The 54,252-nt window shown below is 43.4% G+C and overlaps 2 protein-coding genes across 4 annotated transcripts; both read left to right on the top strand.

The window, feature by feature from the left end:
• The first annotated feature begins 7,106 nt into the window (after nucleotides 1-7,106).
• On the top strand, nucleotides 7,107-20,526 carry CDK20 (cyclin dependent kinase 20). 3 transcript variants are annotated; one of them, XM_063294118.1, is made up of 10 exons: nucleotides 7,107-7,153; nucleotides 8,213-8,345; nucleotides 9,542-9,621; nucleotides 9,733-9,846; nucleotides 15,869-16,057; nucleotides 16,207-16,328; nucleotides 16,654-16,716; nucleotides 17,790-17,913; nucleotides 18,054-18,209; nucleotides 19,587-20,526. In XM_063294118.1, exons 3-10 carry the CDS (start codon nucleotides 9,547-9,549, stop codon nucleotides 19,773-19,775), a joined length of 1,032 nt encoding a protein of 343 aa, XP_063150188.1. In that variant the 5' UTR covers nucleotides 7,107-7,153; nucleotides 8,213-8,345; nucleotides 9,542-9,546; the 3' UTR covers nucleotides 19,776-20,526. The 3 variants fall into 3 exon arrangements, with proteins under 3 accessions (XP_063150188.1, XP_063150189.1, XP_063150190.1); XM_063294119.1 differs by lacking the exon at nucleotides 7,107-7,153 and adding an exon at nucleotides 7,458-7,534; XM_063294120.1 differs by lacking the exon at nucleotides 7,107-7,153 and having other exon boundaries at nucleotides 8,042-8,345; nucleotides 9,539-9,621.
• Nucleotides 20,527-29,984: 9,458 nt separating this feature from the next.
• GATA1 (GATA binding protein 1) lies at nucleotides 29,985-53,810 on the top strand. Its single transcript, XM_063294157.1, has 6 exons — nucleotides 29,985-31,120; nucleotides 47,047-47,247; nucleotides 48,408-48,800; nucleotides 49,868-50,013; nucleotides 52,727-52,852; nucleotides 53,147-53,810. Exons 2-6 carry the CDS (start codon nucleotides 47,085-47,087, stop codon nucleotides 53,456-53,458), a joined length of 1,140 nt encoding a protein of 379 aa, XP_063150227.1. The 5' UTR covers nucleotides 29,985-31,120; nucleotides 47,047-47,084; the 3' UTR covers nucleotides 53,459-53,810.
• Nucleotides 53,811-54,252: the final 442 nt, after the last annotated feature.

The following is a 54,252-nucleotide window of genomic DNA, read 5'->3' on the forward strand; positions in this document are numbered from 1 at the left end:
GAAGAAAGCAATTGAAAGCAATTTCAACATGAGCTTGTCAGAAACATAGAGAACATCTATTGACCTTGATTGAATTCAGATTTTCGGGGCCAGACAGATTGCATCAAAGCTACTGAAGGAAGCTGATGAAGATCTGGCCAAATCTCTAGCCATTATCTTTGAAAAATCTGGAGAATAGGTGAGATCCCAGATGAGTGGAGAATGGCAAACATCCCTATCCCCCAAAAAGACTTGGGGAACTACAAGCCAGTCAGTTTGACATTAGTAACTGGGAAGATTCTGGAGCAAATTTAAAAAAACTTCTGTAAACCCACTGAAAATAGTTTGCTAACTACTAGAAGTCAGCATGGTTTTGTCATGGAGAAGCTTTGTTAGACTATATTTATTTCATGTTTTGAACAGGTCACTTCCCTATCCAAGATTAGTCTGATGAGTAGAATGTAAACATTTATCTTGATGTCAACAAAACTTTTGACAATGTACCCCATGATGTTCTGCTTAGCAAACTAGATAGGTCTCATTCTTAGACTGAGCATAAGGCACCTTTGATTTGCCTTGCTAAGGCAAATGGAGTTGTCTTCACTATGCAATGTACCCTTGGTATTGCCTTTTAGCCTCCTCATGCTCCAGAAGTACTTGAGGAACATAAGAAGCAACATTGAGAGACTTAGTACAGCAGAAATGATGATTGGCCCTTTTCAGTATTTTCAGTAATTTATTTATTTTATTACTCATATTTAGCCACCGCCCATCTCCCCCAGAAGAGGGACTCTGGGTGGTTTACAATAAAATTCCCCATAAAACATAAACATTAAAATCACATAAAACAATTATAATAAAACCCAATAAATAAATAAAATCCAAGAGAAATGTAAAATCCAGGCTGGTGGGAGGGACTCTAGGGTGCGAGCCATCCCCAAGAATGGTTATTCCCTTTCCCACCCCAGGCGAGATGGCAAAACCAGGTCTTCAGGGCCTTCCGGAAGGTCAGGGAAAAGGGGCCTGCCTCACCTCCAGCGGCAAGATATTCCAGAGAGCAGGGGCCACCACAGAGAAGGCCCGCTTCCTGGACCCCGCCAGATGAAATTCTCTTATGGATGGGGTCCAAAACATGCCCTCTCTGGGTGATTGGGTGGGGCAGGCCAATGTAATGGGGATGAGATGGTCCCTCAGGTAACCTGGCCCTGTGCCATGTAGGGCTTTAAATGTAATAACCAACACCTTGAATTGGACCCGGAAGCAAACTGGCACCCAGTGCAGCTCACGCAGCAACGGTGTTATATGTGCCCACCTAGGTGCACCAAAAATAGCCCGCACGGCTGCATTTTGGACCAGCTGAAGCTTCCAGGTACTCTTCAGGAGTAGCCCCATGTAGAGCGCATTGCAGTAGTCTATATGGGAGATAACCAGGGCGTGAATGACTGTTCAGAGGGCTTCACGATCCAGGAACGGGCGTAACTGGCGCACAACCTGAAGTTGCATAAAGGCCCTCCTGGCCACAACTGCTACCTGCTCTTCAAGCAGGAGTTGTGAGTCCAGGAGAATCCCCAGATTATGCACTGAGTCTGTCTGGGGCAGTGCCACCCCATCCAGAACTAAGGATGACAGTTTCCCGGAAGATGAAGCCCCATCAACCCACAGCCACTCCGTCTTACCAGGGTTCAGTTGAAACCTGTTGTTCCCCATCCAGACCCCCACAGCCCCCAGGCACCGAGAAAGGGCAGTCACTGCATCACTTACCTCACCCGGGATAGAGATGTATAATTGGGTATCATCAGCATACTGATGATACCTCAACCCGTGGTGATGGATGATCTCACCCAGTGGTTTCATGTAGATGTTAAACAAGAGAGGAGAGAGAACCGAACCCTGCGGCACCCCGCAATGGAGGGGTCGAGGGCTGGATCTCTCCTCTCCTATCACCACCGACTGGGACCGGCCCTGGAGGAAGGAGGTGAACCAACGCAGAACTACTCTGCCCACCCCCAACTCCCTGAGCCGTCCCAAAAGGATACCATGGTCGATGGTATCGAAAGCCACTGAGAGGCCAAGGAGAGCAAGGATGGATGCACTGCCTCCATCCCGCTCCCACCAGAAATCATCCATAAGTGCGACCAATGCAGTTTCTGTCCCACATCCTGGCCTGAAACCTGACTGAAAGGGGTCCAGATAATCTGTTTCCTCCAGGACCCTCTGGAGTTGTAATGCCACCACCTTCCCTAAAAAGGGGAGGTGGGAGACTGGATGAAAATTGTCCAGCACAGTTAGGTCCAGAGATGGCTTCTTGAGGAGGGGGTGCACCAGTGCCTCCTTAAAGGTGTCTGAGAACACCCCCTCCCTCAAGGATGTATTTACCATCGCTTGGACCCAACCACACATCACCTCCTGAGCTGCCTTCACCAGCCAGGAGGGGCATGGATCTAAATAACAGGTGGTGGCATTCACAATCCAGAGGATCCTGTCCACTTCCTCGGGTCCAACTGGATCAAACTGCTCCCAGATAACAAGGCTAAAACATTCCCTCGGTATCTCCACAGACCCTGCTTCACGCATTGAGTCCAACTTAGTCCGGATCCGAGTGATTTTATCCTGCAGATGCTCAGAAAACTCTTCCGCACGGCCCTGTAGGTGGGTCACTGGGCCCACCTTCCCCAAAAGGGTACGTGTGATCTTAAACAGGACCATTGGATGGCAATCTGCGGATGCAATAAGAGTGGAGAAATACTGCCGTTTCGCTGCTCTTACTGCCAGAAGGTAGGCCTTAATAGCGGCCCTAGCTTGTGTTCGGTCAGATTCAGTCTTTGTCTTCCTCCAGCGGTGCTCTAGGCGTCTCTTAAGCCTCTTCAAAACTCTCAGCTCCTCCGTGAACCACAGGGAGTGTCAGGTTGGATGAGGCAAGAGAGGCCGCACAGGCGCGATCCTGTCCAAGGCCCCGGCCACTTCCCTGTTCCAGGCAGCAGCCAGGGCCTCCGCTGGACCATGCAGCAGATCCCTGGGCACCTCCCACAGCTCCCTCTGAAACCTCACTGGGTCCATCAGTCTCCGGGGGCGGACCAATCAAATGGGTCCTGCCTCCCTGCAGAGGGGAGCGGCATAAGAGAATCTCAGGGCCACCAGGGCGTGATCTGACCATGACAATGGGGATAGATGCAGCTCTCCCCTCAGATCACGTTGCCACTGCTCCGACAAGAAGACCAAGTCCAGAGTGAGACCACTGTCTAGAGTCGGGTCCCGAATGATCTGGGACAGGCCCATGGCTGCCATGGTAGCCATGAACTCCCAAGCTGCCTCTGAGGCACGCCCCAGGGAAGGCAGATTGAAGTCCCCCAAAAGTTTGGGGAGCTCCACCGCCAAACCCGAGATGGCCTCCAGCAGCTCAGGCAGGGAGGTTGCTATGCAGCAAGGGGGCTGGTACAGTAGCAATACTCCCAGCTGTTCTCGGGAACCCAACTTGAAGAACAGGGTCTCACACCCAGCAACTTGTGGGGCAGGGCCCCTGAAGGCCACAAGAGACTCTTGGATGACAACAGCCACCCCTCCTCCCCTACCCTGGTATCTCGGCTGGTGCCACACCCGAAACCCAGCTGGGCACATTTCCAAGAGGGCTACTCCCCCTTCTGAGCCCAGCCAGGTTTCAGTGATACAAGCCAGGTCTGCCCCCTCCTCTGCGATCAAATCGCATATGAGGGGGGCTTTGTTGTTGACTGACCTGGCGTTAAGCAGCAAGGATCTGCTGTCCAGGGCCCAGGTCTGAACTCGGAGGGCCGGAACACGCCACCGGTAACGAACACCGGGGGCATCTTCCCCGAAGATGGCCCACCCTCCGGTTCCCGTCATAGCATCCCCGACCCGTCACCACCTTGATCATATACCCCGCTCTATAGCCCCCTTATTATTGGATGTAGATGTGTAGGAGAGACCTGTCAGATCCAACATAACATTGGGTAGCCTAGCTAACACCCTAAATTCAATGTAATCTCAATATGTTAGGGAAATGGGCTGAAAACACTAGAATGAACTTTAACAGAGACAAATGCAAAGATCTTCACTTAGGAAACAGGTAAGGAATGGAGATACCTGGCTTCCCTAACACTGATCTTCAACAGTATTTTATTAGAAACTGTATATAAATCAGCAGTGGATTATGGCTACTAAAAAGGCAAATGCAATTTTAGGCTGCCTCAAAAGATACATTCTTTTCAAATTACAGGAAGCAATAGTTTCCGTAATTTGCATTCCGTAAATAGCAATAGACTAACATAGGTTAGTCAGACCCCCACCTCAGCTACTGTATCTTGTTCTGAGCACAAATTTAAGAAAATTTCAGAAAAACTGGAATATGTGCAAAGAATGGCAAAGATGTTGATTACAGAGTTGAACTTAAGTTTTACAAGGAGAGATTGAGGGAACTGGGTATGTTTAGCTTTGAGAAAAGATGAAGGAAAGAGTATGAAGTGTCATACAGAAAAAGGTCAAGATTTATCTTCTGTTGTCCCGGAGAATCTTATTTCATTTATCTGTGAAATAAAAGATTCTGGTTGAATGCTAAAGAAAACCTCCTAACAGAGTCGTTTGATAGAGGAACCAATGGCCAGGAGAGAGGATGAACTTCCCATCACTGGATGTATTTAAGCAGAGGGTGGATAGAGATGTTAAAATATAATAAACCGCCCAGAGTTGTCATAATACAAGATGGGTGGGGTAGAAATATGATAAATAAATAAATAATTTGGGTACTTGCACTGGGTAAGGAGTTAGCCTGGATTACATAACTGACCTTCTAGTTCTATACTACTATGCTTCTATATACATTCCTCTTAACTGATTTGCCCTGATAAAATGTCTTATGATGGAATGGATGGTGGAAATGTATTATATTGGTTCACTTGGATCTCTTGGTGAATTTTAATATTGTGATATCCTTTCTTGCCTGCAGTTTGGGATGGAACTAGGTGATGTAGGGAGAGCCACTTTGGGGTTGTAGTTAAAGCACCAGGCTAGGAACCAGGAGACTGTGAGTTCTAGTCCCACCTTAGGCAGGAAGCCAGCTGGGGGACCCTGGGCCGGTCCCTCTTTCTCAGCCCTAGGAAGCAGGCAAGGGCAATCCACTTCTGAAATCTTGCCAAGAAACCTGTAGGGATTGTCCAGGCAGTCGCCCAGAGTCAACACTGACTCGAAGGCACAAACACAAGGTGATGTAGGAGGATGAGTCCAGAATATGCCACGGGGAACTCCACCATCATCATCTTTGCCATGGTGAATTGGAATACCTCAAGGTTTCATCTTTCCCATGATATCCAACATATACTGTAAACCCCTGGGAGAAGCATGTTGAGGTTTTATCAGTGTAAAGATCCTAGGGATGCAGTTGAAATTAGTCTGGTACCTGAGGGCAATATTGGAATGGGTGAGATCTAAGAAACTGAAGCTTAAAGTGGGATAAAGTAGAAATATTACAAGTTTGGAAACTGAACCTGAAAGGTGGATTACATCTAATTTTGAAATGAGTCATATTCTGCCATGGAGTTACAAGCATGCAGCCTGGGAATGCGCCTTAGCCTCTTCACCGGGAGTTTTGGGGAGGTTTTTTTTTTTAAACTAACAGGTTTTGTGGCCTGAAAAAGTTTGAAAGCCCTGCTATTTGGGGCTTCCAACATTGTCCTTCTGCAAGAGAACTTCAGTCAACTCAGAGGCTGATACCTGTCTTTGGAACTGGAATTCTGTACAGCTGTAATGGCAGCAGGTGGCAAATGAAACACTTCTGTTGAGCTTGGATTTCAGGCAAGGCAAAAGAAAAAAGAAGCAATTTTCCCACAATGAAAATTATCATCTACCCTTTTACTAGCAGTGTAGTTCAGCAACATTTGAATGGCCATCTTTAGGAAGGGAGAGTCCTATTTATTTATAACATCATATTCATATAGCTGCCCATCTCACAGAGAGTGACTCTGGGCGGCATACAATTTATGGGTGGAAATATCTAAAATCCACCAATGAGTGATACTTATTAGCATCAATCATGTAAGCGAACAGGCCTAAGTCTTCCAGAATTCTTGTTCAGTTTAAATGGGGAAAAGCAGAGAAGTCCCAAGAATTAATGAGTACTTTTTAATCGTGTTCTAATTCATGTTCCTCCAATGCTCGTCTCGTTTTCTGTACCACCCAGATTCTGGAGAACTCGAAAGCTCTCACAGACAAATTTCTTTAGGACGCTTTGCTTTAAGAAAAGGGACTTTCATGAACTGTTGGAGTTGGGTTGCTGGGCAACGCGGTCCCGTCTCTATAACCTGCGGCCAAGCCCACTGCCTGCTGTAGAGATAGATTAAAAAAGGAATTCACACAGCCATCATTTCCGGTTCCGATTAGACTCTTCCACGCTTGAAGCAAGGATGGCAAAAGTACGCAACCAACTTGTTCAACAGCACCTTTTGTTGCGGCGTCTTCATCACGTGGGGTAAATTACAGTTTATCGACCTCAGTTCGAAATCCTACAGGCTTAAGGCTTGGGAGCCGTTTATTCACCCCAAATTTGTAGCGATGGATATTGTACTGCAGTCTTTATTCCGAGAAGGCAAAACAGACTAAGCTTAAGTAACACGCCCACACCTTGGAGTTTCAGCCGAACACGGTTGCCAAGTTTGAAAAAAACTGCAGTGGCTATGTGGATGGTAGCTCTAAACTGTTTTTTAAAAAAAACTTCTTTAGGAGAGGTTCACTTATTTTTCCAAAAGCGGGGACTGAATGGGAATCTCCAAACATGCTTCACTGAGTTTCTGCACCTCTTTCCCTCGCAGCAGACCCGGACGCGAAGGAATCTAGGCTGCTAACTGCAATAGAGCAGTGCTTCTTCACGTCATGTGTGGACTCCAACTCCCAGAATTCCCCATCCAGCATGGAAGTCCACCCATCTTAAAGTTGCTGAGGTTGAGAAGCCCTGCAACAGAGAACCCGAACTCTCGTCGAAACGCCGGGGTGATTCCACTTGCGAGAGCGCGCGGCATGCTGGGATACGATCCGCGGGGATTCTTTGGCTGAGCAGCCTCCCGACTCTTCAGGCAGCGGGTTGGAGAAAGTGGGGTGGATGTATGGCGGAGCCGTGCACCGGTCTCCTGGGAACTCTTTAGGGGGCCCTAAGCGTGGGTCCTCCAGTGGGGTAAGAAGGGGTTTATACCGTTTTGCTTAAGACGACGAGCGGGGCTCTCTAACTCTGAATGATTCCTCCAAGCGGTCCTGCCTGCTTTTTTTCCTTACAGAATCTATACCTCTAACAGCTTGATGGGGTTAGGAGAACAAATTGTGTAGCCAGACCTTTCTTGAAAAGGATGCAGACAACCACCGAGGTGCTCTGTATTGGGAAAAGCAGTGCACTAGAGCCTTCGGTTAAGGGAGAAAAAAAGGCAACTTCCCCCTTTCGCATATTAACTATGAGCGTGTAGGTTCAAGAATTCATGCGTATTAGAATCCGTCCCGTTTATTGCTTCAGTATGTTATGATGGCCATATCTTAAACTTCGATGACTCTGAAAATATCTTAGGTATATTTGCAAAAAACGAACATTGGTGATTGCTAAATATTTCATAAAATAAGGAACCTCCATCTTCAACAGCAGTATACCACTGAACATGTTTGGGGGCAATCAGAGCACTGTTGCTATGGAGTCCTGTTTGCAAGCTATTCAGGGACCAGTGATAGATCTAGATCTAATTCAGGAGAGTTGTTTTCATAATTAAAACTACTTCCTATGTCTGTGCTTTGGGTTAAAAATTGGTGAGAAGGTGGGGTGGAGGATGGAATCATCTTGGTATGTACAAAGGAATTTGGTAGCTAACCTCTTTAAAGCAACCATCCTAATAGAGTTTTAACTCAGATTTCTGGGGAAATTGGTCTTTATATATTTGGGGTAGATTTTCTGCATGTATCTCTTTCTAAAGTATATGCCAGAGCTGGATTTTAGATAAACCAGGTCCCAATTACTGAGAAAATTGCTTCTCTCACCAGGGAAATAATGCAAAAAACAAAACAAAAACACGCTTAAAAAAAGAGATTGTTCTGCTTTTTAATCTTTTAATGAAAACAAGTTTTTCATCACAAAGTCTTGAGGAATTAAGTCTTGTTTGTTATATTTGGATTGATCTTGAACTCCCATACAATAAGATTTGCAGTTGGTGTATTCTTACCCTGCTTAAATGAAACCTTTGTTTCTTTATGTTAGGCTGGGATGTTTTATGTTTTATTTTTCTGGAAAGGGAATATATAAGAATCAAAAGAACACCCTGACTTTGCTCCCTCGGTACTATAATACCTTGTGAAAGAACCTTGAAATCAGCATTGGAGAAATCCACAAGGTAATCTAGTTAATATCCTATGATGTATTTTGGAAGTTTACTTCGGTATGCTTGAAATTCTCTCTTCTACACCATCAAGAAGGTGCAAGAATTCTGACTTTTTAAAAATCTTGCCGGTCTGTGTATGTGCTGTATCAGAGAGAGTTCAGATTTATTTACAGTATATGAAAGATTTATATGGCCACTCATGTTATACAGTATAACCCTGGGTGGCTAAAAACAGCTGCATAAAGAAAACAAAACAAAACTCAGCAGAATTAAAACTATGATATACAACCAAGGCATCATTATACTCCCATCCCAAATGTACATGTGCTGCACTCAACTCCCAGCTGGCCCAGTGCTTGGGGGAACAGGTCTTCATGGCCTTCTAGAATATTCTCCTTGGCTGCTGTGTGCATTTTAATTTTTGTATTATGATGGAAATTTGTTTTTAATTCATTTTATGTTCGCCGCCCAGAGTCACTTGTTGAGATGGGTGGCCGTACAAATTGAATGAATGAATGAATGAATGAACCACTGATTTCAATGAATTGACTAAAATAGAGAGAGGTCATATCAAGGATTTAATTCATAAAGTGTTTTTAAAACTGATTGAACTAAAATGGCTTCCCCATTTAGGAAGTTTGATTTTGTAAAGGCTATAACATGTTTTCTTAATTGCATTTCTTCAGTGAGTTATGTTTCCTTTGTTGGAAGCCAAATCGGTTAATCCAGATCCAAAAAATAGTGCAGGTACATACCAATAGAAATCTGCAACTTGCAAGATGAGAGGTGATCCTTTCTCTTTGCTATTTGAAAGTTCGTCAAGGGTGGTGTTTCTCAACCTTAGCCATTTTAAGATGTGTGGACTTCAACTCAATGCTGGCTGGGGTATTCTGGGAGTTGAAGTCCACGCATCTTAAAATGGCTATGGTTGAGAAACACTGGTCAAGAGACGTAGCTCTTTACATTGAGCCTTTTGAACTGTTTGTAGTTATATATAGGTTTTAAAGCTAATTTTAATTGTTTAAAATTGCATTTACTTTTTGGGGGGTCAAGTTAGCTGTCTAATGTTAGTTGGGGATAGAAAGGTGGCATACACATTTAATAAAGAAAAAAGGAAAGATGGATCACATGTTATTTAATAAGAATGCATGAGCGCCAGGCTGGGACACACGAGCTGTGATTTCTTTGTCTGTTTCCATTATGAGAAGCCACCATGGATCAATACAGCATTCTTGGCCGTATTGGAGAAGGAGCCCACGGCATTGTTTTCAAAGCGAAGAACATAGAAGTAAGTGGAATTCCTCGTGCTGAGGCCAAGATACCAAAATCTTTGCTTTTTTCTCAAGTTCTGGGGACAAACGCCTGCTTTGGGTTTTTATTATGCTCTCTTCCCTGGTAGACCGGGGAGACTGTGGCCCTGAAGAAAGTGGCTCTCCGCAAGCTGGAGGATGGGATCCCCAACCAAGCCCTGCGGGAGATCAAGGCTCTGCAGGAGATTGAGGAAAACCAGCACGTGAGTTGCTTGTGGAAGTGACGGTCCATGAGTCACACTGGACCAACCTTTTCGAGTTCTATCTCAGGCTAGGACTCCAATAAGCGAAACTTTCAGAACAAATTAGCCTGGTTTACGTATTGTACGAAGGCATTAATAACCTGGGGAAGGGTGTTGGGAGTTCAGATATTGAACTCAGCCATTATGACTTTGCCATAACTTTCCCCTCCACTGAAACAACTTGCTCCCCCTCCCTTGATTTTCCAGAAGCAGGTAAAAACTGTCTATAATAATTATTCTTAGATTTTTATCTCACCTTTTAAGATAGCTAGCTAGCTCAAAATGTTGAACATACCTAATTCTCCTGCCTCCTATTTTCCCCACAACAACCACCCTGTGAGGAGGGTTAGGCTGAGAGAGAGGGACTGGCCCAAAGTCACCCAGCCACTCTCATGCCTGAGGGAGGCCTAGAACTCACCGTCTCCTGGTTTCTAGGCCGGCACCTTCACTACTGCAACATACTGGCTCTCAAAAGGGTTTTGGAATGTGAATGCTGTAGAGTTTCTGGCACCAGGACTATTGTATGAATGGTAACTTTTTACTGTCATTATATGATTCCTGTTAGGGTGCCTGGCTGTATATTACGGTCTGCTGTTGCTGTGGCTGTTGCTTTTGTATACTGCTTGGCATTGTTTATTTATTTATTTAAATTATTATAAAAATAATAATATACCATCGGAAGGTGAGACCCCCAGGTCGGAAGATGGTCAAAATGCTACTGGGGAGGAACAGAGGATGAGTTCAACTAGCCCCAGACGTGATGACGCAGCTAGCTCAAAGCCAAAAGGATGGCTAGCGGCCGACGGTGCTGGTGGTGAACGGCGAATCAGATGTTCTAAGGATCAACACACCATTGGAACCTGGAATGTAAGATCTATGAGCCAGGGCAAATTGGATGTGGTTATTGGTGAGATGTCAAGATTAAAGATAGACATTTTGGGCATCAGTGAACTGAAATGGACTGGAATGGGCCACTTCACATCAAATGACCACCAGATCTACTACTGTGGACAAGAGGACCACAGAAGAAATGGAGTAGCCTTCATAATTAATAGTAAAGTGGCTAAAGCAGTGCTTGGATACAATCCAAAAAACGACAGAATGATCTCAGTTTGAATTCAGGGCAAGCCATCTAACATCACAGTGATCCAAATATATGCCCCAACCACAGATGCTGAAGAAGCTGAAGTAGAGCAGTTCTATGAGGATCTGCAGCACCTACTGGACAACACGCCTAAAAGAGATGTTATTTTCATCACGGGAGACTGGAATGCTAAGGTGGGCAGTCAAATGACACCTGGAATTACAGGTGAGCATGGCCTGGGAGAACAAAACGAAGCAGGACATAGGCTGATAGAATTTTGGCAAGACAACTCAATGTGCATAACAAACACTCTCTTCCAGCAACCTAAGAGACGGCTTTATACATGGACTTCCCCAGATGGACAACACCAAAATCAGATTGCCTACATCCTTTGCAGCCAAAGCTGGCGGACATCTATACGGTCAGTAAAAACAAGTCCTGGAGCTGACTGCAGTTCAGATCACGAATTTCTTATTGCACAATTTAGGATCAGACTAAAGAGATTAGGGAAGACCCACAGATCAGCTAGATATGAGCTCACTAATATTCCTAAGGAATATGCAGTGGAGGTGAAGAATCGATTTAAGGGACTGGACTTAGTAGATAGGGTCCCGGAAGAACTCTGGACAGAAGTCCGCAACATTGTTCAAGAGGCAGCAACAAAATACATCCCAAAGAAAGAGAAAACCAAGAAGGCAAAATGGCTGTCTGCTGAGACACTAGAAGTAGCCCAAGAAAGAAGGAAAGCAAAAGGCAACACTGATAGGGGGAGATATGCCCAATTAAATGCAAAATTCCAGAGGTTAGCCAGAAGAGATAAGGAATTATTTTTAAACAAGCAGTGCGCAGAAGTGGAAGAAGACAATAGAATAGGAAGGACAAGAGACCTCTTCCAGAAAATTAGAAACATCGGAGGTAAATTCCAGGCAAAAATGGATATGATCAAAAACAAAGATGGCAAGGACTTAACAGAAGAAGAAGAGATCAAGAAAAGGTGGCAAGAATATACAGAAGACCTGTATAGGAGGGATAACAATATCGGGGATAGCTTTGATGGTGTGGTCAGTGAGCTAGAGCCAGACATCTTGAAGAGTGAGGTTGAATGGGCCTTGAGAAGCATTGCTAATAACAAGGCAGCAGGAGACGATGGCATCCCAGCTGAACTGTTCAAAATCTTGCAAGATGATGCTGTCAAGGTAATGCATGCTATATGCCAGCAAATTTGGAAAACACAAGAATGGCCATCAGACTGGAAAAAATCAACTTATATCCCCATACCAAAAAAGGGAAACACTAAATGTTCAAACTATCGAACAGTGGCACTCATTTCACATGCCAGTAAGGTAATGCTCAAGATCCTGCAAGGTAGACTTCAGCAGTTCATGGAGCGAGAATTGCCAGATGTACAAGCTGGGTTTAGAAAAGGCAGAGGAACTAGGGACCATAACAAATTGTGGCAAGTTCTTAGTGGTATGGGGATACCAAGTCATCTTGTATGCCTCCTGAAGAATCTGTATAACGACCAAGTAGCAACAGTAAGAACAGACCACGGAACAACAGACTGGTTTAAGATTGGGAAAGGAGTACGGCAGGGCTGTATACTCTCACCCTACCTATTCAACTTGTACGCAGAACACATCATGCGACATGCTGGGCTTGAGGAATCCAAGGCTGGAGTTAAAATCGCTGGAAGAAACATTAACAATCTCAGATATGCAGATGATACCACTTTGATGGCTGAAAGCGAAGAGGAACTGAGGAGCCTTATGATGAAGGTGAAAGAAGAAAGTGCAAAAGCTGACTTGCAGCTAAACCTCAAAAAAACCAAGATTATGGCAACCAGCTTGATTGAGAACTGGCAAATAGAGGGAGAAAACATAGAGGCAGTGAAAGACTTTGTATTTCTAGGTGCGAAGATTACTGCAGATGCTGACTGCAGTCAGGAAATCAGAAGACGCTTAATCCTTGGGAGAAGAGCAATGACCAATCTCGATAAAATAGTTAAGAGCAGAGACATCACACTGACAACAAAGGTCCGCATAGTTAAAGCAATGGTGTTCCCCGTAGTAACATATGGCTGCGAGAGCTGGACCATAAGGAAGGCTAAGAGAAGGAAGATCGATGCTTTTGAACTGTGGTGTTGGAGGAAAGTTCTGAGAGTGCTTTGGACTGCAAGAAGATCAAACCAGTCCATCCTCCAGGAAAGAAAGCCAGACTGCTCACTTGAGGGAATGATATTAAAGGCAAAACTGAAGTACTTTGGCCACATAATGAGAAGACAGGACACCCTGGAGAAAATGCTGATGCTAGGGAGAGTGGAGGGCAAAAGGAAGAGGGGTTGACCAAGGGCAAGGTGGATGGATGATATTCTAGAGGTGACAGACTCGTCCCTGGGGGAGCTGGGGGTGTTGACGACCGACAGGAAGCTCTGGCGTGGGCTGGTCCATGAAGTCACAAAGAGTCGGAAGCGACTGAACGAATCAACAACAACAACAACAAAAATAATAAAGGTGGGATAGAAAATAAATAGATAGATAGACTAAAGTGGTTGATCAGTTCAGAAATAAATAAATATGATCAATTCTCTTCCAAGGTGACTGGCTGGCATTCTGCTTGTGAGAGGGTGCTCTGGGCATCCTCAGTCGGGGAGGTGACAGGCACAGAGGCATTACTGCCCCATTGCTGGTCCAACATTTGGCATAAGCTCCCACAAGACTTACTTTAGTCGTCTTCCAGAAAGCTGTTGAAATGGAGCTGCTCCAACAAGCCCTTGGAGATTACCATTTGTGCTTTGCCTGCCATCTGTTTGGCAGTATATTCTTTTAATTTTGAATTGTTTTAAATGAGTATGATGATGTGATTTTTTGGTTTTACCGCTTTATGACTTAGGTTTTTAAACCACCTGCAGATGTGCAATCATGGTGATACACAAATAATGGACAATAAATGAATAAATGGCTTACTCAGTAAACCATAATTAAACCATGGCAATGCAATGAGCTATCTTAGATGATTGAAATTGATCTGATGTCATAAATCCATGCGTTTTTCAAGGCAAGGATTCTGAAACTCCACACTAGTCCAGTGCAGTGCAAATAAAAAGAGTACATTGTGGGTAGTTTAGCATTAATCTTCTTTAGTTTATATACTTCCTACAGTTTGGATAGTGACATTTTAAAAATTTTAATTGAATTGCTTGGGATTTTGTTGTGCCTGGAAAAGGAGCTGTGGTGATAGGAATAGGCTGATAAAGTTCCTAAGTGACTGATACCTACAGTACAAGGACTTTTTCATCCTCATAGATCAGTGGAACATTCATGTGGACCCTTTCTTTGTTAAACTATTTCTTCACTATATGAGGGCTAGAAACTGACCCTCATAGCCTTTGGAAAGTTGTTAAAACTTGGCTTTTCCCCCAAGTGTTAGGGCCAGGATGTTAGGGGAACCCCTGGATGCATGTGCGTTTTTATGGAATTGTTAGGTAGTGCCTTGGTTATTTTTTCCCTGTAATATATTTTTAATTGGCTTTTATATTATTTTTGCATTTAGGATGGGTGGCTATATCAATTTTCTAAAAAAAAAAAAAGCAAACAATATTCTTTGATCCCATATCAGAACATTTTCTAATTACAACTACTGTACGCAGGTTTCCTGAGCCCTTGTTTAAAGCTTAGAAAGCTGTGCATTCATGTACCTCCAGCAGAGAGGTGGGGTTGATATTGCTGCTTTCTTGCTTGGTGGTGCAGAATGTGCTGGATGTGCCAGATTGCTATAAGAGCAGAGCATGCTAAGGTTATTAGTTTGTTTTAACCCCTGGGGAAAGCGGGCAGGGGTTGGGGGAACTTCTCAGAAGACTTAGTCCATCGTTTTCCTCTAGCTCCAGATACTGTATTAGTACTGGAAGGAACCAGATAAGCCTGGGTGGAGAGCCCTTGCAAGATGTTCAGAAGATTTCATCTTCATGGGACTGACTGCATGCTGCTGAACACCTTGACTGAAAGTAGTTTTGAATGCTGACAACAATCTTGAGAATTATGCAAATCACTCAGAGCTTTATTTAAAGATCCGTTTTCCCTAACTTGCAGAAAAACAAGTATGGATGAATAAACAGAACATCAGTAAAGTGATCATAATCAATATTGGAAGCAATACCGTCTGCAGCATTTTGAACTTTCACCAGTACTTTTGCCTTTGCCACCTCTGGTTCTCCTTGTATGATTCTAGCCACTGTCCTCAAGTTACTGTTAATAACCTTTCAGCACTAAGTGGCCTGTTTCCACCACAGCCTCCTGGCTCAACTAGATGCAAAGAGAGAATTTTGCCAACTAATAGCAATGCAATCATTACTTATTAACTGACCAGCTTAAAGAAGCTTAATGAAATGTGTCCAGCATAAAGACAGTGTTGGGGGGGATAATATAACTTAAGGCTTTGCAAAAACCTTCAGATGGCTCATGATCTGTTATATATTCAGTCACAACTCCCTATACCAGCCTTCCTCACCTTTTTGACCCTGGAGGAACCCTTGAAATATTTTTCAGGCCTCGGGGAACCCCTGCGCATTCAGGCTCAAATATAGGCCAGAAGTTACGAAGTTGTTATATTCGTTTCATGGGTAGGCCTGTGTATAGGCGTTAACAGTGTTCTTAGACTAAAAATAAAGAATGAAACTTACTTCTTTAATGTGAAGTTGCCTGAGTTTGAAATAATTTTTTAAATAAATCATGATCTCCCAGGGAACCCCTAGTGACCTCTCATGGAACCCTAGGCTTCCACGGAACCCTGGTTGAGAAACCCTGCCCTATACTGAGTCAGGAAGCCTAGGCAAATCGTCATGCTGTCAGTTGTGGGACAGGCCACCCAGTATGGAATCCAACTTGTTTAACTTCTCTCTTCTAGGTGGTGCAACTGAAAGATGTTTTCCCCCATGGCACAGGGTTTGTGCTAGTGTTTGAGTACATGCTGTCTGATCTGTCCGAGGTGATCCGCAACTCCGAGCAGCCTCTTACTGAAGCCCAAGTGAAAGGCTACATGCTGATGCTGCTCAAGGGGGTGGCTTTCTGCCATGCCAACTCTATTATGCACCGGGTGAGGGCTGGTCAAGGTTGACCATAGGGTGGCTTCCTTCTCCCAGGAAGATCACATCTTGTCCTTTGGTGCATTGATGCTGTGCATCCCATTCTTTGCCTCTTCCTTAGCTTCTAAGATGTTTTCATATTCTTGTCTTGTCCTTTCAGGATCTGAAACCAGCCAATTTGCTGATCAGTTCCACAGGGCAATTGAAGATTGCTGATTTTGGATTGGCCCGGGTATTCACCAGTGATGGAGAGAGACTGTATAGCCATCAAGTGGCTACTAGGTAAACAGGAATGGGCATGAGGTGTGGACTGAGCATTCAACCAGGAAAGAGAAAACCAAACTGGAAAATGCTTGCATCTCTAATTTCTAATAGCCAAAGCCAGCATGTTCCGTGGTAATGTGATGAGATAGTTCAGCAACATACCGAGGGGTCCTAGATTCCCTATCCAGACCTAATTCCAGGGCTCTTGAAGTCCTAAATGTTAAGAAGGCTCTGGAATCTCGTTGGCACTAGACTTGAAAATTGTTGGGACTGCATTCAGTCTCATTGTGTGAGATGAACTGAGTTGTGTATAATACGATTTGTGTACCCTGCTCAATTGTAGGTGGTATCGGGCTCCCGAACTGCTGTATGGTGCTCGGAAGTATGATGAAGGTGTAGACCTGTGGTGAGCATCTTTGTCCTCTTTCATTTCATGAGTCTGGACTGTTCCATCTCTGGGCTGTTTTAAAAGGGCAACCCTGGAGTGTTAGAGATGAAATTGTTGAACTGACTGAAAGCCTTGACCACAGTGCCACCAGATATAATTGATATGTACAGGTAGTCCTCACTTAACGACCACAATAGGGACCAGAAAATTGGTTGTTAAGCAGTGCGGTTAAGTGAGTCACCACGTGACTGGACCTGATTTTACGACCATTTTTACAATGGTTGTTAAGCGACTCATGGGTTGTTAAGCAAATCACTGCAGTCATTAAGTGAATCTAGCTTCCCTAATGGATGTCTTTTGCTGGAAACTGGCAAAAAAGGCCACAAATTGTGATCATGTGACTGCAGGACACTGCAACTGGTTGTAAATGTGAACTGGTTGCCAAGTGCCTGAATTGCAATCACATGACCGTGGGGGTGGTATGACAGTTCGCTATGGTCATAAGTGTGAGTACAGGTCGCAAACCACTTTTCCTGAGGCCGTCGTAACTTCAGACCATTGTTAAATGAACAGTTGTTAAGCGAGGACTACCTGAAGGTGGAAAATTGCCAACACAATTATACATGATTTCAAGAGGAAATTATCAGGTAAAAAGGCAAATTGAGAAGGAGAGTTAAAAAAAAAAAGAGTCCAGTTTCTCCACCATGCTTGGAAATTATTCAGAAATCACAATAATCAACACTTAGCTATAATATATCCCCTAGATCAGGAAAAGTGTTATTACCACCATCCTGACTAATCAACAATGTTAAGGAAACTTGGAGAAAAGGAATCTTCCTTCCAAAAAGGGAAGCCTTTCCTAAATGAGAAGGACAAAAAGGAATGCAAACTTACACAAAAGAAATGCAAGCTTACACTAGGGAGTGTTGAGAAGGATTATGTGGAGCAAAACCATACTGAAATCAAGAATCAAAGAAGATTTTTCACTGCATAAGAAGCAGGAAACTGGCTAGGGAGGGGATTGAATGTTTGGATGACAGGGCTGTTTCCCCTTGTCCCCTGATCCTGATCCCACTTTTCTCTCTTACCAGGGCTGTTGGCTGCATCTTTGCTGAGCTTCTCAACAATTCGCCGCTCTTCCCTGGAGAGAATGACATTGAGCAGCTGTGTTGTGTCCTCCGGGTGCTTGGCACACCTAATCAAAAGACCTGGCCAGTGAGTCCGATAACCATGAGCTTGCCCACAGGGATTAAGGCCAAAGGTCTGCCCTTAAGTCGGGGGGGAGGAGTGGGGCCTTTTGAAAGTGAGGAAACCCAGAACCAAGTCCCACCATTGTTATCCTTTTGTGCGGGCAGGAGATTACAGAGTTGCCTGATTACAACAAAATCTCCTTCAAAGAGAAGCAGCCCATCCCTTTGGAGCAGGTGGTGCCCGATGCTTCCCCACAGGCAGTGCAGCTCCTGAAGCAGTTCCTGGTCTACCCTTCGAAGCAGCGCATGCAGGCAGCCCAGGTAAGGGGGAACAGTGAGGCTGCCAGCGTGGCATGGCATCCTGCATGGAACAGGGCGAGCAGCTTTATGGGGTTGCACCAAGCCACAAATTGTACGCAGCGTGTTGGCAGAAGCTGTTTGCATGGATCGTTCTCTGAAACTGAGTAAGTCCTACAGGTGGAATAGCTAAGGAATAGTTTGAGCCCCTTGCGACTCTCCAAGCCCAACTGCATGCTCAGGGAACCATTTGGTTTTCTTAAATAGCTCGTTTTTCACTTGTCAGAGAAGGGAGCGGGTGCAAAATTTTTATGGGTGCTGAGAGTTTTGCGGATTGAAGTTGTGACTCACTTTAGTAAAACTGCCTCTGGAGGTTAATGTCAGCTGCAAAACTACGGATGGAAGAAGAGTACAACCCAGGCCTGAGATCAGGTTGTCCCCTGCCATGTAGATCCTTTAGGTTATCCCACTTGTGGGCCTCTGCCACTCCCTGGTCCATGCGTAGCATGTAACAAGCTGTAGCTGAGAAAATCAGCAATGTTTTACAAGGACTTCTGCACAGCAGCTGACCCTGATCTAGGCTGTGCCCTGGAATTCCCTAAGAGTGCCAAAGACCGTATCCTTATTTCGGATGCTTGTTGTAAATCAGCCTGGGGACAGGCTACTTCCAAAATTTCTTGAGAAATTTTGTGCATTGAGAAGGAAGCAAGTCCATTCTATATTGCCACGAGGGGGCACTCCAGCCTGCTTTGCTATTTTGCGGTGGATATTTGTCTATGATTTTTTGCACAGCTCTGAATGTCCATTTCCCAAAAGATGCATCTCTAGATCATGAGCACCTTGTGGTACTAATCCAAAGGCAACATGCAACTATTCCATCTTAATTTTTTTTTAAAGAAGCAACACCAAGGAGCAGTGGGAAGACATGATTAGAAGAGGGAGATTACATTCCCCACCCCATGCAACTATTCTGTGAATGAGGCAAGGGGATTGCATGACAAAAGCCTCATTTGATGGCACCTCGAGGGAGGAGTGAAGGAACTACTCATGGGTGGAATGAGACTATGCAGTTAAATACACACCATTGGTAATTAGGGATTGAGATGGAGAAGAATATCTGTGTTGGTTAGAGACAGGGCCTGCTTAGGCTTGTACAGGACCTTGTTCATCCAGCATGAGTGGCCCATATTCCCTTTGTGCCTGTTAGCAGCCTTCCCCAGCTGATATTCCCCATAATCCTCAACCAGTGGGTGATCTGTGAACTGTAATCCAGCTGGAGTGCCCCCCCTGTTGGGGAAGGCTTTCTGGAAGCTTCCAGGACTCTCCATGTGGCCATAGTTGGAGATACTCTTGGACTTGGTCGGAGCCAGCCAGATGATCTCCTTTCCTTTTCTCCCTTAGGCACTCCTGCATCCCTATTTCTTCACTCCTCCTCTGCCAGCCCACCACTCGGAACTGCCCATTCCCCAGCGTGGGGGCAAAAAGATTCGTCAGGGTCTCCAGCACCAGCGTGATTTCCATGTGGAACAGCCTCTGGAAGGGTCAGTCGTGGATCTGGAGCTGGTGGCACCATATGTGATTGATGTATAAAGAGGGTCCTCTCTTGCTCCCCTTCAAAGTCTGGCTTTTATGCCATCTTGTGAAGCGAGTCAGTTCTTCACCCCCGAAGCACTTCAAATTCTTGTGGCAGGGAGCCATGCATTTATTGGCTCTAGGGGTGGGGAACCCTGAGGCCATAACCCAATGATGTCACGCAGATGGGTGAAACGAGTCCAGGAATTTCAAAGGCTTGAAGGTGTTTTGACTCTTCCCACCATACTTAAGCCTATTGGATGACTGAATTCAGTAGTTTCTGGCAGATATTTGGTGGCCCAATTTCTGGGGCTGCAAAAAAGAGACTGGGGAAGAGCTGTGCGCAGCCTGCATTTTCCCACTTTTACCTTCAGGGGAAACAGTTTGTTGAGTGATTTGGTGGCAGCAGATGACAAGAGAGGGAGCAGAAGGCATGCTGAGCTGTCACTCCAGCAGAAGAACCAAGAGAAGCTGCTCTTCTCCGAAGACTCACAAAGCCCATCCAGTGAGAAATCTGACAAAACTCTCTCCTGGTATTCCTCCTGATCACATCTTTCTCCCTTGGGAGGTAGAATAAGGTCCAGATGGATTCAGGGGAGCAAGGTCTCTGTTCCTCTGAAGCAGGGTAGGGCCCAAAAGGCTGCCTGTACCAGTTTCTTCCCCCACAGAGTTTTGAGGCCTCGTCTCCGGCCTTTTCTGTTTTTTTGTAATCTCCCTTCTTATGCAGTGGCTGTTATAACAGTTGATAATTAAACAGGTAAGCAATCAACTGAATTCCTGGCCTCTTTCTCGGATCAAGATTTTGGGGATGAACCCTGAGGAGCGTGGTATCCAATGGGAATGGCTTGTTGGGATCTGTTAGCTGTTAAGAATACTTCTGAGGATTGCTATGGCTACCCCAGACCCTTAAGACCAGGCCTGGTTTAGAAATCAGCAGCCTAGATTTACTCTGATGATGATGAAGCGGAGATTTTGTGGGGGAGAGGAAGGGGAAGAGAATGAATAGTTGCTGTTGTAGAAAGAGTAAGAATAACAGTTCAGGTGTTCTCCCTTCCCCAGGTTCACAATTACTGATGGAAAAATCCTTACCTACCAAGAAAAAGAAATTAAAATGATCACTAGTTTTTGTGTCTTCTGTGACGGCAGAAACAACAGCTATTTCATACTCAGCTTATGGCCATTGCTCTGTTTGTAATGCACTTGGGGTGTGCTTGTGTATAAAGTTAGCCTCTCCTAAAACGCAAAAACAGTTGCTAAACTCAAACCAGGAGCATTTGGATAGTCTTTCCTCCTTCACACTCATGTGAAGTGAAGTGAAATGGGCAGTAACATACTCCCCTTAGTAAATTTCTTCTCTACATTTCCCCCTATGATTTAAAAAAAATTGAATTGTCAGTTTTAGAGAAAAAGAGCTGGGCTGACCTCTGTGACCTAAAATTGACTAAAATTTGATTCCTTTAAGGGCCCAAAGCAAAGTTCTTACATAAGAACTCTAAATAATGTAGAGATTCAAAATATGAGGTTTATATAAATATTTGCAGAATCAGCAAAGCCTATTTGGATAGTATTTTTATTTATTTATTTATTTTGCAAGATCTAGAAAAATCAGACATTTACCAGACATTGATTATTGGCTTACCAGTGGATTCCCCTCTTCCCTAGTTCCCTGTATCCGTTGAACCTGTTTGTTTCCTGCATCTTGGATAGGAGGCTAGGATTTTAAGATTGTTCCCAATTTTTTGCTGTTCTGTCATCAGTTCCATGTGGAAAAGCTTAGAGGGACTGGAGGAATCAATACTGCTAATTTTACTGGGGGAGAAAACCTAGCTTTCTCCAACCAATATTTCAAAATCTGCCAGTTCATCTTTGGCAGAAAACAAATTATGCAAGTTACACAAAAGCATGCGGTTTGATGATTTGATCTAAGAAAGCAATCATTTTTGACAGTTTGCAAACAAACTTCATTTAGTGAAAGCAGCAGTAATTTATCAGAGGTGTTGATGCTGTACAAATTCAGTTGGGCAGCATCAACTGACTGTAGAATGGGACATATGAAAATATTAAAAGAAAAGGAGGCACGGAAAGGGAAAGTAAGCATCAGAATTATGGTGAGGGCACACATCTGAGAAGAACCATAAATACTGTACTCTCCATGAGAATTTTTGGGTGGGCCTCTCAGAACGTAGAACCTTTAGTAACAATAATCAGGTTCTCTGCAAGTCTCCATTGTTTCAAAGAACTCTGCAGGTAAAAGTGTTGCATCCATGCATTCTCTTTTGCAGGATACTCTACCCATGGGGGAGGATCCAATCCGCAATTTAGCTATGAATCACTGATTGAATAAAGAAAATAATGTGGGATTGGGTGTACCCTGGGTGTACTCCAGCTACACATTTGAGTCTTGGTGCTATTGCAGTGGTGGTTGCTAGATTATGGCAATTACCGTGAAGTGTTTCAAGTTTCCCCTACCGTAAGGAGGAGCACCTTTTTTTTCCTCTTTAAAAAACATTGATGATGTCAGTTGAGTCAACATAGTTGCAGCTGAGCAGAAAAGAGTTTACAGCTTGAGTGAGGAATTAGAAGAACCTTTTAAGATTAGGATGGGCATGGTGCAAATTCTTTCTTTCGCATTGCTGAGAGTGGAGTTGAATGAATAGACTAGGATGGGGTAAGTAGACAGGCCCCAAGATCTTGAGACTCTGTTGGAACTCCTTGATTATTATCCTGGCTGGTGTTCCTTTGCAAAGCCCTTTCCACCACACTGCCTGGCCTCTGGAGATAACTTTATCTCTACTTGCCTATCCTGCTGCATCATGGATTAGCTGCTTGTTTCCAGCCAATGGGTGGAGCCTGGGGTGCCTAGAAGGCAAAGAGGAGGCTTTCCTGGAGAATTTTTCTTTGCTTTATATTTTGGCTGGTTTTGCATAAAAGCTTTGCTTCTACTCCTGGCATTTCTTGTTTCAGAATTGGGAGACTTAGTGCTTCAACTTTACCATATGCCCAGATAGTGTGGGAGAGGGAGGTACCCCATCTCAAAAACTAACCATTCTTTGCATGCATATACCTCTCTTGCCAGGTCTCTGGTTTTACTTGAAGAAAAGGCACCTTCCACATTCCAGGGTCACCTGAATCCCCTGGAAATTTAAAATAGATGCCCTCCTCCTAAGCAACAACTGTTACAGGGAAATTAAAAACACTAGGCTCAGAAGGAAGAGGAAGTATGTTGTGCAAATATTAATGTGTAGTATTAATATGCAAATTATTCTCTTTTAGAGGGCTAATATATGAGTCTCTCCAGTGGGAGGAGATGGGCGGTGACAAATTTGATAGATAGATAGATAGATAGATAGATAGATAGATAGATAGATAGATAGATAGATAGATAAAAGTCCCCCCACTCTCAAATACAACTCTATTCCTCATAATACTATTTTCCAATGCTGCCACTGGCCGTATTGAAGATAGCATCTTACCCTGTAAAATCTTCAAACTGATAAAGCAAGCCGAGTATAACTGGAAGAGAAAACAATATGGCTTCCTTTCCAGAGACTGACTGACTGACTGACTGAAGAGATCATGATGCTGACTGTGGAGCTCTTCTGATGGAAGCCCTTACTTTAAGAGTAAGGTTTCTTCATTGAAAGGTCAAACAAGGCAATTGGGGAGGTGGTAGATGGTGGGGTGGGGAAATAATGGTCCTGGAGCTTTTTTTAGTTACCAGGTTTGGATGACAAAATGCCTGGACTGGGGAGGCCACGGGTCTCCCACAAATCAAATGAATTTTTAAAAGTTAAAATTTAGTGCCATACCACTTCAGTGGAAAGAAAAGAGGCGAGTGGGCCAACAGTTCTGCTCCCACTTGAGTTGGGTTTTTTATACTTGATCATTTATCATCCTTGTGGAGCAGCTCCTGTTTCCTTCACCATGTCATCAGATTGTGTAGCCTTATTACACAGGAAAGGCAGTACCGTGCATTCTCTCAAGCAGCCTTGAGATGGGTTGGAGTCAACTTTCCAGCCGAATGTCAAGCTGGATGGGATTGTGAACAGTTGACCTCAAATGGTATGTTTGAGCCGGGAGACTAGGGTTCAAACCCTCATTCATTCATAGGAGCTGTTGACATTGTAGGAGGAGAGCCCTGTTAGTCTAAAATCAGGAAGTCTGGTAAGTAACAGACTGACTTTCCAAGTAACAAATTTCATTAAAGGGCATGAGCTTTCGTGAGCTGCAGCTCTCTTCATCAGATGCCTTCCTCTGTAATACACTTGTTAAAGGTAAAGGTTTCCCTTGACATTAAGTCCAGTCGTGTCCGACTCTAGGGGGCGGTGCTCATCTCTGTTTCAAAGCCGAAGAGCCGGCGTTTGTCCGTAGACACTTCCGTGGTCATGTGGCCAGCATGACTAAACAGAATGCCGTTACCTGCCTGCCAAAGCGGTACCTATTAATTTACTCACATTGGCATGTTTTCGAACTGCTAGGTTGGCAGGAGCTGAGACTAGCAACGGGAGCTCACCCCGTCACGCGGATTCGAACCGCCGACCTTCCGATCAGCAAGCTCAGATTTAGAAGTACATACTGTATATCGGAGAAAGGATGTTCTGCAAATGGTAATGAAGTAATTGATGAAGCCAGCCACAGCTCATGAAAGCTTATGCCTTCTAATAATATTTGTTAGTTGGAAAAGGGCTACCAGACTCCTTCAAAGGAGCTGAGCGATTTGGCCTCCGTCGCTGCCTCTCGGCTAACTTACTGACAGAATTATGGAGAAATCCATGGGAAAGAAGAACATACCTTCTGTCATGAAGTCATTGGAGGATGTCATAACTTAAAAATGGGGATGAAGCAGGCAGCAGCTATCACATTCCCTGGAGATACATGGAGCCTCACATTATGTCTGTCCTTTAGTGGGCTAGGGCAAATTCTTTTCTTGAGGCAAATAATATTTCCCATACTAGAGTGGAGAAATGCCAAGATAAATATGGGTTGATTAGTCCACAGTGTGTATATTGCATATACTGCTTGATTATGCAACACTTCTCATGAGTCTCAGCCAACCGTATTTACTGTAGGTCTCCAAAGCCAGCATTGACCAGACCTGGCATCTTTTCTTAGACAGCTGAGAATTTATTACCCAGAACAAGGTTAAGGACTGGCAGATAAAGGTAGTTTTCCTCAGATTGAGCTTAACTCCTGGTGACTACGTGGACATGTCCTTGTTGCTTTTCTTGACAACAAAATGGTTTACTATTTTATTTTTCTGGGATTTTGTTTCAACTGCCCTGAGGGGATCCAAGTTTAGAGCTGTAAAGTACTAACCAGGTATGGTCCTAATTAGGTTCTAACAGCCAGGGATGTAGATGACACAACTTGGTTGTTTTCTGGGCTCAAAAAGTTAAGTAGGAGCAGGAGAGGGCAAGTCAAGGGAGACTCAATGTTACTGGCTGGCCGCTGAATATTATTTTGGCATCAGTGAAGAGGACTATGCCTTTTTCAGGGCATCTGGCTCACTGCAAGGCATGCTGTGAGTCCTCTCAGCTCTGACCTCCAACACCTTATTGGCTCTCCTTGCTCTCCCATCATAAAAGCAGCACACTGAAATATAGAATGCAACTTTCTGAAAATTGGGGGGGGGGAACCAGAGTTTCTGCAACATCTGTATGGTACAGGAAGTGTAAAAGATCCATGAAGGTGTGCTAGCTAAGAATCTCAGACGAGAGAAATACACTGGCCATATGCCACCATGGAAAAAGCCTTCTCTTTGGAAGCTTCCTGCCTTGTCTGAGATGGCAGGAACATCCAGAGCTGGCATTTTATTACAAAGTGCACAGGTAGGTATATATAAGCCTGATTTCCTTTCCATTCATTACATGCTCTGTAATGCTTTATACTAGCTCTGCCAGAACCCCACCCCACCACTTCCTTTTAAAACTAAGGCTCCATTAATCTCCATCTCCAGATATTCTCATGCAGTAAGTGGAATTTTGAGGTGAGGATAGGGAAGGGAAATCAGAACCATGAAATCAATATTTTGTCCCCAAATACCCTTGGCAAAAGATTTGAATTTCCCAAAGAGTGTCTCATGTGCAGGATTGAGTTTCTGCCAATCCCTCTCACTCTCCCCCCAGTAACAAGTTCTTTTAGTAGATCTGTGGCTGCCATTAATAGAGAACCATCTGGTGTTCTTTTTGATGATTCTCTAGGGAAGATATTTTCTGACTGATGCTTCCACCAGGGAAGATATTTTCTCCCCATCAGACGGGTTAGAGATTTGAGGTGCTTCTCTGGAACATAGCTCAGTTTTTGGAGTTAACCTGAAGGCTGATGTGGCCAGCCTGCTTTCTTAGCGCACTGGGCTCTGTTTGTAGCCTGGGATATATGGCTTGACTAATGCAGGGCTTCAGCTAAGCTAGCCAGCTATGCCGTCTGATATGATGATGGGAGCTGTAACCCAGCATGGATGGGGGGCGGGGGAGGCTGGTTGAAGAAAGCGGAATTTAGCTTTTTAGATCTGTCTTCATCATGATTCTAGGATTAGCTAATTTCAAGACTTTTTTTTTTTTTTTGGTGTGCCTTTGAGTCAGTTTTTGACTCCTGGCGACTGCGTGGACTAGTCCCTGCAGTTTTCTTGGCAAGATTTTGAAAGTTGTTTGCCCTTGCTTCCTTTCCTAGGGTTGAGAGAGAGTGACTGGCCCCGGGTCACCCAGCTGGCTTCGTGCCTCAGGTGGGCTTAGAATTCACAGTCTCCCGGTTTCTAGCCGGATGCCTTAACCACTGCCCCAAACTGGCTCTCCAATGTCAAGACTACTGCTATGTTAAAGAGAAGGGGCCATCACTGGATCTCTGAGGCTTGTAATGATGTAGTAACTAGAGAACTCAAGCAGGACTAGGGAGCCCTAGGTTTAAGTCCACCCTTGGCCATGGAAATATACTGGACGATTTTTGACCAGTCACTTTCATTCCGGCCCATTTCATTGGGTAGCTGTTGTGGGGGTAAAGCAAAAAGTGCACAGTGGAAAAAAAATCCTGCAACATCTTTGTGCAAATGGTTGATTGAATAAAATATATAATCTCATCCATCATGACATTATTTATGAAACTGCTAATGCTATGGGTGATGGAGCTGTCCTTTAAGTGCCTTGAAATGTGGATTAATTACAGACCTGGTTGCATTCCCTGTCTCATTCTCAGGATTAGAGAGTACCTGTTGTGCAAACGGGGCAGCAGAAGTGGCCTTAGGTAAAGGTAAAGGTTTCCCTTGACGTAAAGTCCAGTCGTGTCCGACTCTAGGGGGCGGTGCTCATCTCCGTTTCAAAGCCTTGGAGCCGGCGTTGTCCATAGGACACTTCCGGGTCATGTGGCCAGCATGACTCACGGAACGCCGTTACCTTCCCGCCGAAGCGGTACCAATTAATCTACTCACATTTGCATGTTTTCGAACTGCTTGGTGTGCAGAAGCTGGGACGAGCAACGGGAGCTCACCCCGCCGCGCGGTTTCGAACCGCCGACCTTCCGATCGACAGCTCAGCGGTTTAACCCGCAGCGCCACCGCGTCCCTCAGAGTGGCCTTACTGAGGCTCTTATGAGGTTCCAGAGATAAGCCAATATTCAGAGAATTGCTTGAATACCTGGTTTGAAATTTGCATCACAGAGAAACTGGCACAATATCATCACACACACATACAGAGCTGTAGTCCCACAACTTCAACAGTTTCTCAGAAAGAACAAGAGTTTCAAGTTTCTAGCCCTCATGCTTGTAAGGTATTGGGAATGGGTGCCATCCTCAGTAGGCAGAGTTTTACAGTCATTGGTTTGTAGTGTATGCCCCCTTTTTAAACAGAAAAGTTAGGAGTGCTTCAGGAAAGGTATTAAATAATAAGAGAATCCTGGGGATAGGAAATGAGGCTGTAGAAGGCAGAAGAGGAGAAACAAATATGGCAGAAGGAGGGCATTGTGTAAAAAACATGGAATTGAAAAGGTTACATTCATCAAACTTCCTGTCAGCCCTTTGAGGCAGGCCAGGTCAAGAAGCAGGCACGGCACGTATTCTAGGAATGCTCTTCACTATTGTAGAGTAGAATAACAGAACCTTGAAGCCTGACATAGTTTCTCTCTGCCCCATCTTACATCAAACAAAAAGGAGGAATTCTGAGTTTTTTCTCATGCTTCCCTTTTCTCAGGGCAGAGCGATCTTTTCTCAAAGTGTCCTCTTAACGACTTGCTAATTCCTTTCCTGTTCCCAAAGGCAGGTCTACCTTCCTTCACACCTCCTTGGTAATAAATATGTACAGTGTCTGTTTGCCATAATTATACTATGATTGCCCAACAATGAGAAAGGTGGCATATAAATCATGAAAATAACTAAAGCACTTCACTTTTGATTGATTTAAATTGTGAGGACTAGCAACTTGACTTTGGCTCCTGTTTCTGTCCCTGAGGTGAGGTATGATCACTGACTTGCCCTGAGGAAATCAGTCATTCGGCTTTGGGTTCTGGCCTCTGTCCCAGCTGGGATGTGGCTCTGGCCTTTTCCAGGATGCCTGACTGTAGGCTACAGTTTGCAACTGTTTTTCCTGCTCTGAAGACTTCACAGAAGCTGCTTGCCGGCAGTCACTCGTCCAACCAATGAATGTTTTGCCTCTCAGCTTTGCCCTGTCACTCAGAACCCAAACCGTCAATTCAGTCTTCTGATAAGGCCTTATCAGAGCTGCCCAGCTCTGCTAACTCAGAGCTGTGCCTTGCAGCTTTCGCACCACCCCAAGAGCTGGGCTGTGGAAAGCTGGAAGCCGCATGATGCACAGGCTGGGGAATTCAAGGGGGTGACTGAAGGACTGGCTTGCAGGCACTGCTCTGCAACCTGGCTCAGGCGAGGCCAAAGGAGACCCATGAAATGGTGGCAATTTAAATGGATTTGCAGAAATGAACTTGCTAAAAGGAGGAAGAGCAACCATGTTGGCTTGGCCCCAAGCAATTCATCAACCCACATGGCTGCAACAGGCAATTCAAGAGAAGCGGCCCCAAAGCTCCTCAACATTGCAGTGGACGATGGGAAAGATGATATGCCGCAAGCAATCCTACGGTTGCTCCCCTCTCCTCACATCCTCTATGGTGTTGCAGTGAAATGGGCCCTTCAGAAAAACAGACAGCCTTACTGGGTCCCCAGCGCCTGTTGCCACTTGTGAGGACTATAGGGCAGCCATTCAGACAAGCCAGCTTCTAAGCCCACTTTCCAAATGATACTGCAAGCAAGCCACATATTTTCTGTAGCTTTTGTATTATTATTCTATAATACTGCAGTAAAGGCGGAAGAATATGTGTACTGCACAATCACTAGATCAGCTACCGAGTGAGGCTGAAACATTAAAAAGATAGGTTACAAATCTTAATACAAACATATTTAGATTCTGGGGAAGGGGAGTTAATCTTCAGCTCCTAGAAATTGGGGAAATATTTATGGTGCTAAGAAACACAGTTTTCCAAATGAAGTCAAGCAAGATTTGGAAGAGAGTAAAGGCCTCCTGGGGTTTTTTCCATAGCACAAGACAGCATCTTATTTCCAAATGCATTTTAATCTTTTGTGTGGTGGCTTCTGCCCTGATCCAATTACAAATAAATATAGCATTTCAATGCATGGGAAACCTAGCCTTCCTTGAAACAAAATCATCACTCTGGAAGACTCTACAGTGATGATAGTAACAACAAGAACAACAATAGTAATAATACCTTGCATCAAAGAAAAATTGATGATGATGATGATAAAACAGGTCAGAATTTCTACCTTGCAATCATGGTCTGTGCTGCACTGTCTTCTAAAATGAGAATGGATCAGTCAACTAAACATGCCAGTTGCTTCACAATGAACCCAGTTGTCTTAACCTGATAGCATCTGTCGCAATCCACTATCTGGACAGGCAGGCCTACAGTTGCAAGGAGAGAAAGGGGAGATTGTGCACTGCCGTTTTGCATCCATAGGTACCTAGTTCTAGGTATCTGTCCCTGTGTCAAGAGGTGTTTGCTTGAGCTCTAGCTTCAAAGGCCTTTAATGTCAAAGCTGGAGGAGGGGGGAAGGGGAGCAGGGTGTGGGGAGTGAATTGTAAAGAGTGACAGTTCCATCTGTAAAAGGCACTGGGGAAAATCACTCTAAAAGACAGGGCAGGAGGACCCATGCTTTAACTGAGACTTTAATTTTGAGAGCCAGTGAAGCCAGCCATTGGTTCCACCTCTCTCTCCTTCAGCATCACTCTCAGACCTACTTTTCTGATTAAGATTAATTACACGTAAAGCCAGTGCTCTGCCTTGATGAACAGCTCTGCTGGATCAGCCCAAGAACCAGCTGGTTCAGCCCTCAGTTCCCACAGTCATGGGGAATTCTTCCCAACCAGATGCCTTCAAGGTGCCCCGAGCAACCCAGGAGGGCTCTAGCATCCTGCTCCTTGTGTCTCCCAGCAATTGGTACCCTACTTCCAATGCAGGTCACCCATAGCTTCATGACCTGCAGCTATTGATAATCTTGTCCTCTGTCAATTAACTACTGTATCCTCTTTCACATTACCTTTGCTGTGGTGCCTTCTGTTCTTTTCAGTTTCCAGGCCCAGAGGTTTCCACCTGCTTTCTATGCAACCTTCTTTACATGAAAGCTCTGGGGAGCAGTAATATGAAGCTGGAAAAATGTGAGAAAAAAGAGTGAGAGAGAATGAGAGAAAGAGGCAACATCCTTCCCGCCATGAAAGACTGTGCAAAAGATATCTTACATTCCTGGATCAACTAGTAAGAGATAAGACCGCAACAGATATGTTACTTTGATGATTAACTTCCTTGTTGTGTTTTTAATTTGCAGAAACTTAAATTCTCCCCGTAATTTTGGATGAGGTCTAGGAGCTCTGTCTTCCATGCCTAACCTCAACCCACCAAATACAGTGGCCATTTCAGGCCTTGATAGAGACTCCCTGAAGTTAGATTTTTACTCTCCAACTCCAGACCCTGGAGCTTATCCTTGACTTGATTGCAATAGGAAAGTGTTAATTTCATTGGGTTCATAAAGAAGCCATGCGAGTGTTCCCCCACATATATACACCCATAAAACTCTTCTCCCTGTTCTTCATCCTCCTTGTCAGAGCCCTTTGGAGAAGGCGGAGACATCACTTGGGTGTCTGCTTGTTTTTTTTTTTTGGTCCCCTCCCTGTTTCTCTTCGGTCTCCTCTGTCATCAACAGGCTGGGATCTTCTAAGAGGGCTCAGCTGAACAGATCAGCAGCCAGAAGTGAGAACACATTCGTTCGCCAGAGACAGCCCAACTTTTTCCTATTCTCCAGCGTCTGTGGACCAGGAGACCTTCAGAACGTTGAGAAGGTTTGCCCTCAGCACCAGGTCAGTTTGATCCACTGTTTGGCCCAAATGTTGTGGTTTGAACCATATAGCCATTGCTTCATGTTTGGGGTTTTGATGATAGCGTTGTGGCCTGGAAATGCTAAGAAGGGGAACTGGTATGAGAGGAAAAAGTGGACCGAAAAATACAAGTTAGAAAAAGAAAGGCACCATGGTTGGACAGAGAGCTGCAAATAAGCTCTATCTACCTGAAGTTGGTCTGCTGAAAGCAATATATTACTGGGGCTGGTTGTAGTCATCTGTAAGGGAAATGCATTTGGCACATGGGTAGAGGTACCCTATCTTAGTTCTTGTTTTGCATGCTGGGATTTGATAAAGAAAGCAGGTTCTCAGGCTGATTCAGGCAACTTCTCATGCTGGAGGCTTCTTGCTTTTACGAGTGGCATAGCCACGGCCATAGGCAGCGGAAAAATTAGATGTCTTCTCTGCTGGAGGCAGTAAAATGGGTGGTTTACCTGCCTGCCTCCTTCCTCTTCTAAGAGTGAAGGGAGGAATAGTGTTCCAACCAAATGTGTTAGCAATAACAGAATCATTAGAGAAAGCTAGTGATTGCAATGGAAGGAGGTATTTACTTCTAGGAACATATAAGGTGGTCTTAGAGTTTGTGATACATACAAACAAGTGAAAAAAAGTATCTTAGTGAACTGAGATTCTTTTTAAAGCTGTATATTTTTGGGGGGACAATGTGGGCAGATTAGCAGTGATTCAGAAAGATTTCTGTAAAAAAATACAAATAAAATAGATTTGATAATTGAGGAGCAGGATATACAGTAATAGATGCTTAGATAAACAGATAGCCAATGTTTGTCAATTTCCTGTCCATTAGATGGCAAGATGAGGTTCTCTATCTGGAGAATAAGTCTTTACAGATAGATGGGAAAAGTTCATACTTAGCACTGGGACTTGGTGAATGCAGCAAGCCTTGCTTCTGCATAAACATACAAAGGATCAGATAAAGTGGGCTGGTATTCTGAATTCTTCCAAAGTGGGTTAGAATTCTGAGTTCTTCGTCTTATAAAGTGAAACAGGGTTCTGTATTCTAGTTCTTAGAAAGAAAGCCAAAAAAAAAAAAGATCAGAGAAAAGATGGCATGCTTTCTTATGCAATTACTATGAAAGCAATTAATGTGAAGAACATCAGGTGTGAGAAAAAAGGCTTGGCAAACTGAATGACCAGCAAAGAGGCTAGCAAGTTGTTAAGAGAGCAAAATATTATTATTATTTTTTTAAAAATACGCCCTTCAGAACAGAATGGCAAAAGGAGTGCATTACTTGGAGATGGAGGAATGGGCAGCTCATGAGTGGTGTTGTCATTTTTAGAAAAGCTGAAATGCTGGACTGAGAGACTGGCATAAGAGAACGTATTGAGTAGAGAATGGAAGAAAGGCAGCTGACCTTTCTTAAACGCACACAAAATGAGAGTGTGGGGCTGCTGAAATAGTGAATGGAGCAGAGGCAGAATGCTAACAAAATGTTATGAAATAGGGACACACCCCTCCCCGCCCCACCGTATGTGTATCAATCATATTCACTACACAATACTGGAAGAATGTGGTAGATGGCCCAGGCACATAAATCCAACCAGTTCCTCCTTTGAGAAACTTAATTTTCACATGAAGTCCCCTCCTACACTATAATTCTGTGCCCTTGCTTTTCAGCCAAGGAAGCTTTTGCGTCCATTTTAGAGGCAAGTGATCAGGCAGATGTTATGTTGGAAGGTACCTGAGCAGTAGCTCCCTGTAACTGTATCTAGGATCTGGCTGTTCAACTTCCTGGGGAAAAATGGACCAAGCACTTAATGTGAGATTGGAGCTGTGCAATCTCATGCATGGGCCTTAGAGACAGGGCCCCTGGCTTCAAGCCATGATTTAAACACTCTTGGCCTTGATTCCTTTTCCATAAAATGGACATAACATCCCAAGTCTACACTCATGGATACGTAAGCAGGCCTGTCTGCTTTTAATCGAACAACTTTCCTAGAAGAAAAAAAAATGCTTCAAACTTCTGCAACCGAAGAATGCAGAAGGGGAAGCTCATCGCCACTGGGACCCTATATCTGTGCTTTCCTTTATGCTAAACAGACTCGGTTATGCTACAATTAATCTGAATTTTTATGGAGCCATAGAACCCTTTGTTGTATTAGCAAGATATAATCACAGTTCTCACAGCACTCTGTCCTTACAATGATCCCACAGTGTAGGCCAGTATTATTATTCCCATGTTGGGGTGGGTGTGTGGGCTAAGAAAGAGTAGACACCCCTCCGCCACCCAGTGAGTTACTTTCAGAGGCAATTTGGAACTGGGAACCTTCAAGCTCATGTTCTTTGCAACTGTACTACTCCAAATATGGACATATTGCTACCCACACAAGCTTTCAGGATAGAAAGAATTATATTTCTAAAGAGAGTTCTTCAGAACCAAAGGAAAAAAGCTTTCATCTCTAGTTATTGGCACTAGAAAATCCTGGCCGCTTCAGCCTTCTCCTATGTCCTCGTGACACTGGCTTTGTCTTGTCCATCAGCCAGGATTTCCCACAGTTTTCTGTACTGTAAAGCACCTGACAGGAGACCAAAGGAGTCAAGAGAAGCCATCCTTATAACGACAGTTTGTTCTCCATCATCACAGCAAAGACTTGGTGCTGCTAAGGATCACCACTGGGAAGGACTGAAAACATGGAATTGGGGAAGAAAAGGCTACTGAAGAATGAGTGTGGAATAAGGTGAAGAAGAGCCTGAGTAAAGAATTGTAGCATAAAGGTATACTGAGAAAGGTAACGAGGGAACTGCATGGATGAACAATAAGATGAAGGCAAAGATTGGCAATGAAAATCTGGCAGAACTGGAATGCAATGAAAGGGGGAAAATGCATGCTTATTAGTGTTCCTGTCTCTCTCTCTGTATACAGCCTCCTTGCCAACTTCCTTCTGATCCCAGGAACATTTGAGTCTGATTTAGTTTCTGTCCTGGTAAAAATCCATGCAAGGTTCAGGAAATAGGTTAGATTTTCCCTGATGTCTTTTGAAGTGGTCCACTCCTCTGCTCTACTTTCCATCCTGGTTCAGAGCTGGAAATTTGCCAGAATCCTGCTGCAACTGGGGAGAATGACATCCATACCCAATATTTCCACATCCTCTTTCCAAGTTGTTGATTTACCTTCAGCCTTGACTCTCAAATCCCTGGATTCTTTCGAAGGCTGAGGCTCTGCTCAGTTGTCTTGCAAAGTTTCTGATGAGGGAAGCAGTGAATTAAAAGGCAAGCTGGCCTCCCTGTAGGAGCATCTGATCCATTCTAAGGCGGATTAACATTGCTGCTTCAGTTGCCCAGGCACCCCAATAACAAATACCCTAGAGATAATTATCTGAAGCTGGGGTTGGTGGTGATAAAATGCTATAATCAACTCTGGGACCCACATCCCTTCTTCTCTTTCCCTGCGTAGATCAGAAGCAGCATGTTGACTTATGGGTAGGGCAACAACTGTAATTTTGGCTAACATTAAATATTCAAAAGGAAATTTCATTCTTGCTGATAACAACTGGTGTGGCTGAAAGATAAGGTGATGTCTCCAATGTTTGTGACAGAGTTGGTTTGATGCATCACTGTCGAGGGGGGGAATAGAAAATCTGGGACATTTTCACTGTTGGGGCTATGTTGGATATCAGCAAACATGCCTACTATTGCAAACAAACAAACCAACAAACAAACAAATAAAAATTGAACACTCTTGTCTTGTCCTAGAGCTGCTCTGCAAAAGTTGAAACATGCTTTTAATAACTCTCTTACTGGAAGAATTTGCAGTGACTACAGAACAGCCTTCTACAACCATTACTGATAAAGGAAGTTCCTCCAGATGGGCAATTCCTAAAGCAGAGGTGCAGAACCTGAAGTCCTGGAGCTGCACATGGTCTCCAGAAACCTTATGCGCAACTCCCAAGGTTCTCAAAAAGTTGCTACCTCTTGATATTCTTTAATATAACCTAAGTGGGAAATCATTGCATGCATGGGGAACAATGCCAACTATATTTATTTAAATGTAATTCTATTTAAATTAACAACAATTAAAATCTGGTTAGTTTCCTCATCCTGTGTAATTTTTGGAATGCACACCAGTGCAATTAGTATGGCCAACATCTTGAAAAAAGTTGTACACTCGGGTCCCAGAGTTACCAATCAAAAGTCATGAAGCAGCTTTTCCATGTGAGAAAAACAACAGAAGTATGGGGAACCACCAATGGGTGACTGCTGGAAAATGGGGACACCTCTCCATACCATTAAAGGGCAAGTGCATAATAAAAACCTCATTCCCAAACACCCCGTCTCTACTAGCATCTGAACTGACAGGTGCATATTGCATTTGTGCCTTAGATTGCAATCTATAATCCAGGCCTGCGCAACTTTTTTCTCTGTTAAGAATCCACCTGACCCGGAGGAAAGTCTGTTGGAGTCCACATCCTAATAATTGAGTAGGGCCAAAACATTTGGTGGAGGAGGGGAGAGCCATGTTTTCTCTTCATTTGACCCCCTCTTTTTTCTGTGGTTTCTCTTTTTTACTTTCTTCTCTTCCCCCTTTCTCTCTCACTCTTTCTTTTTCTCTTGATTTCTCCACTTGTACCTCTACATGATAGGCTTCAAGGGACAGGCCAAGATCCAGAGTCTTCCTTGTTGGAATTAGCCCATGAGCTGCATAGAAGCAGGTTAAGGCCCGCAAGTTACCCATTCCTTGCAGGAACCTGTATGAAACTCCACTGAACTCAGGAGGATTTAATTCTTTGACACTGTAGGCATGATTGCAGAATTAATGCTCCTATACTGAAATGTCGTTTTTGGGGTTGTATCCAAGCACTGCTTTAGCCACTTTACTATTAATTATGAAGGCTATTCCATTTCTTCTGTGGTCCTCTTGTCCACAGTAGTAGATCTGGTGGTCATTTGATGTGAAGTGGCCCATTCCAGTCCATTTCAGTTCACTGACGCCCAGAATGTCTATCTTTAATCTTGACATCTCACCAATAACTACATCCAATTTGCCCTGGCTCATAGATCTTACATTCCTGTATACTCTCACCCTACCTATTCAACTTGTATGCAGAACACATCATGCGACAAGCTGGTCTTGAGGAATCCAAGGCTGGAGTTAAAATCTCTGGAAGAAACATTAACAATCTCAGATATGCAGATGATACCACTTTGATGGCTGAAAGTGAAGAGGAACTGAGGAGCCTTATGATGAAGGTGAAAGAAGAAAGTGCAAAAGCTGGCTTGCAGCTAAACGTCAAAAAAACCAAGATTATGGCAACCAGCTTGATTGATAACTGGCAAATAGAGGGAGAAAATGTAGAAGCAGTGAAAGACTTTGTATTCCTAGGTGCAAAGATTACTGCAGATGCTGACTGCAGTCAGGAAATCAGAAGACGCTTAATCCTTGGGAGAAGAGCAATGACAAATCTCGATAAAATAGTTAAGAGCAGAGACATCACACTGACAACAAAGGCCCGCATAGTTAAAGCAATGGTGTTCCCTGTAGTAACATATGGCTGCGAGAGCTGGACCATAAGGAAGGCTGAGCGAAGGAAGATCGATGCTTTTGAACTGTGGTGTTGGAGGAAAATTCTGAGAGTGCCTTGGACTGCAAGAAGATCAAACCAGTCCATCCTCCAGGAAATAAAGCCAGACTGCTCACTTGAGGGAATGATATTAAAGGCAAAACTGAAATACTTTGGCCACATAATGAGAAGACAGGACACCCTGGAGAAGATGCTGATGCTAGGGAGAGTGGAAGGCAAAAGGAAGAGGGGCCGACCAAGGGCAAGATGGATGGATGATATTCTAGAGGTGACGGACTCGTCCCTGGGGGAGCTGGGGATGTTGACGACCGACAGGAAGCTCTGGCGTGGGCTGGTCCATGAAGTCACGAAGAGTCGGAAGCGACTAAACGAATAAACAACAACATACTGAAATGTATATGTGTGTCTGCTGGCAACAAGACACCTCCCCTTTGCTTAGTGATTTAAGTCCTCAAGAAAAACAAGGAGAGGGTGGGGAGGTGGAGAGAAGGACACAACTTGGAGAATTATTGACCTGTTAATATGCAATTTTAAAAAGCCTTCCCAAATGGCACAAGTATAATAAATATAGGAAATAGGTAAATACAACTGGCGACATAAAATAACCTGGAACAGGTGTCAGAGAACAGCACTGCAGTAACGTTCTTCATAAACTCATGAAACAACATGAAATGCAAGAAATCAGAAGAGTCCTGTGGGCTCAGATTAAAGGCCTATCCAGTCCGGTATTCTGTGCCTATGGTGGCCAAGTGGATTCTGATAAGCCCAGAAATAAGCAGGTGGGGCCAAAGCTGTTTTTCGCTCATGAAAGGCAGACTGCCACTGATACTGCCTCTGAGCTATTGTTAATATCAGTAGGGATCATTGATGGCTGTATCCTCCATCAATATGCTTGCTTTTCTTTTAAAGCTGTCCCATCTCTTTATCTCGAGGTAGCAAATTCCATAATTTAGTCCAAAACCTTCAGAAAATAAATACCATTTATTAGATCATCTCTGTCCCTATCTTTGATATTCTCCAAGAACTCAAGATTAGTTATGTGTGTAGAAGCCAAGTTGCTTTTTCTATTGCAAGACCTGTCTGCTGTGTATGATAGCTTGGCTCTTAATAACACATTCCACCAGTTTGCCAACATAAGAAGTTATTGGGATAATTGCCAATTATTGGGATTACTTCCCTCAACTTCTGATAATTTTCTTTTTAAATAGCATTACATTGATCTCTTTCCTGCCCTTCCAGAAAGAGCAATCTTATATTTTCTTAACCAATGAATAGAGTCTTGATCAAGGAATTTGCCTGTTTTCAATTTGTCAGTGCCAAGAACTGCATTTCCAATCACCGTTATTTGTTGTACTGCCTTGAAGTCTTTTCCTGAAGATTTAAGTTCAGACGTAGAGCTCTCTCTTATATTTTATGCCATGAAGAAAGGTCTCAATTCTTTATAAATCTTCTCTGCAGTGTCCTCATTTTTATCATTCTGTGTTCCAACCACCCCCAACCAGATTTCCTGCTTTTAACGTATCTAATTATATTCAATTATTTCCCTTAATATTACTTTTTTTTAAAATTCTTATTATGAAATTGCATTTCTTTTGCATGGGATTCTTCTCATTTAGGTAAAGCTCCCCATTATTTTCTGTTGCTGCTGTAAGGTCTATATTCTAGCAAGTTTCTTTTATTTAACTCCCAAACATTTTGGAGAACTTTTCAATTTTTTTTTCTTTTTCAACATCATTTTTACCAATCTGCTGATTTTTGAGAACTCTCTTCTTTGAGAATCAGGTATGTCGGTGTGGGATTTAAAAAAAAAACAGGAAAATAAAACGCCCCCTCCCTTTCTCAGTTACAGATTTGGAGCAGCCTCTTAGACTCTAACCCAGCTTATCTCAACCTTTTGACCCTGGAGGAACCCCTGAAATATTTTTCAGGCCTCAGGGAACCCCTGCACATTCAGGCTAAAGTATAGGCCAGAAGTTACAAAAGTATTATATCCGTTTCATGTGTAAGCCTGTATATATGCACTGACAGTGTTCTTAAAACTAAAAATAAAGAATGAACCTTACCTTTTTAATGTGAAGTTGCCCGAATTTGAAATCATTTTTTAAATAAATCATGATCTCCCAGGGAACCCCTAATGACCTCTTGTGGAACCCTAGGCTTCCACAGAACCCTGGTAGAGAAACCCTGCTCTAAAGGCCCTGTGGAATAAAAGTTTTCCTGAATGACAGCAGAATAGGGGCAGGTTGGGCTTTTGTGAAAGATTGTTCCATAGGGCCAGGCCAGCCATTGAGAAGGCCTGCCTCTGGGTACACACACACACACACACAAACACACCCCAGTTGGGGAGAACCCAAAGCATTCCCTCCTGGTTGTATAGATGGATTCAGCTGGAAGGAGATGGTCCTGAAGGCATCACGCCATATAACAAGATTCATATCCTTCACAACGCAGCAAGCTCCATTTATAATTAAAATGGTAAAACTTTTATCTATGTAGTTGGTTATGAGCTGGTTCATCTCTTTTCTGAGATCAGAATATGCATTTATCCAGACTGTCTGAGGATAATAGTTGTTTATTCGTTCAGTCGCTTCCGCCTCCTTGTGACTTCATGGACCAGCCCACGCCAGAGCTTCCTGTCAGTCGTCAACACCCCCAGCAACCCCAGGGACGAGTCCGTCACCTCTAGAATATCATCCATCCATCTTGCCCTTGGTCGGCCCCTCTTCCTTTTGCCCTCCACTCTCCCTAGCATCAGCATCTTCTCCAGGGTGTCCTGTCTTCACATTATGTGGCCAAAGTATTTCAGTTGTGCCTTTAATATCCTTCCCTCAAGTGAGCAGTCTGGCTTTCTTTCCTGGAGGATGGACTGGTTTGATCTTCTTGCAGTCCAAGGCACTCTCAGAACTTTCCTCCAACACCACGGTTCAAAAGCATCTATCTTCCTTCTCTCAGCCTTCCTTATGGTCCAGCTCTCGCAGCCATATGTTACCATTGCTTTAACTATGCGGACCTTTCTTGTCAGTCTGAGGATAATTCCAGCCCTCTATTACTACTACTGTTTCTTCCCCGGAGCCCCCAAATGCCTCCCAGATTTCACTCCCTGTCTCAAGGTCAGCCTGAGCATTTTGGTTAAGGAGGAAGATAAATTACTCTTGTGCCTAGGATTTGCACCCGGTCTCACTGGGAGTCTGTGAAACAGCCTGAACATCTGAGATGCCCAGTTGGTTTGACATTGCATCTTCAATGATCCGTGTGCTTCACATTTTTTGGTGTCTGCATTTGGAATCAGCGGACATTTCCAATTATTTTGCAGTGAAAATTTTGCACAAAGTATGCATGTTACAATAATCTTTTATCAAGGCATATGTGACAGTGGTTTGATTTGTTTATCCAGAGAGAGTACAACAGGTGTACAAGACAAAGCCATGCAAAGATACTGGTGGCCGCGGTTACTGTTTGACCAATCGCGACCAATGCTGAGCCTAAGAGCATCCCAGACTACAAAGGAAGTGGGACCTCACTGAAAACAGGCTATATCTCTAACCTCAGATGAGCTTGCTTTCCAGGCCCTTCATGGTTGACAAAAGCTATTTTGAACTCCAGGGACACACTTCCATTGGTTAACTCCTGGCAGAAATCAAGAGCCAGAATGGTATAGTGATTAAGTTACTGGACTAGTAGCAGGGAGACCCAGGCTCTAGTTCTTCTTTAGGCACGGACACCTGATTGGGTCTCTCAGTCCTAATCAGCATCAGGCTCTGCAAAAAAATGGCTGATAACTCCTCTCCCATTGAGCAGCATTGCAGCTTGGTTGTACGAACTAGCATAGCAAGCACAGTGCAAAAAAGAGGCAGGCCCTGCAACTAAGCAGGGCAAACGCTAAAAACAACAACAAAAATTATTGGCATATATTATTCAGTCCCTCAGGCAAATCTGATCCTAGTTTGGATCAGCATTAGATTTATACAGACTTTATACATTTCAATTTGAGTGATGGTCTGAAGGAAGAAGAGTGAGCACAAGCACCCTTACTCTACATTCTCCATTGCCCTCCTCATGTTCTTCTGAACTTCAGAAGCAATGTGTTTTTTGGATCCATGTAGGCTCCTCATGCAGTGCAAACCCTAATTCTGCATGATGTGGAAACCCCCACAGGAGAGCAAAGGCCTTAGGTTCAGAAGTCTTCATCAACGTGAAGAAAGGTTTGCAGAGAGCAGGATTAACACAAAGATTATGCTCCCTCTCTTCTCGAGCCTTAGCTAAACTTAGCTATTGAACACCCACTACTGCAGAGGCACAAAGGAAAGGAGCTTTTGATTGTCAGGGTTATATGTCCCTTTATTTTGTATTGCTGTTGGGAACTCTCAAGTGAAGCACAAAACTCAAGTTTGTAGCTTTTGACACCAGGTAAAAAGGCTTCTCTTCTATAATTTGATACTTCTGTGGAAGGAGGGAGCTACTGCTTGTGTTTAAAAAGTGGTTTCAGATTGAGCATCAGCTTTAGGCACTGCCTTAAAATGAAGGTGAGATGAGACTTTGATCATGAAATTTCCCTACCTTATTCAGCAAGTTTCGTGCAGCATCTCTTCTACCTTTCTAATCTTCCTGGGCTTCCCCACTGCTATATTCCTATTTATTCTTCCCACACAACATCCATTAAAAACGTAATATTTGAACAATCTGGACTTGAGAGCACCCTAGGTTAGATCATTGATCCATCTATCTCAATACTGCAGCAACCTGTCAGATTACCAGAAAGGACTGCTGTCCTATCTGTATGAACTTAGTATTACTTTAATATCAGTATTTTATTCATGATCCTCTGTTGTTTGCAGTTGGTGGCACTGCCCCAGTTTAGAACAATAAAGGGAACATAGCCCAACCTTTCCTAACAGGTTTCTTCTAAATACTTAGAGATTACAACTTGCAGAATTCCCAGCCAGCATTTGGAGAACACCAGAGTTGGAGGCAGAATTGACAAGCTGGTGTCCTCCAGGTATTTTGAACTGTAAGTCCCATAACCCTTGGTATTCACCTTGATGATTGGATTGATGAGAATTATAGTTCAAACATCTAGAGGGAATCAGTTGTCTACCCCTGATTGGAGAAAGCTCTGTTCGTTATGGATAATAGGATATTGATTGATTAACGTTTATGGCTTTAATACTCCATTGGCAGGCTTGCGCAACACACTTAAAGAAATGAAATGGCTGACAAGTTTGTGGTTCGGTGTGGTTTGGGTTGCAGCATGTTGTCTGAACCAGACCATCATGCTAGGCCTTTGTATGCTTTATTTGTTTGAACATAGCCTGTGATGGTCAAGTAAGGACTTGGCATGTTGCATGGACCAAGCCCATGTATGGTAACAAAAATTAGATCTGACTGATACAAGCAGATTAAGATGTTGTAGTGATATCCAGATATTGTTTATAGATTCATACTCTTAGTAAATGTATTTGCTTCATATTTACTTGAAAAGTAAAAGCCATTTTTAAAAAATGAACACTGGGTTATTAAAATTTTCAAAAATCTTTGGTAATTTCTCCTCATAATGCAAATTATGCTAAAAATTGTCCTGGGCATTCCTTGGCTATTAGGGGAGTAGCGAGTATGCATTAAAGAAGTTCGGGGGATTATGTGGAGGCCTCATCATTTGAAGGAAACCTTTTCACCTGGAACTTGTAACTGTTCACTTTAATGCAGTGTTTCTCAACCTTGGCAACTTTCAGAAGTATGGACTTCAGTTCCTAGAATTGGCTATGCTTGCTGGGGAATTCTGGGAGTTGAAGTCCACATTTCTTAAAGTTGCCAAGGTTGAGAAACACTGCTTTAATGGGTGAAGAAGTACCTGCTTGCCTGACAAAGGGTAGATTTAAAATAGGGGTGGGGAAATACCTCCCCCCATCTGCCACAAATGAGGGGATGGGCAGATTTGTAGCTAAAAGTGAGCAGAGCCACCCTCCTGTTATTTCTGCGTGGCACACCTTTTCTCTTATCCCTTCAGAACTGCACAGGAGGACCAGTTGGTATTTTCCAGAAATGTGATTAGCTGACTTACAAGGAAATGGCTGTCTCCTCTGCATCACTCCACTGAGCATTTTTGGCTTTTCTTTTCCTTTTCTCCCTCTAGGCTCCTCCCAACAGTATTAAATTAAACCAAAGGCAAGATGAAGTTAGGCTGAGGGCTGCTTATGGTCCTTAGCTGCAGATTGTCTGTCCTAGTTTAAGAGAAACAGATGGAACTTCTTAAGTGGACTTTGGTCTAATCTGCCTAGTACTGTGACTGGCCCAATGCCTTTGGAAGCTCAAAAGCAATATGAAGAAAACTGGCAATTCTGGTTGTATGCTGCCCACATCCAGTCTCTCTGAGGTTCTCAGGTTTTACAGCCACACAGGAAGCTACCAAAGATAAGGTTGTTTAGACACAAGTGGGTGCTTCTGTTTAATTTAATTATACCACCCAACTCTGAACCAATTATGGGCGGTGTATAATGAAACCAAACAGAATAAAAATACAATACAATAATTATGAAAGAAATAAAAAACAAGAACTGATGGTGGATCCGGCTAACCATACCCACCCACAATCTGGCAGAGGCCCCAACTGCCCTAACCCAAGGCCTAGAACAGCAAGGTCTTCAAGGCTTTCTGGAACGCCAGCAGGATGGGAGCCACATGGATGTCCGAGGGAATCTCATTTTACTTGCTCTGATTTTGTTACTTGGTTTCAAATAGCCTTCTCCAGGTTGGTGTTTTTTTGAGCATAATTCCCATCATCCCCAAGCAGCACAAACAGATGTTACTGAACACATCTGGAGAGCACCAAGTTGCGGGAAGACTGATTTGAAATTATGTGTGTGCCATTTGTGTGCCTCAAGATCAAAGAAGGGTAGCAACTTTAGGATACAACAAATAAAAATGACAAAATATGCATGTGAACTTCAGTCTTGTCCATTCCCCTCCCACAGTGAGAAGAGAATCCAGGAAGTCCTTTAAAGGCCCCCAGAGGTGGAAAGTGGGAGGAAGTGAATCAGAAAACAACAGCCCCACTAGTCCCACATCCAGAGGAAGTTGGTGTCTGCTCAAGCTTGATTTCAAAAGCTTCCTTTGGTACCCCGTGCTTGAACACATTGCAGAGATGGAAGGATAAGGCCTGGCAGCAGATCCAACTGCCATCCAAAGGGGAAGAACAGGGTCATGGAAGGATGTGGAAGGGAAAACATTGCTTTATGCAGGACCTACAAGTATGTTACAGCCAGCAGAGAATCCCAAGTGATGGCACAGCAGTTTGGGGCAGTAGATAGGACTATTGCTTCTCAAAGAAGAGTGGAGCACTAGAACCACCACTGGTGGCCCCCAGAAGAGAAACCCCTAAACATCTTGTCCTTTTTATTGCTGTAAGATGTGATGAATGCTACTAACTTAGGGCTCAAAGAGATATGACAAGTTCTGGGAGTGGACCACACCTTCATGCAACTGGTGCACCACTGCTAGAAAAAAGGATGCTTAAACCTGTAACATGCCTGATCTATCCTCATTCAAACCCCTGCCCCACTCTCACTATCAATGTTGTTGTTGTTATTATTTATTTATTAGCATCTCTGAAGACTGATGGGGACAGAAGCTCAGAAATCGTTGCATTTTCCCTGACTGGTTTGACTTCGGACAATTTTTTCTTCATTTTTGGGGTGGGGTGGGTAATAAAACTTAATATCTTGGAGGATATTAAATCTTATATGCAAAGTAACCATTCTCCAAGGAACCAATATGGGATGTCCCTCACTTTATCTTAGAATTGTCTATAAGTAAGTTAATCTTACTGGCTCAGTGCCACTTTGCAAATGCTAAACGTGGGTAGGAACGTGCCTTGTTGAGTGACCTACTGGTATAAAACACAAGTGGTTTCACCATGCTGGTCTTTAGCCTGGTTTTCTCCTTGAAATGCTTATTTTCCACATGGAAGGGGGTTTTTTTTCCTTTTTAGGAAGGAATATTCAGGTATGTGAGGGTCCAAGCGCGGTCTCTCCCCGCCAGCCCATTCAGACTTAACACCTCATCAAGAGTTAGGTTACAGTTAAGCCTAGCTCACACAGCATGTTTAAGCCATAATGTGACTTGTTTGTTTTTGGTTTAGCATGTTGGGTGAAACCAGCTATTACTGTGATTTAGAGCCTTTCCCCTCTTGTACTTCACCATGGCACAAGCAAGCCCTGGCTGGCAACATTTTTTCTTTCTACCATGTCCCTATGATGTTACCCTACTGAGGGCAGCCTCAGTTCCTTTGAAAGGAAGCCAGGCAACTGCCACGACTGGGAGCAGAGGCAAGATTGGAATTGGGAATGGGGGCAGCACATTCCATGCCAATAGAGTTTTCTGCTGATTCTGGGATGGGTGAGGAGTACTTCCAATCAGTGTGGGAAAGACCCTTAGCATGTCAGGTGAACTCAGCCAATTGTGACTTAGTTAATAAATATGGCTGAGAATGATCTGTGAAGCCCATCAAAAGCATGCTTGAGGAAATGTCTGTCTCAGTTCCATCATGAACAGAGAAATCTTTGATGACTTTGTCACAGTTGGATCATGTTTAGAGCAAGAGGTATGGATGGATTGATCATTATGGCCTGCCTGGTTGCCTCATCATTATCACTGTTTTACCTTACCAAAATTCTCAAGGAAGAGTCAGCAGAGAGGAGAGGCTCACCCTAAGTCATCCTGTGAGCTTCATGTCTAAATGGGGATTTTTGAACCGGGGTTCCCCAGGTCTAGTCTGACACATTGGCTTTCTGCATTATGTTCAGCGTAGTAAGGGGAGTCCTTTAGTAAGCTTTCATTACTGCCTGCACACACACAATGTTGGTGTGCAGAAAGGCACACGGGGGGCGGGGGAATATAATCAGATCTGTAAACTGATATCTGAGAAGAAAGCACACTCTAAAGTGAGTTGTCAGTTCTGAGGAAGAGAAAGTGATCAGAGAGACAGATAGAGAATACTGAACCTAATGCCTCAATTTCTTAATTTCAGGGTAGTTTTAGACCAGGAATAATGATGCTAGGATCAAGGTAGACAGCTGCATATGTACAATGGTCAGTTACAGGCATGAACCTAGGTCTAGTTGTTGGTACATATATATGGGAAGAACATTTCTACTCTGAGGTAGCCATGGTATACGGTAGTTACCATTTATCATCCAGTCTTTTGAAAGGAAGAGAACACAGCAGCACTGTGAATCCACTAGAGGATTGCTACTCTATCCTCTGTTATGTGCAGAGAGGATATTGTTCTATGGACTTGGAAAGGGAATTTTCTGACCAACCCATTAACAGCATCATTTTAGGTGATCATTGAGGTAATCCAAAAGAGAGAAATATTGGGTACTTTTTTTCTTTTTAAATCAGTGCTTGCATTTTTAGCTACTCCAAAAAGGCCTGGGCAGTTCAAAATTTTACTATTACATCTTATGCCTAGGATAATCACCAACAGAAAGCAAGGGTCACAGAAATGATTGACTGCAATTTCAGCATATAAATTGAAGTTATCACTTAACTGATATAAAATGATGAGACTAAAGAAAGGGTTAATGAGAAATCAGTATTATAAATAAGAGTGTGGGAGACAAGAACAATTTCTCAAATTATTTTTTTCCAATACAGAAAAGGCTTTTGATAAAGTAGAATGAAAGTTTAGTAAGAAGATGAATTACTTCACTTGGTTGATTAGCTTGTCGAAATATCAGCAGTCCCTATATGGAATAATAGGAAATTTAAAAGACATTTCAAGAACAATAACAATAAGTTGGGTTATGCCTAGAGCACAGAGTAGGATGACATGGATGGTGAGGAGTTAGAAGTATGAGAAAAGGTTGAAGATGATGGTACACTCTCCTTCCTCAGATGCTTTTAAACAGAGACTGGGTAGTTAATGAATATTTTATCAGTAGATTTTCTGCAATGGACCTTTCCAGCTATGAGTCTGTGATTAGACTGACAGAATGCCCAATGTGTCTACTGGTCCATACATACAGCTTGTAAATTGCTCCATCTGGGGAGACACTTTGAAAACCATTTATCTTGAAAATTCCATGTTACCCAAGGAACTGGAGATGCTACTAGGATTCAGGAAAAATGAACCTTTAACCCATCATATGCTTTGCTAGTTATATAGGGCAGTTTGGAATTAAAATCCTTGAAAATTCCATGTTTCATAAGTGAAGAAATAGATCCCAGAGTTCCAATTCCTATCATCCTTAGCTCCCTCTAACTGCTAGGCCCCCAAATAATATTTGATTGCAGTAACTTGTTATACCTAGTATTTTCTGTTTTGTATGACAACCTTTTTCTTTTTCATGTAGGCGTTATCATTTGCAGAAGAAAGTTCTAAGGCAGGACAATGGATTACACCAGTCAGGATTCTGCCCCAGAATACATAGAGCCCTCCCATTTGCAAGCAAATGATGACTCAGACCTTTTCTTTACTGGTCCTGAGGGAGTTGATTCCAATGCTGTGCCCACATATTTCTCTCGTATCCCTGAATCCTACAGATACTCTCCAGGTAGGTATGAATGTAGCAGCTGGAAGAAGTTAGACTTTGACTCCATTGAGGCCATGGATGCTGGAATTTTTGGTGGCTGATCCCAGTTTTTAAAGAAAGGCTTAGAAACCTAAACTACTTCTGCAGCTTCTTCCCAATTTAGAGTCATCCAGAGATTCACACTAAAGTCAGAAATGGTGGGCACTGTAGCCTAACATCCAGAGGACATCATGTTAGAAAAGATCCCTCTTTTTAATCACAGATGGTTGTGTGAACAACTTGTGTTGGCAAAATCACTCACTGAATTCTCAAAGATACTTTTGTTACGGTTTTTTGTACTACAGGACAGATGTAAGACCTAGCACAAAAGAATTCAGAGCCAAGTCCTGGTGAGCACTGGCTCAGATTAAATTCTCTGTGTAATAGCCTTCATTTTTTATCATAATGTTCTTGCTCTCCTGCATAGTCTCAAAGTGTCTCAACAGTGTTAAGAAATTCTGGCTGCTTGACTGATATTAGCTGTGGTCACATGTTATGCTCAGTTTAGTGAGTTGTACAAACACAGCTATTGTGGCTTGTAAACCAGGATTTATGGCTAAGTATGTTGTGTGGAACCAAACAAATCTGATTTATTCAACAAACCACATTAAAACAAATTGTGGCTTAGCATTACGTTTAAACCCTATAATTGTTATTGCTGCAAATTGTTTTCCTGCTGCAAATTTTGCCAAACATTACTAACTGTTAAAGCTTTACCATATTGAATCTAAGAACCTGGAATTCTAGTATAAAGAATTTTAAACTCAATAAAATAACATATAAATCTATAAAGATACATGTGCAAATACATATACATGTTTGTATGTTTGTGTGTATATATTTGTGTGTGTGGGTGTATACAAATGTGATTTTAAACCATGCTTTCCTTTTATTTCCTGTATGGAAATCTGTTAAGCTTCTCTTCAAATACAATCAAAAGCAGATGCCTTTGCTGCTCAGATTATGATGTACAACCCATGTATAGCACCTTATCTACTTGATCTCTTTCATTGGGTAGTGCACTTTTCCTTAGCCTGCATGCATGCACATACATGCTCAATGTAGTGTTGTTATTTCTTGCATATGATTATCATCATCACCACCACCACCACCACCACCACTACGTCCCGTCTCTACAACAGTGCGGCAATTATACCCTCTTCTCAATGGTTTGCAATGGGGAGATGGCCATCCCTACAGCACAGCAGCCTGGGTCTCCAGTGCCTCTGGGAAAACCCATGCTGGGCTTCCGATCTACACCTCTACCACATCCTCCTACCAGACCCTGCATGCACCGCCCTCTCCCAAGGACCTTCCCCCTGATGACAAGAGCAGCCCCAGATATCTAGAGATGTTGAAGACAGAACGGATCAGCCCCACTCATGCTGAACTGCTGCCCCTCGGGACCTCAGCTGGCACAGCCCACACTCCTTACACTATGGGACAGGAGTATGGCTACTTCCCGATGCCTGGAAGCCCCCTGACAGCTGGATATTCCCCTAAACTCCGGGGGACAACGCAGCTCTCCCCCACTGGTGAGATCTTCTGTTGGATATCTTAGATGTTATGAAATAATTGCAGGTTTGGAATAGGGGAACCCCATTCATAGGCTTACCTGGTGCTAAAAATGCCTGGCAAATCCACAGCATCAACACAAGAGGAAGAAACTGTGGAGTACAGTACAACTTCTTTGGCTGCTATTGACATGGATTTTAATTTTTTTTTAATATTCTGAATTTCCAATGTTAGCAAATGAAGCTATGCAGCAGTTTGGATTTGATTCTAAAAAGATGCTTTGGAGTGGGTCAAGACATGAACGTAACACCCCTCTGCAACTCTTTAAAACAGCTGTGTCTTTTCCAAGGACTGCACACTGATTCTCTAACAAGAACAGAACAGGGATGGAAACACCAGATTCTACCCAGGTATAATTGCCCAGTGTCACTAATGACTACATTATATCAAGAGATATAATACACATTTCCCTGCCACCATCTTGTTTTGGTTTTTAAAAGAAACAGCTATTAAACCATGATTCTAGGAAAAGATTCAGCTATTTAACAGATTTGCAGACAGTGGTGCATTCATGTTCTTGTGCACTCTAATCTTTTTGAAATTAAATCCATAGCATTGCACAAGGGTACCACAATGTGTTTTCTCCCTCTGGGAATCAGACCATTCTTCTTTTACTGTAATAGAGGTGCTTCTTGAATATCACAACCCTAAGAGCTGATGCCACTCCAGAAAGGCCCATCTGCAGCTAAATGCATGATGATGCTCTGCCAAATGCAGCAGGACCTCTTCTGCGGGCTTTTGTGATCCAACAGGTCTCTTAACAGCAGAGGCAATCTGTCAGGTTTTCTGGTCCTGAGTTGTAAAAGCTTTATATATCAAAAGCAGAATCTTCTTTCTGCTTCGATAGCTCATTCTACAAAGTAGGTACTACCAGTTTCTTGCCCTATCCCAAACTGTCCTTCTCCAACTCAGCATTGCTTCAACAAGAATGACAGCCTTTCCTAGAAATGAAAGACCCTACCATATTCTCCCACTTGAACTATCATGCTATCTCTCCTTGCATGTCTGTTTCCACCCCTTCCCACAGAGGCACGTGAGTGTGTGAACTGTGGAGCCACAGCCACCCCACTGTGGAGAAGAGATGGCACTGGCCACTATCTTTGCAATGCCTGTGGGCTCTACCACAAGATGAACGGCCAGAACCGGCCCCTCATTCGGCCCAAAAAACGCCTGGTAAGTCAACACTCCCCAGGAAGTGGATCCTGCTCGCCTTCTTAAGAGTCCCATCTCAACGTTGCAACTGTCTGTTCATTTAAACAGTGCCATAATTTTGTTTTTTAAAAAGATGCTCTTTCAAGTAGATGGTTGCAGCTAAGGAGAACAAACCTTACAAAGGAGTTAAGGAAAAGAAGGAGAATTAAAAAAAAAAAGATATTGCCTCCAGATAATAACATCCAATATAGAATAAATTATTTCCAAAGGTGGTAAACCTGAGTGTTGGGATCAAGAAATACTGTAATGGTGTGTGTTGGACAAGAGCTTTATATTACAGATTAGGAGTCTATAAAGGCAGATTTTGAGTTCCAGAAAACTGATACGATCCTGGGAAGCTCAGAAGACAAGCCAATCAAAAAGCTAGCCAAGAACTCTATTCTCTCTCTTTCTTGCAAGAAAAGAACAGTGATAGAAACCCCTGATTCTACATAGATGCTATTAAGTCCATTAACAGTAAAGACTGCCAAGTATATATGTATGTATTTATTTATGTATTTGTCCAATGTTTACAGCCTTTCTCAACCTTTTGACCCCGGAGGAACCCTTGAAATATTTTTCAGGCCTGGAGGAACCCCTGCACATTCAGGCTCAGTTATAGGCCAGGAGTTAGAAACTCATTATATTCGTTTCATGGGTAGGCCCTGTAGATATGCATTAACAGTGTTCTTAAACTAAAAATAAAAGAATGAAACTTACCTTTTTAATGTGAAGTTGCCTGAATTTGAAATAAAATTTTAAATTATTTGTGATCTCCACGGAACCCTGGTTGAGCAACCCTGGTTTACACAATGCTCCAATCACTCAACTGCAGATAGTTAACAGTGCAACATAAAATAACGATCCGTAGCAAAACTCAGCTCCCTCAGATCAAGCTAAAAGTGGTTGCTCAGCCACCCTCAGCTCAGATCAAATGTCTTCTTGAAAAGGAGAGTCTTCTGGGCTCAAGAGTGAAGCAGCCCTCCCCCACTTACCTCTGGGGCGGTGTGCTCCAGTGTTAGGGCAACCGCAGGAAAGGCCTGACTGCTTTCTGGCTCATGTCCCTTTCGCCTCTCATCACTATGGGACTTTGAGTAAGCCCTCTCCTAATGCTTTTACCAGGTGGGCAGGTGGTCCCTAAGGTCCTCTGATACCACACTGCATACGGTGTTATAAGTAATAACCAGCTTTATGAATTGGACCTGAAAGCTCTTTGACAACCAGTACAGTACTGGATTTTCAAATACTAGTTGAGAACTACTTTACTAGATGTTGCTGTGAACTTCCTTTGTGGATTAGGGAACCACCATTTGACCTCATGTGTAGGACTACATTACTTGGGACTTTGGCTTCATCCAGCAGAAATCTTCTTAGGTTCTTAGTTTTTATTAAGTATTTCAAGTTCAGTGTCAAAAGAACATGATTTGGGTGTTCTATAGTTTCCATGATCTGCCATCGTTTTCTTCCAATCAACTCAACAAAATTTTAGTGACTCTTCTTGGGGATAAATTGCACATCAGCCTCACCCAGAACAATCCCAAAGTTAAGTTTGTGCCTCTCTTTGGAAAGGGCAAAAGCATTATAGACATTGCTGGCTTCTTTCCCAATAACATAAAGGAGTGAACTTAGTTGCACTGTTCCCTTCTCCTTGGGAATCTTTCTGAGCTAGTGTAAGAAAGCTTCCCTCCCACCCCAATTCTTGTTGCCTTGCTGTATTATTAGAAATTAAGTCTTTTAGTGCAAAAAGTCACTTTTCTCATCTTGTTAGGAATCTGTGGGTTTAAAAGCCTGACTTCTAACAGCAAGTCATGGATGGGTTGGGGACAAATAAATCAGGAAGTGAGACAAGAACTTTATTATCTCTCTTAGTAAAGAACAGAACAGGAACAGGAAACTCCTGACCTCAGCAGATACAATTAAGTCCAGTGTCATCTAGTGGCTAGGCAATATAGTGACCAGTCCCTTGTTTTCATAGACTTGTGCTAGCATATATCACTGTTGTTTATGGCTAATTCCCTGGCCAAGCTTACTGTATTTTTTTAATTGACAGAATTCAGATTGTTCTATTAGTTACAGTACAGTGGTTGAGAGTGTAATTAAAACTCGGGATGGGATGGGATCTAGCCACCCGTTACTTCTCTTCTTCATCCTAAAGCAGATGCAGAGAGACAAGCTGTTTTGATTTGCTGGGTACCTGCGCAACTGGCCAGGTCCTCCCCAGATAATAGTTCTAATACAAACCACATTCTAAGCTTCTAAGTTTTACGAACTGTTTTAAACTTCTGAGTAGGGGAAAAATTGTGAAGACGGAGAGAGACATCAAAAGAAAAAAAGAAAATATAGAAATGATTCCGTATTTATAACAATTGCTTTTTTCAGATTTAAAATAATAAAACACAAGGTTTAAACCCATTAGATATTAACATAAATAAAATATTTTCATGAAAAAAATCTATATACTTTTAACAAATAAAAAATAAGAAGAGTGACATTGTTTTAAAATTTTGTAAATATCTTTAATATCTGGGAACTAATTTTGATTTTGTGGACCCCTGAGAGGGTCTTGGGGGACCCCCAGGGGTCCGTGGACCACACTTTAAGAAACACGGCTCTAAGGGAAAACAATAGGCCCTGAACGTCATTTTCAAAATTAGCAATGCAAGTATTTAATTCTCCACCTCGTTCCATGATGCAGATTGTCAGCAAGCGAGCTGGAACCCAGTGCAGTAACTGCCAAACTACTACAACCACCCTTTGGCGCCGCAACATGAATGGAGAACCTGTGTGCAATGCCTGTGGCCTCTATTACAAACTGCACAACGTAAGGCAATAGGGAGAGAATGGAGGAGGGTGTGTGTGCATGGAAGAGGGGTGCTTGGGGTGGTGGTGGTGGGGTTGATCTGGCCACTTTTTGTCATCATCTCTCATGGGATTCCACATTGTTTTGCTCATGCTGCACCAACCCCCATTTAGCAGAAAAGAGGCATGGCCTTGGGTTTAAGCTGAGGGAATAATGAGCACTGACTCCATTTGGCTTGACTTATCTCTTAACATTATCCCCAGATATTTTCTCTGAGATCTTGATCTCACCATCATCATTTCTCATACCATACAGGTGAATCGCCCCTTGGCAATGCGCAAGGATGGGATCCAGACACGGAACCGCAAGGTCTCCTCAGCCAAGTCCAAAAAGCGCAAAGGAAATTCTGGGGAAGCCACAATCGCAACCACACCCTTGGAAATGATGCCATCCTCCTTAATGGGAGAAGAAGCTGCTCCCCTCTACCCTCTCAGCCCCATGATGCTACCAGGACACTTGCTCCCTTTTGGAGCCAATCCTCACTTTCTAGGATCTCCAGCAAGTTTTCCTCCACAGGCTTCCCCTGCCCCACATGGTTCCCCAGGAGTGGTCTCTGCTCTGGGGTAAACAGCCTTGTAGCATGCGTGTGCGTGCACACACACACACTTTTATATACAGAGACTTTGGGACACATGTAGGGAGAAGATTCTCCTACACAAGGATCACCTTTTGGAGTAGCTCTATTAACTGTTGCAGTTTGGGCCCCTTGACAATGGTCCCTCTGGGTGAGAACTATGATCCCCCAGCTTATCAGAGCAGACAGAAAGGTACAGTGGGGTAATTCACACAAATAAGGGAAGAGGTGGTGATAAAGGGGCAAAACTGTTTTCAGAAGGGATCCTTTTGAATGGCCAACATGGAATGTTGGGGCTGAAAGTTTCCCCTGGGGAGAAAATAATTGCTGACTATACAGAAACAACGAGGGGGGAAATTAGGTCACATTCTGGTTCCCAGGATCAAGAATTTTATGTGTGAAAGTTGATTTGTTTGTTTGTTAATCCAGAAATGCAAAGTGGTAAGTCCTGAAAGTTTTGCCATTTTATTATACCCCCTCCTCAACTGTTTGTGCTAATTAGGATGCAGACTGAAGTGAGCTAATAATGCCTCTAATCCATCTTGCTACCCCTATCTGTAAATAACCTTTGTCCAGTTCCATAAATATTCTCTTTCCTACCCATTCTGCAAGACATGCATTGTAACCCAGATGAGTATTTCTAACCCCAGGAACAATCTGTACCTGCTTGTCCTTACAACTAAGTACCTCTTGACATGTCATTTGTGAGAGGACTTTGTGCATGAGTGGATGTTTCACCCTGATTGCATGGCTATAGATCTAGCCCAAGAATTTCCCCACCACCAGC

Source organism: Candoia aspera, chromosome 2, assembly GCF_035149785.1.
Source record: "Candoia aspera isolate rCanAsp1 chromosome 2, rCanAsp1.hap2, whole genome shotgun sequence".
Taxonomy (NCBI): Eukaryota; Metazoa; Chordata; class Lepidosauria; order Squamata; family Boidae; genus Candoia; species Candoia aspera.

Bases quoted from the DNA above. Each gene is read 5' to 3' on its own strand.
- CDK20 (XM_063294118.1), top strand. From the start codon at position 9,547: ATGGATCAATACAGCATTCTTGGCCGTATTGGAGAAGGAGCCCACGGC. The intron at 9,847-15,868 runs GTGAGTTGCTTG...TCTCTCTTCTAG, and splicing joins AGATTGAGGAAAACCAGCAC to GTGGTGCAACTGAAAGATGT. The intron at 16,058-16,206 runs GTGAGGGCTGGT...TTGTCCTTTCAG, and splicing joins CCAACTCTATTATGCACCGG to GATCTGAAACCAGCCAATTT.
- GATA1 (XM_063294157.1), top strand. From the start codon at position 47,085: ATGGATTACACCAGTCAGGATTCTGCCCCAGAATACATAGAGCCCTCC. The intron at 48,801-49,867 runs GTGAGATCTTCT...CCCTTCCCACAG, and splicing joins AACGCAGCTCTCCCCCACTG to AGGCACGTGAGTGTGTGAAC. The intron at 52,853-53,146 runs GTAAGGCAATAG...CATACCATACAG, and splicing joins TCTATTACAAACTGCACAAC to GTGAATCGCCCCTTGGCAAT.